General features: G+C 43.6%; 3 long non-coding RNA genes across 5 annotated transcripts in view; all 3 read right to left on the bottom strand.

Moving 5' to 3' along the window:
• The window catches only part of LOC131512015 (uncharacterized), a 15,937-nt gene extending 9,071 nt beyond the window's left edge, over window positions 1-6,866 (bottom strand). The window contains exon 1 of one of the 2 annotated variants that reach the window (XR_009261878.1): window positions 6,658-6,866. This is a non-coding gene — a long non-coding RNA (uncharacterized LOC131512015). The remainder of the gene's footprint in view (window positions 1-6,657) is intronic. The other variant, XR_009261877.1, reaches the window with a different exon arrangement.
• Window positions 6,867-32,226: 25,360 nt separating this feature from the next.
• On the bottom strand, window positions 32,227-35,257 carry LOC131512012 (uncharacterized). Its single transcript, XR_009261873.1, has 2 exons — window positions 33,829-35,257; window positions 32,227-32,590 (listed from the first exon to the last, which is right to left on the bottom strand). It is a non-coding gene; the product is annotated as an uncharacterized LOC131512012 (long non-coding RNA).
• Window positions 35,258-49,740: 14,483 nt separating this feature from the next.
• Window positions 49,741-63,286, bottom strand: LOC131512013 (uncharacterized). Of its 2 annotated transcripts, XR_009261874.1 has the most exons (4): window positions 62,900-63,286; window positions 52,626-52,808; window positions 51,283-51,344; window positions 49,741-50,041 (listed from the first exon to the last, which is right to left on the bottom strand). It is a non-coding gene; the product is annotated as an uncharacterized LOC131512013 (long non-coding RNA). The 2 variants fall into 2 exon arrangements; XR_009261875.1 differs by lacking the exon at window positions 52,626-52,808 and having other exon boundaries at window positions 62,900-63,274.
• Between the last annotated feature and the right edge of the window lie 8,803 nt (window positions 63,287-72,089).

Here is a 72,089-nt window from a genome sequence, read left to right as displayed (position 1 = left end):
TGAGCTACCCAGGTGCCCTGAGTTTTAATTATAAATATTTTGTTCCAACTAGGAGGATCAGAACAAACATGAAGAACTTGGTTGGAGTAATGGATTGGTTAGGAACTAGAAAAAGTCTTGTTGCAGAGTCACCAGGCTGCCGAGACAAGGTGCTGGCCTTTCATTAATCTCAATAATTCTTCTTGGAAAGACAACATTCATAGTGAAGGGGCCTAGTTTATGTCAGGCGTGGTCCTCCACAAGTCAGTATCTAGAAAATGACTGTATTTCTAGTTAGTAAAGAGCCTCAGAGGATTTGCTCTATGGGTTGTATTGTGTTATTTTTTTCTCAACAAATCCAAGGTAGGTATCCAGTACCAATTCTTTCTATCAATTCTAACTCTCACCTGTTCCTTTTTGGAATAGAAAATGATAGAGTATGAGGTTTCCTATAATATTGAAAATGTCTAAAAAGATAGGTCGTTCATTATCGGGGGAAAAATGAAAAAACACAGTGTATTTATATCTTTAAATAAAACACAGCCTAAGAAATAATACAATATTTTGTGTTAAGTTGATGATGCCGTGTATTGCATATCATAGGGCTTTTCTGTTTTTGTTTTTTACTTCTGCTAAGGCTTGGTAAAGAATCTACAACCCTGTGTTGAGAGAAGGCTGTGTTCTAATGGAGAACGGAAGAGACAGAGTCTGAGAGTCTGATAAAATGAGCCTGTGCCTCCAAGCATAATAGTGGTGCCTTCTGATTTTGCAGTATCTCTAGTCAATGAAGCCACAAGGTGAGATCATTCGGAACATTTTATATTAACTTAGGGGAGGCAAGATAAGGGAGAGAAGCAAAACTTTAAAATACAATCTGGTTTAATCAACATCAGGGGCCCATGAACTGTTTGGGACTCAGACGGAAAAAAAGAGAACTTGAAAGTGGCTATAGTAAATGAGCCCAATGCTGCTGCCCTGTGATGACTTCTATTTAATGGAAAGCTGTGGTTCTCCAAGGTAGATTGCAAATCTGATTAGGGATTGGCCTGGAACAGAGAGTGTACTCTGACCTCTGGGAAAGGGTTTTGCCCTCTCAGAAAACCTCACCACATTCTATGTGTACACTGGGTGACTAATATTTATTATAGAGCCATGTGACGGAACAGTGAACAAAGGTTGTCCCTGGTCACCTTGGGTCCATCCCCACAATTGCTCCTCTCGTGGAATGTGACATATGGCACGCCTCCCTCAGCAGTTTTTGAGCCGCCAACAAAAGCTATTGTATAAATACAGCTCAGAACCTTCAGGCATGTGTTAGGATAGCTTATCAGACATATTGCATACTCCCCTCTCAGTTGCAAAACAATTCTCCTAAGGGTTCCTTTGCCTTTGTGACTATGCTTTGATTGGCTGTGAATGAGGTCATAACACTGATTACTTTTCTTGGTGAAGTCAGGGATCTGAGTGTTATGTGCGTGTCCACGTTGTTGCGTTAGGTAATAGGAGAAACTTTATGCATGGATCTTGAGCCATGCTGGACTCATTTACTATGAGCCTCTCATGTGGCAACTCAATGAAATACAAATCAACTGTGTGCCCTTTGTTACTTACAGCTTTTGGAAATAATCTGTTTACATTGGATCCTTCCTCTTGGACTATCTAAGTTTAGTATTCAGGCTTTATTGTTAACAAGCTGTGTCTTTCTACAAACACAAGGCAAACTACTAGACACAATTTAAAAAGAAATCTACAGACAAAAATCTGTCAAGGCAGAATTATAAGAAAAGTAAGCTTTGCTTATAATTGAGAGTTGAATTGCAGGTCTTTGCAGCTCATTTCGACAAAGCAGAGAATGCGTGGGAAGGAAGCATTTGACTAGATGGTTTTAGAAAAATATTAACATATCTTGTGATCTTGGAGTAGGTTAGATATTTCTCGTTTCTAGAGAGATAGGAAAATACTCATCGTAGAATCCATGAAATGCTGTTTAAATCATAAAGTTGGGGTGCCTGGGTGGCTCAGTCGGTTGAGCAGCTGACTTCGGCTCAGGTCATGATCTCACGGTTTGTGAGTTTGAGCTCCACGTCAGGCTCTGTACTGACAGCTCAGAGCCTGGAGCCTGCTTCGAATTCTGTGTCTCCACCTCTCTCTCCCTCTCCCCCATTCACACTCTGTCTCTCTCTTTCTCTCTCAAAAATAAATAAACTTAAAAAAATTTTTAAATCATAAAGTTGTATATGTGCAATACTATTCAGCCAGATGTTATGGAATAGACCAAATTTCAGGAGAGGTAAAATTGTATCAAAATGTCTTCAAGGTTTTTTTGTTTGTTTAAGTATAATTTCACTCTGCCCTATATAAAATATATCCCAGAAATTTTGGTTGTACAAAATAAAAACAGTTTTTCACAATTATGTTTGTTATAAATTTGGAGGTAGAATGTTCAATAAAACGTTATAGACTCCAATTCAACAAAAAATTGCTTTTAAGAATCCAACGAGCATTCTGAGGCATTGTTTGGCTTTTGGACATTTAATGCTTTCACATCCTCATTATTCCATCCACAGGATAAGCCTAACAAACATTCGTTAATGCTGATAAGAGATATTTCATGTGATTTTAGCATAGCCCTTAGAAGCAACCGTATATTAAAATATTCCTCAAGGTTAATTCTGGTTTCATGGGCAATTTTGGCTGGCTCCGTGGGGTTACCACAAGGTGTATTATTCTTTCAGGGCATTCAGCACAACTCACTCACCTGAAACTGCTTTCCTGGACAAAATTTAAAATGTGTTGTTTTTAGGGGTGCCTGGGTGGCTCAGTCTGTTAAGCATCTGACTTTGGCTCCGGTCATGATCTCACAGTTCGTGGGTTCAAGCCCCATGTTGGGCTCTGTGCTGACAGCCCAGAACCTGGAGCCTGCTTTGGATTCTGTGTCTCCCTTGCTCTCTGCCCCTCCTCTGCTCTCACTCTGTCTCTCAAAAATAAACATTAAAAACAAAAATTTAAATTAAAAAAGTGTTGTTTTGATTACACCCCATTCTGATTCTAAAAAGCAAATTTAAGTTATATAGATAAGTGTAATTTTGGATTTCTATTACAGTATGTATTTGTCTAGAGCCATCAAACTTCTTTAGGTAAATATTTATAGATATTAAATAAAAATCTCCTAAAATCTTGGGGCGCCTGGGCGGCTCAGTTGGTTAAACGTCAGACTTCAGCTCAGGTCACGATCTCACTATTTGTGAGTTCGAGCCACATGGGGCTCTGTGCTGACAACTCGGAGCCTGCTTTGGATTCTGTGTCTCCCTCTCTCTCTGCCCCTCCCCCACTTGCACTGTGTGTGGGTCTGTCTCTCAAAAAAATAAACATTAAAAAAATTAACAAAAAATTTCTTAAAATCTTGAACTTAAAAAATCAACTTACTGTAACCATATTTAAGAAGTTCTTTAACGGGATTATAAATCACTGATGTGTACTGTGCTTTGTAGAATCACAGCGTGGACAAGACCACTTGGACTTAAGGATAATCTATGACTCATAATATCAGCTTGTCCTCAGACACTTCCTGTGATGGGGAACTCACCTTTCATGATAACTCTTTGAACTTTATGCAACTTTCAGAGGAGATTTAGCTGGTTGACCTTGCTCAATAGTTTTAACCTTTCAGGTCTCAGTTTTTTTCACTCGTAAAGGTGTTCAAGACATTTTTTTGCATTCCTACTATGGGTCAGGCAATCCCAGTTTTTGGGGAGGGGGAACCAAGGTAAGGTATAAACAAACAGATAAATGAAATGAAAAAATAAGGCACTAGGAAATTTTAGGCTTTGGGGATATAAAGTTGGATAAAACGATAGTCTAAAGGGAGAAACTAGGACATACACAGTTATGAAGCAGTACAATGAGTTTAATAAAGTTCACAAGCAATTCTAGGCACTCTGAGAACACTGCCATTTGTTCTTTTAGCAACTCCCTTCCACCCAACCTCAAGGTGCTTATTTCCTACAAAAAATTGACCAATGACTATGCCCTCTGGATTAGGACTTTTCTCCGGGTACCTTCCATCCACTCTCCCTTAGACTATGACCTCCTATCAAATAGGGAGTCAGCTGTTTTGTTCAGCCTTTTCTTCCATATCACCAAGCCCAAAGCCTGACATATGGAAAACCTCAATAGATATTTGCTGAATAAATAAATGAACCATATCCAGAAGCTAATGGTGGGGGGGTGGGGAGGGCTACTAAAGGAAGTTTTATATAGTAGAGACATGATCTTCCCTTTCCTTATTACCCTATCTGGAAATAATTCTGCTAGCAGTGGGGATATGGATCAAAGAGGACTTGAACTAAGGTAGCTGTGAAAGAGGGTATTGCAATAATTCAAGTAAGGACTGATAGGGGGGTGAAATAGGGTGGTGCCAAGGATACTGGGGGAAGCCTCAATGACTGGGGATGGGGGTGGAGGAGTGAGAGAAGTGGAGGATGACTTTCAGAGCTTCGGTTTTAGATTTCTGATCAAATCAAGGCACGTGGGAGGAAGAACAGTTTCTAGGGGGAGAATAGGAGTCTAACTTTGGACATGTTGCATTGAAGTTGACTGTGGACAGTGAAATACGGAGACAGCCACTGGTCAGTCATTAGAAGAGGTCTGGAGCTGACTTTGCAGCAATTGTTGTGGATGCCTCAATACCTATTCCACTCTTCTCTCAATGTAATTTTGGAAATTGATCTCATCTTTTTATTTTTTTTCATTTTTTAACATTTATTTATTTTTGAGAGACAGAGTGTGAGCGGGGGAAGGGCAGAGAGAGAGGGAGACACAGAATCTGAAGCAGGCTCCAGGCTCTGAGCTGTCAGTACAGAGCCCTGCTTGGGGCTCGGACTCACAGACCGCAAGATCATGACCCGAGCCGAAGTCGGACACTCAACCGACTGAGTCACCCAGGCGCCCCGACAATTGAAAGCATCTTAACTGAAGCAGTTGAAGATATAAATCAGGTGGTCACCAGCAAATGGGTGACAGTTAAATCCAGGGCATTAAAGCAATTACTTGGGAAAAGTGGCTGACAATGGAATTCTGGGCAGCTTACTCTTAACGACTGAATACAGTTCTGAATTCCAGCCTCTGATTCAAGATTCGTTTTTTTTTTAATTTTTTTTTTTTTAATGCTTATTTGTTTTGGGGGAAGGGGCAGAGAGAGAGGGAGACACAAAATGTGAAGCAGGCTCCAGACTCTGAGCTGTCAGCACAGAGCCCCATGTGGGGCTCAAACTCACGAACTATGAAATCATGACCTGAGCCGGAAGTTGGAGCCTTAACCAACTAAGCCACCCAGGTGCCCCAAGATTCCTTTTAAATCAAACTCAATCTCTCTGAGTCTGTCCAACAAGTAGCTCTGTGACCTTGAACATTTTACAAATCACTTAGTCGTTCTGTGTTTCAATGAGCTGAAATGTGAATTGAGGGTATGTATTTAGTCTGTCCATATGGGCAGATTCAGGTTTTGTATGGTTTGAAATGTACAGAATTTTGAGAGGCCCTCTTAAAAACTGGGCACAGAATCTTGGAAGGATTCCAAGTGTAAGCGAGGGGTCTTTATAGGCTTCAAGGTACATCTTCCTCTGCTTAGCTTCCGAGTTATTTTGTGGAATGAGTGAGGTAAGGCAGGTATCATGCTTAGCGCGTGGTAACTGTTCAAGAAAGGTTAGCTGGCATGATAAGGAATAATTTAATACATAATTTAGATTTAGATTGTGGAAATACACACATATATGTAACTTTTTGAATTTTTGTATTGCTGGTTTTAAATCTGTTCTCACTTCTGAGCAAAGTGTTCTTCCTATCTCCTTCCCCCTCACTCTACCTGTGGGACCAACTTAACCATGAGGCGCAGTGGGCACAGTGCCTTGGGCTTACAGTGCGTTTAGGAGCACACAAAAATATTTTTATTTGTTTTAAAGTCAGAAGGAAAAGGGGTGCCTGGGTGGCTCAGTCGGTTGAGCATCCAACTTCGGCTCAGGTCATGATCATGTAGTCTGAGTTCGAGCCCTGTGTCAGGCTCTGTGCTGACAGCTCAGAGCCTGGAGCCTGCTTCACATTCTGTGTCTCCCCCTCTCTCTGCCCCTCCCCTGCTCATGCTCTGTCTCTCTCTGTCTCTCAATAATAAATAAACATTGAAAAAAATTTTTTTTAAATAAGCAAAAAAAGTGAGCTTTCATTCTTAAAGAAAAATTTGATACATAACATAAGCATAGCTATCTTTAATCCAATGCTATAGTGAAATCTAATTTTTAATACTTTCTCATGGAGGAAGAGGCCCACAGAGGCGAACGTTCCCAGGGCACACAAAAGTCAGAATACAGCCGTGCTGTCCGCTTCTCCCCTTTGTGTTGTCTTTCCTCTATTTCCATGATCTTTCCCTCCTTCACCTTTTCCTCGCCTTTCTCTACTCTCTACCGTTTTACTTCTCGTTATTCTCCCACCTCTCGCATTTTCTGGCCCCCATCCCTATGAGTCTCTCCCATAAAATGAAAAACTAAAAAATAAAGACAAGCATTCTCCGTGTGTCAGTTTTTCTTTCCTGTCTCAGCTGCTGATTTCCTCAGGTTATCATCTTTCAGAGTGAAGACACAGAATCCCTTTAAGAATGGGAGACTCAGAACAGAGTTTGAGACATACCTTCTGAAACGGCAGCCTCTTGAGAGCCTGACTCCCACTCAAGAGTGTTCCCGCTCCACATTTTTCACACCAAACGCAGTGAAGACAACGAACATTAATTAGGATTACAGAGCCAGGGAGGCTTACCGCACTGTGACAGCTCACAAGAAAGAGAATGCCACTTCTTTTTTTGGATGCCATTCTGAGTGTCATGTATGTATTAATTCTTGAGCTCAGGCCAAGTTACTTTGGGGATGAGATGTAATCTGTTATTTTTAGGTCATACTGGGTAGGGGGACAGGCTATTCTCGGAGGTTCGTAAGAAGGTGGGTTTGGCTGATTTTAGATGATCAAGTTTCCTATTGTGAACCTCCCTTCAAAAACTAATTTTGAAATGTTATCATTCATTGTTCATGCTTATGAAGAACACAATGTTGGAAGCATTCCTTAGTTCAAGGGGATTTCACGCCTGGGTAGTTTTCAAGTTTTATTGTTTTCCAGCTTACTTGCCTGACTTAGGATCCCTACTGCTTCTTAAATTTCACAAATTGAATGAAGTAAAGAAAAAAGCGTACACACCAAAAACAAACCAATACTTAACTCTTTCTTCTAACAACCCCACCGCCCAGAGGGAGATGTGCTTATGTGTAAGAAATCAAGTAAGAAATAAAGTGGCAAGTTTCCTGTTTCATGAATGGCTTGAATTCTAATTATTTCTTACAGACAGCTTTAAAACAAAGACTTATGAATAATGTACAGATCATTAAGATTGTAATCTCTAAACCCTGGCATATAAGCCTCTGATTCACCATATGAGTTCACGCTGATTACTCAGGATGATTTCCAGATGTTTACTCTCTGAATGTAATTAAATTTTGGTAAAAATTATAACTTAGCTGCTTTACAACAACAGCAACAACAAAAAACCTCTCAACAGAAACATGAAAGAAGTTTTCACTGAGACATGTTTTCCTTACCAGAGTCACTTCTCTCATGACATAAATCTCCTTCTTCAAAAATCTCTGGGTTCCCTCAGCTCACTCCTGATTGTAACCAGAGAAGAGAGCATTGCTCGAAGACATGTGATAGATTGATCACCTCAAGTCCATCATTTGGGAGGAAATTGGCCCAGAGTTTGCATAACAGATAGAAAACTGGTACAAGTCAATTATTGAGTCTGTATTCACAGACTTAAAAGGAAATGGGAAAATATTACAATGGGCAATAAAATTAAATCTTCAGGGAGAATGAAAGTATTGTGGAAAAACAGGATATGAGCATTGTCTTTTTATGTGTTGGAAATTGAAATGATAAGTTTGAGAAAATCTGTGCAATGCATCTACTGGACAGCTAACAAAGAGACAGATGCCCCATGATGAAAAGGAACAAAAGTTAGATACACAAGAAAGGAGTTCAAAGGTGCATATTATGTTGAAATCATTTAAATATATCAGAAAGAAGGAGACGGTAAGATAATCAAATACAGAGTAATAAAGCAGAGGGGAGACACTGAGAGACGACCAAAGAGGCGGAATAATTTGACAAGAGAGAAAAGGATGGAGAGGTAGAATGAGAGCAAGCAGGAGGCAATGGTTCTGTAATGACCTGTTTCTCATGAAAAATGCATTATCCTAGAAGGGAATGATTTTTCTCCTCCCTCACACTACTTTGATTTGTGTGTCTACAACACGCCAAGCCCATGGGGATGCAGCCGATGGATTCAGAGTTCCAGAATGATCAACCAGAGACTACCATTCCAGACACCAAATGCAGTGTAAATAATTAAATATCAATGCAAGTCAACTAACATTTACTGAGTGTGCGCTCCCAGAACAAAGCACACATCAACATTCTGACGGAAGTTTAGGATCCTGACAGAAAAAGCAAAAATCAGCCTTGTGATTCTGGGGGAGGGGGACTCAGAAGGGTTAATGTAACTCAGCCCAGAAGTTCTTGACCTTTTTTCAGAATAATAGGCTTTGCATATTTGGTGAAAGCCTCAGATTTTGACCCAGGAAAATATACATTTGTGTGTACTAACAACATTTTGCTTATATCACGAAGTTTAAATGTCTTCTGAAGTCTATGTTCCCCCTACTTGAGGATCTTAGAGTTCTGAATTTAATAGAGATACAATTTTTAATATGCCACTAAACTACTTGCTGATTCAGTTCAGTTACAATCTTAGGAAATAATTGGAACTACGGAATTTAACTAAAGAGTGAGGCACAGATGTTGTCTCTGTGAAATCTTTATTTAAAAAACTTCTTCCTCAATCTTTCAGCAGAATATGAGTTTCAAAAAAATTGATTTTCAAAATGTATACACAAACTTACAAAATCAATACTTGGAGGTGTCAGGGTAAAAGGAAAACAGGTAAGAAAAAAAAGGGGGGCAGGATGTAATCCAGGGGCACCTGGCTGGCTCAGTCAGTAGAGCATATATGACTATTGATCTCAGGGTTGCATGTTCGAGCCTCATAATGGGTGTAGAGATTACTTAAAAAGATTTTTTTAAACAAACCAACATAATCCGGAGACAACAATTAACAGAGCATATAGTCTCATGGTAGACATAGTTACAGTTTTGTAACTTCCCCAGTGGCCAAAGCTGAGACAAGAGACTTGCTTAATTATGAGATTTATAATAAGCCATAAAATGGAAGTTAATCTGGTTGTTGGATTATTGGTTAGAGTATGTTAGGCTGCAAGTAACAGAAAACCCAACTAATAATGGTCCACATGAATTGGTGGTTATTTTTCTCACATAACAAGAAGTTCAGAGGAGGGTAGTGGTTTAGTCATGCAATCAATGATCCAGGCTTTTCCTGTCATCTTTTCCACTATCCTTAGGGTGTCGATTTTCTTCACTCTTCAATTCTTCTTAAATTTTTTTATTTTAGGGGGGAGCAGAGAGGGGGAGAGAGAGAGAGAATCCTTAAGCAGGCTCCATGCTTAGCGTGGAGCCCAAAGTGGGGCCCCAACACGGGGTGATCCCATGACCCAAGGTTCATGACCTGAGCCTAAATCAAGAGTTGGACACCTGACCAACTGAGACACCCAGGCACCTGAGATTTTCTTCACTCAAGTAGTCTCATTGCCTCAAGTAAAATGAAGACTACATTTTTTTTTTTTTTTTTTTTTTTTTTTTTTTTAAATCAGGAAGGCAATTGCCAACCAAGAATCTTCCTTGCAGACTTCTTTTTATGTTTTATGGCCAGAACTGGATCATGTGAATACTCCTTGCCCTTGGAGAGGCTGTGAAATTGAGCGTCTACCTTTCTGGCTGTTATAGAAAAAGGAGAGCAAGTCAAGTCTTAGCGAATGGCTTTGGGCCAGTGTCTTCTATACACAAAAAGAATGGTTTTTGTTACTGTTGAGCAACCGCACTCTTGGATGTTCTCAACTGGAGGACACTGTGTGATACCTCAGATGGTGCACTAAACATAAACCCCTGCAGTAAATGCACCAACAATTTCCATCATGTTCCATGGAACTTAATGTTTCTCTTTGTAGGCTGATGGCTTAGGCTAAGGCACAGATCTGGAAAAGGGAGCTCTACAAGGAATCAAAACAATACATCAAGTTCACAGCCATGTTATGACCTGGTTTAATCCAAGGGTAACATTTAGCCTATCTAGAATACTGTATGGGCAGCAATGCCCTTGAACCACTGCTTTGTAAATATTATTTCTCACAACTGGCCTTTGAATAAGAATAAATCCACAGGGAGTTAAAGCCTGTAATCTCCAGCACAAACCTACCTGGAGCACCAAAGTCTGCATTGCTGATAAGGGCAGGTACTAGTAACAAAGGAGGGTTAAGTGCTCCTTATACAAATTCAGAGGCATAACAAAGACATGCCCAATGGATAAACATTCATTGACTCGCGGAGATGAGCCCCAAGAAGAGGTAATCATTCTTTCTACTATATTCCCTTAACACTTGGTCTATCTCAAATTTTGTATGTGCAACCCAGATGTATGTAGCTCTATTGCTGGTTATGAGCCTTCTTATTTTGTAGCCCCAGACCATGCTTTTTTTTATATAACAGACTTACGTATGTTTTTAGAAATAGCTAGGAAAAAAACATTCCATTGAACAATGGGTGGTGGTTGCTTAGGTAATAATTGGAAGGACAGCTTTTCACAAAGAAAAGAGCTTACTTCATCCTTTTTTTTTTTTTCTCCAGGAGTAATTACTCGAAATAAGCATTATTTGAAGTCTTACTGATTGAAGACGAGTAATAGATGCAATGCTCTGGGCACTAGAGGAGGAAAGCTCCCAGGAGGGAGGAAGTAGTTTCCCTGGAGGAGCCTGTGACTCAGTGGGGGAGGAGGGCTGGGGGAGGAAAACATATCTCAGAAAGGAAAGCAGAGCATTTACAAACACTTAAAAAAAAAAAAAAAAAAAAAAAAAAAACAAACAAAGGAGGGGAGGGGGCTGTGTTGAATTCTACATTGAGTAGACAAAGATAAAATTTAATTATAATGCTTTTGTATCTAATCCATGTTTGATAAAAGGATTAAGGTCTATGACTTATTTTATAATTGGAGGGGTTAATAAAAAGAATTGGCAAATGAGATACCTGATGTGAAATCTTAAGATGTACCTGTGAAATATATTCTTCATCATTTTTTTAAAGTTTATTTATTTATTTATTGAGAGAGAGAGAGAGAGAGAGAGAGAGAGAGAGAGAGAGAACAAAAGAACAGGCAGGGGAGGGGAAAAGAGAGAGGGAGAGAGAGGATCCCAAGCAGGCTTTGCACTGTCAGCACAGAGTCTGATGCAGGGCTCAATCTTGCAAACTGTAAGATTATGACTTGAGCTGAAATCAAGAGTAGGATGCTTAACTGACTGAGCCATCCAGGTGCCCCTCTTCTATATCATTTATAATCAAGCTACATCTTTTGCTTTGTTGGTTTAGAGTCGAAACACAGAAACACGATTTGCTAATTGTTCCTTTCTGCTATAGACCCTACGGAGGTATGCCCATTTTTCTTTGGGGTTTAGCAACAAATGGAAAATAGCATCATACAAATTACATACTTAGTTGCAAGAACAACAGGAAAAGGAAGATGAACCAGACATGTGGGGAGAACAAAATGCTTATTTATTGTCACAGAAAGTTAAAGAATTAAGAGGTGGGATGTCAGCTAGGGAGCATGAAATTTTAGGCAAAGAAGTTCGGATTTCCTATGCTAAGAAACAAAGTGATGGTGCTTTAAAATTTTTTTTCATTGTTGGTTATAAAATTTTTTGATAATAATAACTGTCTTCAAGGTTTACATCTATTCACTTAAACATTATGGCACTATGGGGGATCAAAAATAAATAAGAAATAATCCTTGCTCCTCCATGACTCATGGTCTACTAGAGAAGAAGTGATGTTTATATAAAAAGCTGTAATAGAAGGTAGACTGTTTTAAATCCCATGGCAGAAAAGTAGATCAAGTTCCAGGGATTCTGATATGAAGGATTATCTCCAGCTGTAAGGCATCAAGAAAGGCTTCATAGAGGAGGTGACTTGTGAGCTGAACACTAACGGATCAGTAGCACTTCAATATAGGGAGATGGAAAGACCAACATCCTAGGAAGGAGAAACAGTGTAGCTAAAATGTTGGTGGCAGAAAAGAGAGGTGTATGTATAGAGAATAAAAAACAATCCAGTTTTTCTGGTCCATAAGAGGTCATTTAGTACAAAAAAAAAAAAAAAAGGTTGAAAACATGAGTTGAGGTCAGATTCTAGAGAGTCTGTCAGTTTTGAATGAAGGCAGTTGAACTTTATTTGGCAGATAATGAGGAGCTATCGATGGTATTTTTGGGTACTTGATAGAAGCCGAACATATGTTTTTCAAGTGGAACAGGTATCAGATGATGGGAACTCTGCATACACTATGAAGGGCCTAACATAGTGTTAGCATGTAATAAATGTACAATATTTTAAAATCGTCTATAAGGGAAGCCGTCTAAGAAAGTTATTGAGAATGTCCAACGTCTTAGAGGGAGCCAACGAGGGCTGGACCAGATGCAGTCTGTTGGCACTCAGTATTCCCATCCACCCCTGTTCTGCACACTCCTGCATCACAGGGCTGGACGGCTAACAAGTACACTTCTCAGGCTTCCTTCTGCTAGGGTTTGAAATGCCTCGTATGAGATGTTGAAGGCGAAACGCAAGTGGAGGCCATTTTTATTTTTACAGCAGTGGTGGGTTCTGGCAGAAATGAGTTTTTGCCGTGGACAGACTTCCCATCCCACTGTCTAGTGACCAGCTTCATGAACGTGGGGCAACTGTGAAATCGGGAACAGTTCCTTGATCTCAGGGTGTTGACAGTGACCTCCTAACTTCTGGTTCACAGCTACCTGGTTAGAACCTCCAAACCTAGCAGCAGCATGATCCTTCCACCTACCGGGGCCTCCTCCCTTGCATTTCTGCGGCTCTTCCAATGATTTTGTAGCAGCCAATTCCATGTATCAGAGTCCTTTCAAATTGACCTAAAATGGACCTAAAATGGGTCCTGTTTCCTGCAACGAAACGGACAGGAGCAAGATGCAAGGAAACTTGCATAGTAGAGGAAAATAGCCATTCAAGGACAACTCATTATGGGATGGAAGAAAAGAAACTCAAGTCAGGGGCACCTGGGTGGCTCAATCGGTTAAGCGTCTGGCTCCTGATTTTAGCTCAGGTAATGATCTCACAGTTTATGAGATCAAGCCCTGCATTGGGCTCTGCGCTGACGGCATGGAGCCCGCTTAGGATTCTCTCTCTCCCTTTCTGCCCCTTCCCCACTTGTACTCTTTCTTGCGCTCTCAAAATAAATTAAAAACATTAAAATAAATCTTAAAAAAAAATAAAGAAATTCAAGTCAGAGATCCTCTTGCACTACAGAGGGCATCGATGTGCCTTCCAGTCTCTGAGGGCAGGTCTTTGTTCTCAGTCCTCTCTTACAAATGTCTCAAAAACACTCACGTTTCCCCAATTACAAAAATAATGTATGTTCGTTGTAAAAAAAACTTGGGAAATGTGGAAACTTATAAAGAAAGAACTAAAAACCACCTGTAATTACACTAGAGCTATTTCTTGACTCTATAGGGATGAGGTTCAGCTGTGACCCTATAGCAGTAGCTTAAGTAAAGTAGACATATAGGTCTTTCTCACATAAACAAATCAACCAGGGCAAGCAGTCCAGAGATGGTATGGTGGCTCCATGACCACCGGGAACCCAAGCTTCTTTTCTCTTGTACTTACACTCGTTAAAATACATTCCCACTTAATTGTCCAAGAGGATTGCTCTCGCTCACCCTATCATATCTGCATTTCAGGCAGCAGGGAGGGAGAAAGAAGTTTAAGAGGCTGCTCTTTAAGGAGACCATATGTGACATTTTGCTCATGTTCCTTTGTTCCCAATAGCCACATCCATTTGAAGATCAAGGTGTGAAATGTAGTCTGTATTCTGTACAGCTATGTACTCAGCTAAAAATGATGGGAGTGGGGGTTGTTCGAGTCTAAGGAAGGAGGCAAGAAAGGACATGGGAGGACAGTTAGCACTCTCAGTCACATAACCTTAACTGTCCCTTCTCCCTCCTACAAGCTCACGGTTTTCTTCTTCCTGACTTCTCAGGTCCCAACATCACCCCCATCCCTGGTGATAATCTTGGTGCTACTGCTGATGTCATTTTTTGTCACTTTGCCCAGTCCCCCTCCCTGGATTATTTTGCTTAGAGTACTTCCCTTAGCATTAGTAACTTTACTTTTAAAGTTCTTTCTGGGGCACCTGGGTGGCTCAGGCGATTGTCATCCAACTCTTGATTTCAGCTCAGGTCATGATCTCACAGTTTGTGAGATTGAGTCTTGCATCCGACTCTGCACTGACAGTGCAGAGCCTGCTTGGGATTTTCTCTCTCTGTCTCCCTCTCTCTGTCCCTCCCCTACTCAAGCCCTCTCTCAGTCTCAAATTAAATAAATAAGCTTTTAAAAAAACAAAACAAAATAAAATTTTTTTCTCCATCAGCTTAACCCTGACCATCTGACCCTCCCCCTCTCATCTTTTAGGGCTCCTGAAAACGTAATACACAATCTGTGCCTCAGGCCAAACTTCTATAAACCCTCTTGTAAAGTCACCTTGACCCGGTTTCTAGATCCTTTACCAGGAAGGGCTTCAGACTGTATTGCCCTTCTCCTGACCCATCATTTTATTTTGCCCTCTAAAAGCCCCTCTAAAAGTTCCTGACAACATCTTCCTTGAAACTTCTTTCGACGAACCACAGCCCTTTGACACTTTGCACAAAGCTCCAACCAATGTCCCTTCTGTGCCTTTCCAGGGCTACAAATTATTTTCTGCAGTATAAACTGCATCTCTTCTGATTTGCAGCCAGTATTCTTTTGGAGCCCTTTAGTCTGTGAGTTTTCCCCAACCATCTTTTTCTCTTTGCATTTTTTTTTCCCTTTCACATTAAAAACTGCTCAGGGAGTGGGGCCCTCTGACCTCAGAAATATATGAAAACAGATACTTTATTCATGCATTCTGTTGATGAAGCTTCTCTCTTGGCTCCCTTTAGCCTGAGCAAGACTCAGTGACCATCTTCCTGCATCTTCTGGGACTGTCACGGCTCTTATCTGCAACACTTTGGACTTCTCAAAACTTAAGGCTTTAAGATGCAACTGTAGTCAATCAACTTCCATGCAACTCCCTAGAGAAATGCCCTGGCTGTGCAAGCTCCCGCTCCCTAAATAAGGCGAAGATGCTTTCCCAAGGAAGTTGAGGATTCTACCTCAGTGTAATTCTGTGAGTGCAACAGGGCAAGGAAAGGAGACTCTTCTGGGCCTCCAGCAATTACAATAATCTAGGTTATGTTGCTGGAAACCCTCAACTCTTAGTGGCTTTAAACCAAAGAGGTCGATTTCTTGTTCATGCTACTTATCTCTTGTGGCAGGAGGAGGGGGGCTGGTGGAGAAGCCACCATCTCAAATACTGGTGGTCCCCATTCCAAAGAGGAAAGAAAGCTCTGGAGCATTTTGCATCAGTAATTCAATACTCCAGCCTAGAAGAGACCCTTATCACTTCTACTCATTAGCTAGAACCACATGGCCCTATCCAACCACAAGGAGACCAGGAAGTGCAATCCACCTTGTGCTTGAAAGGGCAGAGAACTGGAAATATTTAGAGAACAGCACTAATCGTATCTACAGAACCTAAGAAAAGTTGAGCCGATTGTGATAACTAACCTTCCTAGGCCACTGTTTGGCCCAGACTAACTTGAGGCAATTGCAATCCGGATTTCTAAACCTTGTGTTTCAGTCAGAGGAAAGAACTTTCAACATTTTGCTCCTAATTACCCTGTATCCCTCTCAAACTGTTCCTACTTCGAGGTAAAATGTTTTGAGAACCCTGGCGCAAAGTCCCAGGACTGTCTCCGCTTCCTCGCTAACATCCTTGGCACTTGGGCTCTCCTTGAGCATCCCCCCCACCGCCAACCCCAGCCTCCCCTGCCACCCTGGGAGCTGCTTGCATGCATCACTGTTTCAGTGGATGGCAGCAATACACAAGGGCACCTCATTGTTGGAAAGGAACTGCCTTCTGCCTGCCAAGGACAAATGCAGACACACAAAGCTGTATCAAGCAAGACTTCACATCAAAGGGAACCCTGCCTGGGCTTGCCAAGAGCAGGGCTGCTTCTGAGCCTCTCCCCTTAGCCTTGTTAGTATTCTTAGGGCCCAAGGGGCCCCTGGTGCTCCTGGCAGGCCCCCTCATTTACCCAGCACTCCTCTTCACTCCGACACCTGAAGCCCAGGCTCTCCCTGAATTTGGCCTCGACCACTTGACAGAGCAGAATGCCAAGTGTTTAACAACGTTGAGCGATTAGGAAAGAAAATTCATGAGAAATATTTACTCTGTGAACTCCATTTGAGTAGAACAGAATACTTAACTTCTTTGGTGCAACAACACACAGAAAATCAAAAAGTTCCTGCCTGAGGCCTCAGGGAAAAGAGCACCAGAAGGAAAGCTTACCTACTGACGAAGCAAGGATGCTTTAGGAGCAGAGGTTGGGAGCGCTGGAACCAAGGTTGAAAATGGAGACTGGCCAGTTGTAGGCATTTAGACCTGGTGAGAAGTGGTGAACTAAAGATCCAGACAAACTTTCTACTTTAAAATCGACATAAGAATTCAGGTCCTGTTACTTTAAGGAAAAGAAAAGGTCTTTGTTTTAAAAGAAGGATGAGGGAAAAATTGAATAAGGGACTGATAGCGACAGAGAAAGGGATAAAAACTTTTAATTTAGAAAACAGTTAAGGCCTTCTGTTCTGGAGGCCGAAGAACGCTTTTGGAAAGAGACATTTAGTATCAAAATACAATGGAAGTTTTAAAACACTGTAAAGTCACATATTATGAGAGCTGGAAGGGGAACTTGGAGATGGTCTTTTCCAAATGATTTAAGAAAATCTGAAACTCAGGGACGTCAAGGGGCTTTTTCACAGTCACATAGCTGGTTAGTTGCAAAGCTATAGTCAGAGATCCTGACTCTCAGGCTTGTAAGAGAGAGCAATGCTTGGCATGGCATGTGATCAGAGTACATAGGTCTACAACTACATCAGGTACAGTATTTCTAACGCAGTGGCTTCAACCCTTTGACTAAGAACTTCCACTGTGGCCAACCCTACCACCCTGTTCCAACAGCTTCCCAGAATAGTAATTATAGCAAAAAAAAAAAAAAAATTAAAAAAAAAATGATGGATAGGGCCCAGAGAAAATGTCACATTTCTAGAAGTGGGAGGAGGTGGAGATAATACATTTACATCATTTCCAACTTTCAGAGCACTTCATGTGACCATGGGTCCATGGAAAGAACTCAAGCATTCCATGGTGGGGAAAAAAAGGTTACATCTTTTATTAACCTCCCACTGAAGGAAGCATTTCCTTCATTACAAATGTAGGCAACAAACCACAACAGTATTTGCACTACTTCTCTTTGTCACTCACAGAAGTAATAAGCATTCTCATATTATATTAATTGTGGTGGAGATCTTGAAATATCTTTACCCTCATTACCACTCTGCAATTATGGTAGTTAGATCTCCCACTAGATCTTGTTATTTAGTGTTTAATAAGTGAGCACGTATATTACTATGCCACAGATTTTTATAAATATTTTGATAACAAAATTTCAACACCAGATTCCTTTATAATTATGTGTTTTATTTTATTCAGTTAAAGGTATTATTCTGAGAAGGTATCTGTAGATTTCACCTGGCTGTCAAAGGGGTAATTGGCATAAAGATTAGCAACCCCTGACATGTGAGGGCTAAACAAGTGTCAGGTTGCTGTCGGACACCCATGACACTTGGTCCCACATCCCTGCTCCATCGCCCTGTGGGCTCAGAGTGACAGGGATGCTCACTTGTCATTCTGGGTTGGAGAACTGCCAGTGCCTCCTGCCACAGCCCGTGTTTGTAATTTCAGGGCACACCAGCCTTTGAAAGCTGGTATGACTACATTACAAAATGTGACAGGAGAGACTCCATTGTTGGCATTTTTATTACAATTAAGGCTGATAGGGATTTTGTGACATTGATTTTAAGAGGGTTGTGTTCACACGTCCCACGGAAGTTGACTTTTCTCAGGGAATTGGCACTCCAAGTTCTACTCAAAAGGAAACTAGTTTTTTCAAAGATGGATAAGCTGGTTTGGCATGATAAATAAATACTTCAAGGAACCATTTTCCATCTCTCAAATACGCAAAGAATTTTTAAGATGATAATTCTCAGGATTGGCAGAGTGTAATGAAATGGGTATTTTTGTTTTTGTAAATTTCCCACAAGACCAAGGGTTGGCGTAACTTTTCTACGTGGTAGTTTAAGCCCTGTGTTTTAAGTATTTTTCACCCAGTAATTTCACTTCTAGGAATTTATCCTATGAAAAGAATATAAAGATTTTCTTACATATATTTTTATGAATATCCTTGAGACAGTAAAAAATCGGAAACAGGAATGCCAACAATGGGAGGCTGGTGAAGTAAATTATGCTACATCTACATGACAACTTATGACAACTTAATGTAGCTAACTTAAAAAAAGAAAAAAAAAAATAGCCATTCTGGGGCGCCTGGGTGGTTCAGTTGGTTAAGTGGCCGATTCTGATTTAGCTCAGGTCACGATCTCACAGTTCATGCAATCGGGCCCAGCATTGGGCTCTGTGCTGACAGCACAAGAATCCCAAGCCTGCTTGGGATTCTCTCCCTCCCTCGCTCTCTCCGCCCCTCCCCCGTTCCCCTTTCAAGATAAATAACCAAACATCTTTTAAAAAAACAAAAATAGCCATTCCAAGAATATGTAACGATATGGAAAAATGTGTAAATATAATGTTCGGCTTAAAATGCAAGGCATAAAACTGCAGGTGTAAGATAATCCTGTTTTTTAGTTGGAAAAACATTCGTCAGATTTCTTTGCAATCTTACTTATGTACATATGCCTGTAGAATATATAGGTGTTTAGAAAAGCTAGCAGGGACTGTGTCTAAGTGTTAGTGTTGGCAGTCTTTGAATAGCGATATTTTAATTATTTTTATTTTCTTTTTATACTTTTTTGTATAATGTAACATTAGCTAAAGCTGTAAGACATTGTTTTTACAAGGACATTTTGAAGAAGATGAGCGGGTGCCACACGAGCTGATCTGTGTTTGCAGTGCCTTCGTTGCTCCAGACAAAAGTTTGTTTTGCTGGTTGCTACTGAGTGTTATTTTTCTCCTAACCTTTGCTCTCTTTCTCCACCATTGGCTTCCAGATGTCTGATTGAACCAAGTTCGGGGCACTCGACTCATGTCATTCTTTCCTCTCGTTTGGACAGAAACTTCAGAAACGACGCCGCGGCTGCCAATCTGATAGTCGGCACCCACATGAATGTCAATCAGAAACCTCTTGGCATAATGAAAAATAGTCCAATTGGGAATTTGAAGCTTTTGTAAACACAACAGAGGATTGAGGTTAAAATAGGGTGCGAATCTGGGGAGGCATCTGCCCCTCTGCTCTCTTCACCCTGGACTGCACCTGCATAGCCGCACTTTGTGCTTGTCCAGGACCAGGAAGGGAGATGAGAAAACATCTTGCGGAATCACTTCACCTTTCGCTGATATTTGGTTGAAAGGGGTACGGTTTTAACTTCCAGTGATTATTTAGCATGTAGTATATAAATCAGCTGGAAAAAAAAATCTGGAGAGATGAAGACATGTTTTCTCTTGGTTTTACCTTGAAAGTGAGAATTATGAAGGTAGTTTTCCATATGTACATGTTTAAGGTTCTACTATTTTGCGGTGCCACATAGAATTTTGAAACCACCAGAGCCCATATTCCATTCCTTCTCTCTTTCTTAAACTTGGATCGATCTTCTCCTGGGTGAAGTTTAAAATAATAAAAACTGAGAAAACCATTTACTCAATGCCTCTGGTTGCATAGCAATCTAAACAAACAAGCCCCTTTCCTCTGTTAAGAACTTCCAATAAAACAAATCACAAAGGTTGTGTTTTAAAAAGATGATTTCCAAGCCGTTTTTTTTTTTTAAGGAAGCTTTAAAAAAAAAAAAAAAAATAGAGGCCAAAGATTGCCGGCAAAAAAACTCAATTGGCTTCTTAGTGAGTCACTTCACTTCTCATGCTACTGAAGGGATTTGAAAACGTTTTTGATTGTGGTGAGGCCAGAAGGGCTGAGCTGGATACAGGGATACCAAGCCGACCGAAGCAGGAAAAACACTAAGAAATAATAGTTACTGTCAAGTCTTCAGTGTCTTCTGTGTGCCAGGCTCTGGGCCATGTCAATGATCTGATCCCGTAACAAACCTTCCATGTGGGGTGTCTTCCACTCGCACCCCTGGGTCATTCCCTACTCTTCTCCATCCTGCTCTCTGCCCAGGAACGATGACCTATACGGACTGAACAGAGGGGCCCTTGCCCAGGGCACTGGCAGGAGAGAGGAGGGAGGAGGGAAGATGGGGTATTGATTTTCCTGGCTCCTTCCCTGCTCGTTACAGCAGGTTGGCTGTGTCCCTCCACCCAGAGCCACAGCTCCTGCCAGGCAGCCTTTCCCTCCCTGAGTCCAGGAATTGGACCTCACCCTCTGGTCCTTCAGAGCTCGCGGTGGGAAGAGCTGCCGGCTGTTGCTAGCTGCAGAGGATGACTCTACCCCTGACGGCAGAGTCCAGCCCTAGCAAGACCTCTGGGAAGAGTCTCTCTGTTAACCCTTTTCAGCCAGCCATTTTGTGTATGTCATTGGTTTTCCACTTGTCTGTTTTCCCTGCCACCACCCTCAGGGAGACCAGTGATGGTTCCGGTTAAGGGGACTGCACCGGCCCCCTAATTGACTCTTACTTTCCAGCTTAGGAAATATACTCTTGCAGAGCAAACCTTTCAAAGGCACTGCTAAGGCCCTCAATCAACCCCCAGTCCCCGGAGGAAAGTATTCAAACATGCCATCTTCAGACTTTCCTGAGCTCTTGGCTTTGGTCAACCAGTTCGTGCTCTATTTCTCAGAGAGATGATGCAATTTTCTCCTTCCACATGATTGCTCACACAGTCAATGGGCCTTTTCTACCCTTCCAAAATTACACTCATCCCTCAAGGTCGTCTTCTAACCCCACCTCTTCCAGTCAGACTTCTTTCCCTGATGTTCCATTTGGAAGTGAACTCGCAGCAATGCCTTCCCATGCGATGTGTTGGGAAATTGTTCAGCTATCACTTTGCTATACATCTTCTGGTGTCTTTGGAAACATTAATTTTAAAATTATTTGTCTTTTCAAAATCATGGGCTTTAGTGCTAAGGCATTTCCGCCTTAACTATAAGTTCTGTCAACATTGGAAACTCGTACAAGTTATTAACCTGGCAGAGTCTTCCTCACTCAAAATGAAAGAGTTATAGTAATACCTGCCTTATACTATATTGTGAGGATGTTTATATATGTATATATATATATATATAATGTATATATACATATATAAACATATATAATCTCTATATATTATATATGTATATATTATATATAATATATAATAAAATGTGTGTATATGTTATATATGTATATATGTTTATATGTATATATGTATATATACATATATATATACACATATATATAATTCTTATTACACAGTATGGCAGGTAAATATTTTACTTTTTTCCTTTTTCTTCCAAATAGTGCTCAAAACTAGCTAAAATTCATGGAGTGCTTATTTATTATGTGTCATGTACTATTCAAAGCATTTCACACATTATATGTACTATTATACTCCCTACTTTCCAGATGGAAAAACTGAGGTACCAAGAGGTTAGGAAACTTGTCCAAAGTATACCAAGGGCATAAGATGGGAGCATGGATTCACAACTAGATCGTAAATTTTTGAAGCAAAGATCTATTTTATCCAAATTTCTTTCTCTTTCACGAGGTCTAGCGTGATGTCTTACATAAAATATAGTCAGTGTTCAATAAATGTTGATTTCATTCCAAGAGGCAGAGGCAATTAGGCTAGTGTCGCAATAGGCAGGGGGCTAGAAACACACTTGGGCAAAGCAGCAGCTGTCTGCACGAAGTGAGCGGTACCGTGTGCAGCCAGGAAGGGCTAGGATGGGAGATTCTGGCAATTGAGAAAGGCGGCTGCTGCTGGAAGTCAGAGAGCGGCCAGCGAGGGGCTCAGCAAGAAAGAACCTGAGCAGGGAGCTCGGCCGCAGTGGAAAGTTGCTCAAATGAAGCCTCGACTCCTCTCTCAGCAGTCCTCCCGGGTCTGAGGAGACAGTAAATCTCACTCCATCCTGTGGTTATGCCACTGGAGCATCTTTAAAAATACTTAGCCCCAAGCTGATGAGCCCTTTCCTGCTGCTTTTCTACCTGAGCCAGCAACCTCCGAGCTTTCTGGGATTTCTGTTAAAAACACCCAGATCCCAGGAATCATTCCCCACCGACACAATTGTTGCTCACGCCAAGCACGGGACATATGGCCGAGCATCTGGGAGGGGGCAGATTAGCCAGGAGTGCTGGCGAGCGGCACATGCTTTCATTAGGATGGATGTGTCACAGTAAATCATTTTGTAAAATGTTCCCTCCCTTCTCTCTGCATAGCGAAACATAAAGGAAGATGAATTACCCCAAGCACCATAATGCTGTTTGAATATGCCAAAGCTTGTGCCTGAGACACTTACTGACATTTCCTTAAATATCTTTTTAATATCTTGGCCAGGTCAGGCATACCAATGGCATTACAGAGCTTGCAAATCAATGCCCCAGCTGTTTCGGTTTTTTAATAAAACTGAATGTGATCTCTTTAAAATGATTGCCTTCCGCCCCCCTAGCTTTTTTACAGGGCTTTCAGAGAGCGGGACTGTGGGAGCCCTGAAGTCAGGAGTTGGCTCTGAAAGAGTGGTTGTTCCTTTGGCGGGTGGGGGTGGGGTGGGGGTGGGGGTGGGGGTGGGGGGCAGAACTCAACCATTTGCTGGATTGTTGTCGTCATCTTTTCCTAGTCCCCTGCCTCACAGATCCCGATCTACACGATTCCCAAGACCAATTTGCGGTTTGCTGTTTTTAAGAAACGAATTGACCAAAATCTCGCTGAAAAATCTAGAGGTTTCAACTTCTAAAAATTCATCCCATCGGTTTCTACATCTGCGATCAGCCCAAGTGATTTATTCGTAATTTTATTAGAGATCCTTTTCCAGGGAAATTCTTTGTATCAACATAATGGAAATTGAAAGAACCCCCTACCAAGAATCCGACCATATGCATGTGACTTTTGCCCCCTGAAAAAAATGGGATATGTAAAACTGTCATCAACAGTAACCATCTTGGCCACTGGATATCCACAGTCCCCAGTCACAACAGGAATTCCTCATGCAAATAGGGACGTGGTCCTGTCAAATTTGAGGTCCCAGTAGGAGGAAAAATCCAATATAAGTGCCTATAAATCAGAGTTTTATAATGATATTAGTTGACTGCTACTTATGTGGGTCATAAATGTGACACCACAATAAACAGTCAAGTTTCTTTGAGGATATTTGAGCACTCTTTTATTGGCTTTGAGGAATCACAGCACCTCCATCAGGAAAGTCTCATTTGCTTTTGTGCTTTAATGCTTTTGTTTTCTGTAGTTTGTACAAAATGTCTAAGCTTTTTCCCTTCCAATATTTTGCCTGGGCTACATTAGTGCAAGTCTGTGTTTTCCCTGGGCCTGTAGAACCACAAGCCAAATTAAGACAAATGGGGAGCCGGAGCCTCAGCTGGGCCCCCAGAGAGGCCTCCTCCCTCTGCCTTCCCCTGCGCCGACTTCTCACAAACCAGCTTTGAAGCAACTGAAATTTCCCTTTTTGATTTTTTTTTTTTTTTCTGACCACAGGCAAAGTCCTGTCTCCTCAGTTCTCTCAAAGTTATCCGTTCCTGAATTTTACCCTTAACCACAGTGGAGGAAAGGGAATAGCTGAGGTTAGGAAATATGGAAAGAATGTTAGCAATGTACCACTAAAATATACATTAAGAATATTTTCAGCAAGTATAATCTCCACGTTGAACTTCTAAATCTAGAATTCTCCTGTCATGTGACCATCTTCACATTTATGTGCGCCCCTTTCGGCCTCAATTCAGCCCTTCCTGAATGAACTCTCTGTCAAAGGTAGGACTGATTAAAAATAGACAGATTAAGTTTCCAAGTTTTCCTTCCTATTCAACATTTGGCTGCACCAATTATAAATGTCACAGCGGTTAGGTTAAAATAGTTGTCTTTTGCATGAGCCAGGACGTGAATATCAGAGATTTTTAATAGGCAGAAAAACAGAAGTGAAAATACACACAGAGACAGTGCCTTCAATCGAACATTATTTCTGTTAATAGAAACTCAAAGTCATGAGTACTTTTGCTTTAAGATTGTCACAGAATATTACAGTTAGAAAGGGACTTAGAGATCTTTTCATTCATTCCCCCATTTTATGTAGGGCAAAATTAACAATAGTCACCATGGCCATCGTATATGTATCCCCTCATTTGGTCCTAACCACCCTAGAATGGGTCATCCCCATTTTGCAGATGGGAAACAAGGCAGAGAGAGGTGAAGTAACTTGCCCAAGGCGAAATGGTAGAGGGAGGATCTCAGGTTCCTAATTCCAACATTAGGTCAGAGAGCCTCCAAGGCCTTGAACCCTTGTGTCCAACAACCGGCCTCTTTGCTCTGCTCTGGGGCATGTGGATGGCTGCAGGCTGCCCGGCTTTGCCGGCTCCTTCTGTGTGACACGTCTCCCCCTCACGCTATTTTCAGGTTGGTCTGGAGTGGCTGTCATGATCCAAGATGAATCTGCCTTGGTCCCAAGGGCCGTAGCCAGCCTCCCCAGACGTGCATGCTGGGCTGCATCTGTTGCTAATGGCATTTCCAGATTTCTCCCTCTTCGTGAGCCCCCCGCTTGGCAGCCTTGCATGTCCGTGAATCTAATGTGTATAGTTGTGCTCCTCAGCTGTTCCAGTCTTGGCAAGAAAGCAGTGATGTCTGTGGCCAGGTTAACTCTGAGGGCAGATGCATTGTGGAAGAGATGGCATCTTATAGGGGTTAGGTCTCTGAGTCCATCTCTGCAGGGCTGAAGCTACCTTGGGAATGCAACGTGTGTGATACTGATGGCCCTGGACATGCCCAACACTCATACATTCTTTCTGTGTAAGTGAATTTTCCTTAGAGGTGTTTTTCCCTCCCCCCCCCCCCCCCCTTTTCTTAGTGATATATTATAGTCACTTGAAGGTCACGGTCTTGTTCAACTTTTTTCTCTGTTAGCTAGCAGAGGGCATTCAACTTTGGAAACCAACAAATGGTTGTTACACGCAAAAAAGAATAGCCTGTAGTAAAGCTCTTTTCTTATTTGATGTGCGTGGTGGATTTTGGCATTTCTCAGCTACCCACGACAATGCTGTATCCCAACTTCCCTTTTAGGGAATTCTCTCTCTCTCTCACAGCATGAGACTTTAGCAGTCTGTAAGTTCAAGCAGCCACTGTCCACTCTGGAAGCTGAAAGGGGAGGTCCCTGTCTCCTAGGGTAATAACAAATGTGTAAGGAGAGAATTCAGAATAGCCTCTAAAACATGGAGTAACTGCTAAGTACTTATCATTCTTCTTCATCTTGATCTTGCTTGCCTTCTCTTTTTGTTCCTATTATTCGAGGACTATTCCTCTATGGCAGCCAGCAGTCCGAACTTGGCCACTCAGACTCTTTCCCCTAGTGTATTGAATGTTTCCCCTAGTGTATTGAATGTTGTAGGATTGACACAGGACAGGAGGTAGGGTCTTATTTTTTAATTGTGAAATATTAACAACACTCCGGGAAGAGTGCATAGAACCATATGAAAGGTTTACGAGTAATTGAAAGCAAGTGTCATGTAGCACCACTGTCAGGATTATTGGCCTCCTGAAGCCTTCTATGTGCCCCTCACCAATTGAAACCCTCTTCCTTGCTCAGGGATGGCTCCATGGGTGTGGCAACCTGTGCAGCCACACAGGACTTCATGCTCAGAATCGTCCGGGGCTTCATTTAATGCTCTGCAGTTGCCATCTTGAAACTCTATAATCTTTGAAGAAGTGATTCTGCATTTTGCACTGGGCCCTATCCTATTTTTACTTCTCGAGGTAACTATTATCCCAACTTTCGTGAAAATGATTTTCTTCCTTTGCTTTATAATTTCACCATCTACCTGAGCATCTGGAACTCTTTCATCCCAGTGGCATGCTCTGACATACTGCTCCTTCTGTAAAGGCTTGCCAGTCCCACGATTCCTGTTTCAAAGCCCCCATGTTTCCTTTCAGTATTCTCCCAATAATTTTACTTTGCTTAGATTTGCCGGTATTGATTTCTGTTGCTTGCAACCAAAGAAACACAACTGGTACTGTTTGTTACTAAAAGACACTTGATGGAGAAAAAGTGTATAATAGGTTTTCTTTGTTCTGTTCCTTTCTGCACACACCCCAAAGTCCTATGAAGGTTCTACAGATTTGAGACTAAAAACCAGCTAACATTCAATCTGACACATTCTTATCTTCTAGCAGAAGAAATTAAAACTTGAAATTGTGAAAGCATTTACTTATATTTAGGAAAATATCATCTTCAGGACAGGGTATGAAGCCCAAAGTACCTGCCAAGGGCACTTTTTTTCTTTTTGGAACTATTACTTCAGGTTGCTAATGGGTCACCACTTTCTTGGAGACTACCCCCCCACCCCCAACATGTGGCTGAGATAGGGCTCTAAATCTCTGGCAACATGTGTGTCCTATCCCCCTAACCTCAATGATTGGTGCAGGGATAGGCATGTGACCTAAAAGAACCAATAAAAATTCTCTCTAGAAGTTTTCTGTTTGAACTATCAGGGAAGTTGATCTCTTATCTTTGGAGATCCTGGAAAGATATAGGTTTAGGATTGCCAAGTTGTGGAGATTAAGATCAACACACAATAGGTGGTAAGCAGAAGCCATAAGCAGTAGAAGCTGTGAGGTACTCAGGGATTTGGTAGTTGGTTATGGCATAAAAGCAGAGGCAGAGAAATGCCAGCTACCAGACTGCTTTGAGCCTCTTGGGTTACTGTGGGGTCTAGAGGAACATTTAGTGCTCCATGAAGCTCACCTTTGTCTCTGTCAAGATGGTTTCCTCTGCTTCCTTACTTCCTGGCATGTCCTCAAGTCAACTTCCAACACCTGTCTCAGCCTCTACCATCAGAACTCGTGGCTATAATGAAAGACAGTTACAAACCCTGGACTTGGTCATTTCACTTGAGACCCTTAAAAGAACCTTTCTGCAGACTCACAGGGCTTAACCAACCACTGTTCTTACGAACTAGGAAGCTTCTCTAGGCTCAGTCCCTGATGAGGGAAAACAGCTCAAAGTCAACAACATCAAAATGGTAACCTAATGAAGGGGAGCTGAGAGAACAGCCTACAACATTGGGATATTGACCTGATGAGTCCTGAGTTCTTTTTTCTTCATCTCCACGCTCTCTACTGTATTTCAGGCTATTAGAACACTTCATCTGGATTAAGGCTGCTCTCCCTGCTTGCAGTCTGATTCCCCTCAACTCCATAGAGCAACCAAAGCAGACATTATAAAGTAATATTAAAGCAGCTTCCCATTGCGCTCAGGATATGGCCTGAAATTCTTAGCATGATTTTGATACATTTTTCATCTTGGTCCTTGCTTACTTTTACTTCCCCAGCCTTGCTCCCACTTCCCCACCTCCACCCCATAGCTTACATTCTCTGTTCCAGAGCATCACCCTCTTCGCTGAACTCACTCTTTTGCCTTTCTCACCTTTTATGCAACTTTCCTCACTTCTTTAAAAGGTTTTAGCTTAATGACCCTTCCTCCAGGAGATTTTTCCCTGAGCCCCAAAGACTGGGGCATCGAATGCATCCATAGAGTTCTTCGTTTTAAATTAGGAGAACCCTTTAACTCGTCTGTCTCTTGTATGTTCCTTGAGGGTGACTGGCTCATGTTTGGTGCACAAGTGCAGGTATGAGATCAGAAGAAACATGGGACGCTTCTCTCCTGCAGCTGGAGCCCAAGGCTGTGGAGAGGGTAAAAGAAGACCACAGGGCTGTACTAGCTGCTGGGACAAAAGGTGGGCCAGGGGTCCCACCCACTGGTCTAATAAGATTACTAGGAACCATGAATTACTTGGTGAACTACCACCCCAATCAGTTTCATTTAAAGCAATCCGGAAAACCCAACCCATCTTCTTTTCTTGAGTATTTTAACTGGCAGAAACTAACAGCCCTTCCCAGCCAGTCAATACTTCCATGGCGGACAAATTGCCGATCTCACCATTTCTAATAAAAAACAAAGCCAAACAAACCAAAAAAGTAACAAAAATCACAAACTAGGATGCCTGATGAGCTGTACTAAAATCCTGGCTTGGGAGCCCATTAGTTGAAATTGGACTGGTGGCAGCAGGAAGTGGAAATTGTTAAACAGATTCCTTAAAATCTGTTAAAATAGGAGGAAAGATAAAGAAAACCAGAACTGTCACCTCTAGCCTGGCCAACATGGGAAGAGTTGATAAGTAGATGACAGTAGATTTTCAGCAGATAGGAATGTTGGTTTGTTTTCTTTCTCCTTTTAAAAGATTCCCTTTCTTTAGGAGACCCTGATATAAGCAAACAGACACTGGAAGGTAACAGCTTGTTCAGAGAGCACCGAGCTGACAAAAAGATTCTGGGAAAGTCACCTGAATTCTTGGAGCCCCAGTTTCTTTATCTGTAAAATGGGATTAATGATGACAACCGAGCTTTCCTGCCTGCTGAGAGATGCCTCAGGAGTGTTTTAGAAACAGCTCTGCAAAAGCCAGAGGCCTCTGTAAATGCAAGGTGGCTTTAACCCTACCCATCATGGCCTACAGAAGAAACAAAGCCAAGGAAATGGGGTCAGTATGCATTAGATTTGGGGAAGTGTTTCTGAACAAAAGTGAGGAGATCAAACTTTATGATAGCCATAAGTAGGAGGGAAGCACAGAAATCACATTTGCTTTCAAATTAATTATTTTAAATAAATTCCCCTTATCAATTGTGGTCTATTGTTTTGGGGCATCCCAGACGGTTTTATGCAATGTCATGTTGTGTTTAATGCTCTTTGTTCGTCAATTTATTTTTATTATTTTTTAATTAAAAAAAATTTTTTTAACGTTTATTCATTTTTGGGAGAGAGAGAGTCAGAGCACGAGTGGGGTAGGGCCAGAGAGAGAGGGAGACATAATCCGAAGCAGGCTCCAGGCTCTGAGCAGTCAGCACAGAGCCTGATGTAGGGCTGGAACCCACGCACTGTGAGATCATAGCCTGAGCCAAAATCAGACAGCCAACCGACTGAGCCACCCAGGAGCCCTGTTTTTGTTCATCAACTTAAATCAGTTGGCAAAATAGTTGTAGGAATGGAGGTTCCCCTCTCTCTTCAGACAGAGAGGGGACACCAAAGGAATGTTCAAGAATGTATTTCTATCTGGGTCTAAAGTAAAGGTGGACATTGGTAGCAGTCAAAACCCAACTCAGGATAACCAAAGGACACGCACGTAGCTACATCCTCTTACCATAGCAGACATCGGCAATCAACCACAGCACCTTTTCCCTCCTTAAGCCTGGAGATGGCCTCAGAACCCTTCCTAACTCAATGGTAACTTGATCAGGTCAGGGTAAAATCCATTTGTCATGCCTGGTCTAGAGCCGAAGCATGACTCTTCATAATCAAAGTGTTAAGCAGGTATTAGGTTATGCCTTAATTCCCCGTGGAGGAAATTAAACCAGCAATTTATGAGTTTGTGACTTATTCTTTCATTTTCAGAACACTTATTGGTTGTGCTTAATTCTAGGCGAAGCAAACAAGTTAGCAGAGTTAAAACGAAATGCCTGGGTTGTAATTCCATAGACGTTCCTCTCTCTTCATGCAGCTATCCAGGATATTTGATCCTTCTGATGCCATTAGCTGTTGGCTTCAAACAACTGCGAAGAAGAGGAGGAAACCTGACACTTTAGTTGGATGATGTTTATACAGATGCAGCTTCTTCCTCAGCATATTTGGTTAGGAAGAGCTCAATGAGCTCGAGGCTGAATCTCAGGAATGTGTAAATAAAGTGACATTGACACAGACCTTTAGGAACATTTACAAGCCCTATTCTAACCCCACTTAGAGCAGAGGTTCTTAATCTTTATTGGGCATGGACCACTTTGGCAGTCTGGTGAAGTTAATGGAGAGCCCTCTCAGAATATGGTCTTTAAATAAAACAGTAAAAGAAAACACATGGGTCATACAGGAATCTGGTTGTATTGAAATCGTTATTGGAATATTTTTTAAAATCGGTGATATAATAACGTATGTGCTTTTTAGAAAATTTTCTTAATGTTTATTTTTGAGAGACAGCAAGAGTGAGCACGAACAGGGTAGGGGCAGAGCAAGAGGGAGACAGAATCCCAAGCAGGCTCTGTGCCATCAGCACAGAGCCCAATGCAGGGCTCGAACCCACAAATCGGGAGATCATGACCTGAGCCGAAACCAAGAGTTGGACACTTAACCAACTGAGCCACCCAGGTGCCCCATATGTGCTTCTTTATTAAGCAGTAAAGATGTGTGGGACAATTGTCATGTTCTATAAAATTATCTGTAATTTAATTTTTTTTAATGTTTATTTTTGAGACAGGGAGAGACAGAGCATGAATGGCGGAGAGAGGGAGACACAGAATGTGAAACAGGCTCCAGGCTCTGAGCCGTCAGCAGAACCCGACACGGCTCGAACTCACGGACCATGAGATCATGACCTGAGCCGAAGTCGGAAGCTCAACCGACTGAGCCAGCCAGGCGCCCTAAAATTATCTGTAATTTCTATTGGTGACTAAGTCACAGGTACCGACCGCTAACACTGCTGTGGTTCGTGAGCACATATAAAAAGAGTTACGGAGTTTCAGAAAGAGTTTACTAAAAATGAAGACGGATTTTTGTGACCCGCATCCAACTAATTGAAGAGCCATCTGAAATTATGTCCTCGGATCCCAGTTACAAACCTCTGACTTCAACAACTTTGGACTTGGGGATCTCCAGGCTTAGGAGGGGCAACATTCTTACCCCTAGGTCTTCATTTAGAGAACACTTTATGCAAAAGAAAACAGTTCTACACAGATTGCTTTGCTCTGGTGTGTGACTGCCAGGCTCTCTGCCGCCAGTAGAGAATCTCTTCTACTTTCAGAGTGTTTCCCTCGAGGGTCACACACAGCTTAAACACATTCTCTGGCATAGAAACTGTGTGGATGTGTGGAAATGGGGGCTTAAGCAGGTTAAGTGACCTGACCTACAGAACTAAACAATGGCAAAGCCATCATAGCCTGCAGCCTCCGGTTTCTAGAGTCAGGAGGAAGTTCTGTTACTGACGGCCATTTTCTATCCCTGGCAAATTGAGGGTTAAGAAGGCCAGAGGCTCTTTCTAGATCTGACCTGAACCAGAGGTCCAGGAAAAGAATCTCGCAGATAATCAGGGACTCCTCACAGTCTGGTTGGGTTTATTTGACACAGGACCTACTCTTGAAATTTTCTACAGGCTTCTGCAGGGAGATTTCAAAGAGGTAAATGACCCCCTACGCCCTCCAGGTGTTGGTGGAAGTACTCTAACAGTATATTATTGAAGCATTGTCAGTGGTAGATACTTGTGTTTTGTGGTTGGTTTTATACTAGGTCAAATGAAATCATGGGGTATGTGGGTAGGGGTGGGAACTGGGTAAGAGGAGACATTAAAAAAAATTTTTTTTATGTTTATTTTTGAGAGAGAGAGGGACAGAATGTGAGAAGGGGAGTGGCAGAGAGAAAAGAGGGAGAGACACAGACTCCGAAGCAGGCTCCAGGCTCTGAGCTGACAGCACAGAGCCCAAAGCGGGGCTCAAACCCACGAATCATGAGATCGTGACCTTAGCCAAAGTCAGACGCTTAACAAACTGAGCCACCCAGGTGCTTTTTTTTTTTTTTTTCTTCTTTTTAAGAGGAGACATTTAAGAAAATATTATCCTTGGGTCCAGTAGCCTCTTGACACATTATAATTTACATTCATGTTAGAATTTAGGTTATATTCTTTAGGTCAGCATTAAAGTTGACTAATGATTTATTTTCATTGCAATTTCACTTTTTTATTTACTCATAGGTAATCACAAAAAGTCTCCCTAGAGTGACTTAATACTAGGAAAATAACTCCTGAGAGTAAATCAAATAAACCCTCTCCCTTCAGCAATAAGGATGCTTGCAAACAAGTCCAGTACTCCTAGGACACTGCTTGCTCAGATTCTTGGTGTTGGCATTATTCATGATGGCACTTGCAGAGGTGAGCTTCTGGGGCATCTCAGTTTCTCCTGGATTTAGGTCATGTTGGGGAGTGATGGGAAGGAGTAAAGACCACTTTCTGGGACTTCTTGGAAGACCTTGGGCTTTTGATTCAGTTGCTTTTTCTCCCACTGGCAAGAAAAAGTTACCCAATACATGCTCATGTAAAAAATATAAATAATACAGAAGTGAATTAAATAAAAAGTTAAAGTCCCTTTTCTTTTGCCATCTTCCAACCCCACTCCCCTCCCCAGAAGTTGAGTATCTTTCTAGAACCTTTTTCTATATATAGGTAAGTACACAGAAAATACATAAATGCAAATAAAACACATAGCTCTTTACATAAATGGGAACCTGTTAGAATTATGCATTTTTATGTTCCTTTTTTATTAACAGCGTTTCTTAGATCTGTGTTTGCACACAGAGAGCTATCTTATTCTTTTAGGTTTTTTAACATTTGTATTCATTTTTGAGAGAGAGAGAGAGAGAGAGAGAGAGAGAAAGACACAGCATGAATGGGGGACAGGCAGAGAGAGAGGGAGATACAGAATCTGAAGCAGGCTCCAGGCTCTGAGCTGTCAGCACAGAGCCCAACACAGGGCTCGAATCCATGAACCATGAGGTCATGACGTGAGTCAAAGTCAGACACTTAAGTGACTGAGTCACCCAGGCGCCCTTAGATCTTATTCTTTTTAATGACTACATGCGCTCCATAAGGTAGCTGGGTATACTGTATTTGTGTAACTAGTTTTCCATGCATGGACATTCATGTTGTTTGCAGGTTGCGTTTTTGTTGGTTTAGTTGCTATTAGAAACTGTATTCCAATATTATTCTACCTCTTTTAAGCTGCTAAAAACCCTCCTTCAGTGTGTCTTGCCCTCTGCAGGAATCAGGGCTGAGTGAGAAGAATAGAGAAGTCAGAGGATGCAATCAATCCCTTTTCTTCCCGCTCACTGATCCTGATCGCTTCCTTTCCCCTTTCCATCTCCCACCTGAGTTTGGTCCAATGCACAAAAGGAGAGCTCCCCCTGCTGGGAATGCCCTTCGCCTCCTCCCTCTCACCTGGGTAACTCCTTTCATCCTGCAAGCCCGGCCTCGAATTTTATCTTCCAAGGCCAGGCCCCACCGCTCTGGTAAGTGGGCCCCTCCTCCCTGCTCTCTTGGCTCCTGCTCCATCCCAGATCATTTTAAAATCGCCTGCCTGTACACCCGGCCCCTGAGGGGAGGGAAGGAACTCACTGTGGTCACCGTGTGTCCTCAGCTTCTAGTAGCATGATTAGCATGTTGCCCAGTGACAATACAGGTGACCTGAACTGCGGGGCCTTCAGGTGAGCAGCTCCTGACATAATGTATGCTTGGTCTAGTTACCTTTAAATGTGCGTTGAAGCCGACATTAGATTATGAATCATCTGGATAGCATCTGAGATGGAACCAGGTGTCCAGATGAAGAATAACATTGCAAAAAGGTTATAATAACACACACGGTTGCCAGCATCGGTCAGTCCCCTCTGTGGCCTTCCTCACTCTCATGACATCCATGGGGATCATTCTGATCTTGACAGTAGGCTCCAACAGACTCAAGAAGAGCAGTACCTGTTCTGCAGGTTCTATTTTAAATTTTTATTAGCATTTTCACCCATGCCCTGCCTGCTATCTCTCAGGCACGTTGCTCCCCCACAACCGGTTCAGTTATTCCCTTCCCAGCAGCAGCCCTGCCCATCCTCACGCCTCTGTCAGGGCTGCTGGGATGTGAAGGGCTTCCCGCTCCCAACTCTGTGACACAGAGACGGCCGGCAGGCAAACAGCCGGGGCCCGAAGGGGACTGCATTTCTGTAGCCTGCTTGACCTGGGAAAGCAGAGCAGGAGAGGAGGGAAGGCAGAGAGCACAGAAGGGCTGGAGAGAGAAGGCAACCTGAAGCAGCTGTTGAGGCTGAAGACCCCAGGGTTGAGGCTGACATTTTGAATCCTGAAACTCCAGACTATAAGGTATCCTGGGGATCAGCTGGTAAGTATTGGAGCCAACGCACAGCTTGGGTACAGGCAGGGAGGACACCGTCCTACGTAAAGCACAACGCATTCCAACTCCACCCCTTCCACCAGACTGTTGCTTCCTAATTCAACCTGCATAGAAATTCTGGGGTGACTTGGGAGTAGGCCACAATTTTCCACTCTGGCTTACACAGCTGGCCAGGAGGAAACTCTTATCTATACAGTGGCCCCAACAGTGAGGGAGGAGGGAGAGGAGGGTGGAGGAGGAGGAGGAAGAGAGGAGACGGTGGAAGAAATGGTGTGGACTGGGGCCTCCTCCTAGCCTTCATTCTGCAGAGACTCAAACTGACACCTAGAAAGGTGAACACCCGCCCAAGTCACTCGGATGCTAAACCCGTGATAAACCTCCACACTAGTCTCTGCTCTTTTCCATGTCCCACGTTTCTGAGAAGGTAGAACAGGCATCAGCCACACTTCTGGGATAATCTAGGTCTCGGGGAGGGGTGTAGTATGGCTAAAATGCCTCTTCCACCAGCCTTGCAATTCCTCGTATACAGTAGTTTTGCTCTCTGATCTCATGTTTGGTTCTTTTACAAATGCAGACACCCTGGGGAGAAGCAACACAATCTCATCAGGAATCATTTCATTAAATCTTTTCTGTACAGGGGCACCTGGGTGGCTCAGTCAGTTAAGTGTCCAACTTCGGCTCAAGTCACGATCCTGCGGTCTGCAGGTTTGAGCTCTGCATTGAACTCTGTGCTGACAGCTCAGTGCCTGGAGCCTGCTTCGGATTCTATGTCTCCCTCTCTCCCTCTGTACCTCCCCCCTGCTCTCTCTCTCTCTGTAAAAAATAAACATTAAAAAATTATTAAAAAAATCTTTTCTGTAAAGCAGATTTGAGCAAAGCTAAGGTGTAGACTAATAAAGGCCTGGGGAAGCTATGTGTGTGTGTGTTAAGGTTTCCAACACTCTGAGGGAATACAGATGCCCAAAGGAAAGAGAGGTTTCAAGGTTTACTTCTTGCCTAGAGACTATCTGACTCTTCCCCTGAGAGTGTGTGCATGGTCACTCTGGCCACAAAGTACAATATGGAGTCACCATAGTTCACATCCTGGGCTAGCTCTCCTACAACTAGAACCTCCCACTGACCCACATACTTCTTGGCAGCGCACAGGAAGGTGAGTCTATGCTGATCAGCTGATTCGTTCTTTAAAGTGGAAGACAGCCAGGGAGATGCGTCAGCCACGGTCTTTGGCAGCAGAAGGTGGGAGAGCCTCCCTTTCGAGCAAGGTGCATCCTCGGCCAAGAGCTCGTGTCTGGGCTCCTGAAGTCATGTGCTTGTTCCCATGAAGTTTCCTTCCTCATAGGTGGACTTACAAGGTCATTGCTTTGCTCCAAAGGGGTCTCTCTAAACCCTGGCAAGTGCTCACATTCTGGTGGCTCTACCGTTAATAGTTATTTTAGGTTGCTTCTAGCTTTGTCAAGTCTCCACACATCTCCTTAGAGAAGTCCAGAATGGAAAATAAACATGGTGCTATGATAGCTGAGCATGTCGGGAAGACTGTTTAGAGTCTGGCCCCCTCATTTTCTTCGTGTCCCTTGTGAGGATGAATAAAAGAAAGTAGTGTATCCAAAGCTCTCTGAGCTCCTTGGGGAGAGGGATTACAAATGCCCAGATTCCGTGGTTATACAGGGCATTTAATAATACACTAACAGCTAGACTTTCCCCTCCTTGGCAGAATTTGATTACATGAATCTCCCAAAGGTCTCCTCTGAAATAGAATTTTCTAAAAGTCAACAAAAGTGGAAAACATTACAGTCTTCCAATAATGACTGACCCCAGGCGAGGTTCTGCTAAATCTGGGGGAGGGGCTGCATTTCCTATGGGACTCACAGAATTCTTCCTCTCTGGAAAGTCTCAAAGACTGGAGCGGTAATGGGAAACACAAGAGCGAGTTTGACTACTGAGACTTAATAAGGCCTGACATTTCTATGCCTAATCCTCATATATATTCCATTATGGTGATTTTCAAGACAGACACTAAAATGAGTCCCTCTCATGTACATGGCAGGGGGCGGAGGGGTGGTGCAAGGCAAGGGGTGAGGGAGAAGAAACTATAATCGTAAAAATAAGAAAAATCACAATTAATCCCAACCAAATTTCTGGAGAGACCAGCACTGACTTCTATTTCTCAGAACACTGCCCCTTTAACTTATCTGCCAGGTTTCAGTGAAATCCTAAACTATGTTCTCATATTCTTACAATATAAAATCCAACGTAAAACCAAATGTTTTAGCAGTAGAGATGCAAAATGACATTGTGGAAAGCTGGGAGAAAGAAGGTTTGGTAAGTCGACTCTTTAAAATATCCGAGCCTGCCTGGGCCTGGACAAGGGAGGAATTTGGACCCCAGCTGCCCAGCTTCTCCCTGTGGCTGCTCAGACATCCTTTGGTGGTTCTGGTGGCAAAACAAACAAAACAAAACAAAAAAACCCAAACACGAAACAAAACAAAAAACAAAAACCAACATATAACTTGCTGCACAAAAACTGAGCCGCTCCCAATTGTAACCGTTAGAACGTGCAGAAAATCGCGACTATATTCACACTGGCCCCATCAATGGAAGATTACATGTCTCATGTAAAGCTGCAGTACCGTCCACCCTCAAACAGGAGTAATTTTGTGCTATTTTTGGATGGTGTGGTTCTTTAAAACAAAGTGATAAATTAAAGTGGCCTCAGTAATGCAGCAAAAATGTTCAGCTGTTTTAAGGCAAATGGAAAATGTGGTCTTCGTGTACAAAGGAGGAGTCAGCAGATGGAAAGGTTTGGAGTCGGCTCTCAACGGAGTTCAAAAGAATTTCAGCCAGTCAGTCTGGTATTGAACTTTGGAAACTATGCTGTGCCCCAAATTGTGCCTGGGCATGAGGAGTTATTAAGGAGAATTGTTTTTTTCTTCTGGAATTTCCAATTAATAGAGAATTCCTTGAGGGCAGGCACAATGCCTGTTTTTTCATGATAGGACCCTGACTTGCCTAGCCATGTTAACGGTCCACCTTCTCCGGCTCTCCCAGACCACTCAAATGGCTCAGTTTCGGTCACTGGCAGCATCCGTCACCTCTTCCAATGTTCTCCAAATCCAGGCCCTGCTTCTCCGCATTTCTCTTAGCTAAATCCTACATCCCACGCATCCTTCAAGGTCCAAAGTAAACCCTCGATTGTTTCTTAAAGTTTTCAGCCTGTGCTGGCCCCTCCTTTCTTCCTCTCCTATTGCACTTAGGGTTGGATCCCAGGGAGGAGTTTGGCTGAGCAGCAGGGAGAAGGGGAACATCCAGAAATAGCAAGGGCAAAGGCAGAGTGGGTACACCCCAGTGATGCTGAGGACGGGGGAGAAGGGGAGAGGATGAGGGGAGCAGGAAGGCGGTCTTAGAAGATGAATCCAAGTTAAAGTCTAGGTCACTCCGTACCTGAGTGGGTCATTTGGGGGCAAAGGAGAGACCTCCCTGGGGTGAGTGCCCATAGTATCCGTAAGTCAAATAAGTGAATTTATGCTAAACCCATCAAACCTAAATCAAAGTGGTGCATTGGCATGAGGAGGGGATGAGGTAAAGGGAGTTTCAGGAAGTCTTTCTGAATTAGGGTCTCCCCCACAATCCCCTCCGCGACACCACGTTCTTTTGCTGCTGTTGTGCTGTATCAGTTGGAGCCTGGAGAGGTACATGTATGCATGGGTGTCTGGCTCCCTCCCTAGGCTGTATGCTCCCTGGACAGGGATGTGGTTATTTCACTCACCGTTGTATCCCCAGGGCCAAGCCCAACACCTCAATACGTATGTGTGAGATAAATGAAGGAGTTCACCCTCCATGAGCTGGTAGCATTTAAAGAGCGCTTTAGAAAGAGTGTTCTGGCAATGGTGTGGTGTGCCGTGCGGGGGGAGAGGGGGGAGAGGGGGGACAGGGGGGAGAGGGGATACAGAACCACAGCTTCTGTAGCGTATCTTCTGGACTTGAGAAATTTCTGGGATTTGTTGTTGCGTTGTATTTCTTGCCTAGGAGAAAACTCCTCTTCTCAGTCCTAGCAGGATCTTCCCAGAGAGCCCTCCATGCAGCGGCAATTAACTTCATGTTTGGTCCAACGTGATGCATCTTAATAACAAGATTTATTGTGTGCTTGGTGTATGGTAGACACTGTCCTAAGGACTTGACAGGTTGTTAGTCCAAGTTCTCCAGAGGAACAGGAACAATAGGATATACACACACATATATGTGTAAAAAAAAAAAAAAAAAAAAAAAAAAAAAAAAAGATTAAGGAGATTGGCTCACGTGACTATGGAAACTGAGAAATCCCAAGGTCTGCATCTGGCAAGCAGGTGACCCAGGAGAGCCAAGGGTATAGTTCTAGTTCAAGTTGCGTCTGAAGGCAGAAGACGACTGATATCTCAGCTTCAAGACGTTCAGGCAGGGCAAGAGAGATCTTCAATGGATTGGAGGACACCCACCCACATCAGGGAAGGCCATCTGCTTTACTTAGTTTACTGATTCAAGTGTTAAGCTCTTTCAGCACAAGCTTACAGACACACAGAACAATGTTTGACCAAATACCTGGGCACCATGTGGCTCAGTCAAGTCGATACATGAATTATCCATCACGCATGTGTTAGTTCAATTAACCCTCACAACAATCCTATGAAATAGTAGAACCATTATCCTCATCATTTGGGGGAGCCAGGATTCCAGCCTGACAATAGGTTTCAGACACTGTAGTATTATTTCACCCTGCCTTGGAAAACCATCCTAGGGCTTTCCTTCACACTTGCAAGTGATTTTTTGAGTAAGATAACTTAGCAACATCAAATAAAAATTTTAAAAAGAGTTCATTTTTATGTGTTACTTTCTGGTTCTCACACACTTCTACATGTAATTTCAAACAGAGACTGGTTTGCCTCAAGTTTATACGCAAATTTAGAAGTAATGATGGCATAAACAGTGTCACCCTCACCTGGCCCTAGTCATGAATAAAAACAGCATGAAGTGATTACCAACTAATTGTACTAATTATTATTCTTTAATGAATGTTTAATATACAACATTCACTTGGTTTGTGATTCACTTTCCTGAACAGGAGCCAAAAAAAGTGAATCTATCAGTTATCATAGAAGATATTTACATCAGATTCTCCTCAGATCAAGGGAATATGAGAGATGTCAAATGTTGGATCTGAGAGATAGGAATACAGGTAATTTTCTCTTGGTCTCCCTTTTTTGCCCTTTTTTACATATCCTAATGGAAACCTCTGTAATTCACCTTATGTTTTTTTAATGTTGTACAATTATAGCACTAATTAAAATAAGACAAAACTGGGCCGAACCGCCCATAAGAAACACTTCTATGGCTGCAGGACCATCAGGGCTGGTGGTCTATATGCCACCCATGCTTCCAAAGACCCTTTAGTGGCCTTTCTTATCATGCCTCAACCCACAACAGGGCCAGAACATAGGGATCCCCACATCAATATCCCAACATACTGGTTTTCTCTGAGATTAGAAGTTATTTAGTGACAGGCCAAAGAACAGAACCCAGGCTTCCTGATTCCCCACTCCCTTATCTGTTAATTATATCCCAAATGAGCCAGCTTCCTGAATTTTTTTTTTTTTTTTTTTTTAGGAAGGTTTATCACATGCATTTTCCTGCTTTGTATTGGGTTCACGGGTTCATGGCTGTAGGAACCGAAATACGGTAATTAGGTGCAGAGTAGCAAAAATACAGTGTGCCCTCAACCCTCCTCACCCATGGTGGACATCATTCACGGGTCAGAGAACGCTCTTCCTTGAGCTCAGCTTTCCTTCAGATCCTTCTCAACACAGTGCTCCAGGTAACCACTACAAACAGCTGGCTCCAGATGAACCTACTTGCTCTGCCTGGATAGGGTGGGGACGTCAACACTGATTCTTTTTCTATCTGGACTTGCTTCTAACACTAATCATGGCTATAAAACCTGTACTTGCTCACTCTGCTTGAGAGAACACATTTTGAACAGAGGTACTCAGGCTGGAAGCTACTTTCATCCCAAAGCAGGTTCCGGACACAGGAGAGCTAGGGAATCCCGTCTAACCTGTTTATTGTGCATGCTTAGAAAGCCTTAAATGACTAGTTCAAGCTCCCACAGCTGGATTCAGGACAGAGCAGAAACCAACCCCCAGGCAAGCAGACGCTTCGTCCAGTGCTCTTCGCCACTGCCTATCTGACTCTGGGCTTTATCAGACAGAACAGAGAAAATGTTCCTGGGATCTGACATGTGTAAACACTCCTCCATCACCCTGGCCATGGCCGCTTGCCAAAACAGGAATGAGGCCAGATTTAGTGGGTCCTTCAGCCCGGTGACCCTGGTGGAAACAATCCCCTGATATAGAACAGAGAGAGCCAGAGAAAAATGTGCTGTCCTACAAAGAACAAAGCCTGGGATGATTCATTCTCCTGATCCTGGTGATTTACCACTGGATGCCGGTCACTCATACATGGCTGTCAGCAACTTTGCAGGAATTCTAATCTGGATGCTTGTCCTGAACACATAATTCCCTAGTTACTTCCTCATGGTTCCCAAACATTCAGAGATTTCCTGGGAATGCTTTCCTGGTTGGCCTGCTAGTACTTTGCAAGAGACTTTTTTCAATACCAAATAGCCGGAGGGCCTTGGGTAGAACTTCCTTAGCTTCCCTGGACCTCAGCTTTCTCATCCTTAAAAATCAGAAACTGGACTAGCTTGACTTGCAAGTCTCTTCTGGCCTTGAAGCCCTAGGACAAGACACATTTGAGGAAACACTTTTAGATAGAAAACTCAAACAAGTGTTTCCTAGATCTTAAAACTTGGCTGGTTACCTATGTATTGACGGGACCAGGCAGATAGGTGGGCATAGCCTCTGGAGAGGAACCCACCATGTTCCCACTCCACAGAGGGATCACTAATGCTCAGATCACTAGTGATTTATTTCTTGCCAAAGTTAGTAAGCACTTACAAAGAAAACTAAATTATATAAGCACCATGAATGTATTATGAAAAACAACACAGAATATGTATAAAGTCTTATGTATATAAGTAAACATTTACATACAAACAATATGCCATTTGTAAGGGGACATATTCTAAGTGGTTTTTTCCTAGGCGTGTAAATTTAGTTTTATTTTTATAGAAATGGAATCAATTGGAACACATTACTCCGTTAAGATGCTTTTTGCACTAAACAGTAGGTCTTGAAATCCCTTTGCCACGTCAGCTCACGAATCTCTTTTTAAATGGCTACAGAGGATTCATCGTGTGGATCTATCATGTTTAAACTACTCCTTTTTGTGAATCACCTCTCTATTGGTGGATATTTAGTCTGCTTCTAGGGTGTTGCTATTTCAAAAAAATATTGCAATAAATAAATTTTTGCAACAAAAATAAGTTTGTGTCCATATATTTGACCATTTCTCTAGGACAGATATACCTAGAAGAAAAACTATTGGTTTTACAGAAATGCACATCTTACATTTTGAAAAATTCTGCCAGATTGTCCTTCAATATGGCAATACTAACAGAAGTAACTATTTCCCCATCATCTCATTGATCTTTCATTGTTGTTTTATATTTGCATTTTCTTTAGTACTAGCAAGATTGAGCACATTTGCATATTTTTTTTAGCCATGTATATTTCTCTCATGGATTGTCTATTTATGCCCTTTGCATATTTATTAGATTGCCTTTTTTGTTATCAATTTATAAGAATGTTAAAAAAATGTTTTTAATGAGCTCATGTACTCACCACCAAGGTTTGATATTATTGACTCATGGCCAATATATTCTCCCGTCCACTTGTACCACACGCATGGATTATTTTGAAGCAAATCCCCAATATCATACCATTTCATTTTTTTTTTTAACGTTTATTTGTTTTTGAGACAGAGAGAGACAGAACATGAATGGGGGAGGGTCAGAGAGAGCGGGAGACACAGAATCGGAAGCAGGCTCCAGGCTCTGAGCCATCAGCCCAGAGCCTGACGCGAGGTTCGAACTCACGGACCGCGAGATCGTGACCTGAGCTGAAGTCAGACGCTTAACTGACTGAGCCACCCAGGCGCCCCTCATACCATTTCATTTTTAAGTAAAGCTAAAAGATCAGAGCTCTTAAAAATATCCAAATCATATCCAAAAAGAAAAATAATTTCCTTAATATCACTAACCATCCAGTGTTCACATTTCCTTCATTAGCTCTTACATTTAAAAACACAAAAACAAAAAAAACCACCTCAAGGTCAAATACCCAGTAAATTTCCTATTCTCATAAATCTTTAACAATGTGAATCCAGACCCAAAGAAGGCCTATGAATTTTAATTGGTTAATAGGCCTTGCAAGTCTCTTAATTTGTAGATTCTTTCTCTTATTTGTTGAATTCTGGTTATTTTTCCTTAGAGTTTTCCACAGCCTGGATGTTGCTGATTGGATCGGATAGTATCATTTAACATGTTCCTGTAACTTTGAGTTTGAGTATTTGTATCTAAGGCTTGCTTATATTATTCAAGATGGAGGTTTTGACAAGAATACCTTATAGGTATGTTGTGTATTTCCAACAAGGCCAGGTGACTCTGGCTGTCTCTGAGGTTAGCAGCCATTCCTGATTGTGTCAGTCTGGGCCCACCCAAGAAACAGAAATCACACATGAATCCAAATATGGGGGGGGGGGGGTGGGAATATAAAAAGTTAACTATGATAGGAGAGCAACTATGAAGAAGTAGAAATCTCTACATGTTACCCTAGGTCTTGGTAAAAGGAGATTAGAAGTGGGGTTCCCTGAAGGCTGGGGCTCCAACTTAGCCGGAGCAGTTCTGATTGCAGCACACTAGATGAAGGAAGTTAAGTTCACTGGGCTTCCCCACCAGAGCTAGTCCAGTCATCAGGCAAGCCAGAAAGAACCCATGGATGCAAGCAAGCATGGATGCAGGATGCCACTATGGGTGGAAGGCCTGTTGTGCAGCATTCACGTTGGGAGGACGGTGGGAAGCAATGTTCTCAGGCCCAGGGTAGCTGATGGTGGAGAAGAGCGCACAAGGGGAGCTGGGGCTCTGCAGCGGTGGGAGGCCTGGAACGCACAGCATCCACATCACAAGTGCTGAGGTGAAGGTGGCCACTGGGCCCAGGCTGGGGCCCTGAGGTCTCTCTGAGGGACTGCACATCCTAAGCACATGGCTGAAGCAGAGCAATCACTGTTGAGGGGCCATGCAGCTAGAGCAGGAAAAATACTCAGACACGGACGGACGGAGAGAAGCCCCCCTCCTCCAGCGACGTCCCTCCTGCGCCCTCTACTGACAAAGCCTAACATCGCACTCATTGTAAAAGATGCTTCAAGAGTCCAATCCATTATTACAGAGCAGGTACTGAAGGGTGGATGGGAGGGCTGAGAGGAAATAAATTAACTCACACCTTGATCAGTAGCTCAGGCCTTTATTCCGTTAGGGGTTACAAGATAGTTAAATTCTAATTCTAGCTTTGTTCACTAGCTGGAATGCTCCTAGAGGAAGAAACTTCCTCCAGCTCTTTGGTTGCCCTGAGACACAGTATGTACAAGAAACTGGCTCTTTCTCCACAGTCACCATTTTTCCGCTTCTCGCATATTTTAAGTCTTTAGGGCCCCAGTTTTCTTTGCTCAGTCACCAGGTCTGATGTGAACGCTCGCTAATTTTGGCTCCCCAGCATCCCCTTCTTGCTCTGGTCCAATGCCTGATTTCAGGTCAAAGCTATTTTATTAGCATCTCTTGAATCCTGACTCTGCCTATAAATCCCCTGAACAGAACAAATGGGAAGTGGGCCTTTTCATTCACAAATCACAGAACAGTCACAAACACCTTATGAAATGGGTGTCCTCATCCTGGCTCCACAGATGGGCCACCTGAGGGCTTAGAGGAGAGAAGCCAGCACTTCCAGGTCTCCAGCTGGTAACGGGCAGAGCCGGGGCTAGATATGTTTAACTCCTGCGTCATTAGAGCTTGCCGGCCCTAGGAAGTCCCAGCCTTCTGCTTATTTCTCTCTAGGTGCCTTCAAATGCATTTGTTTCCTGACTTCCACCAGTTCTCCGCTTGCTTCTGAGTTTCCAGGTCATGAAAAATGTTCTCTTAGAATCATCACTAGGAACTCTCTTCCAAGATAACCTCCTCCAATATCCAGCCCAGGTCTTAATTCCCAGGCCGCGGTTTCTTCTCAAAGAGGAGCCTAATTCCATTTAGCCGCGTTTTGCTGCACACAATTTAATTGCCGTGTATGTTCTCTGGTGTCAGGTTGACAGGACAGGCACCTCTCTAGCTTTCAAGATGCTGTTTTGGCCTCCCCCACCTCCACCCCCGGCTCCCTCAACACATACAGACAGAAGAGAATGAGGATAGAGGTGAGAACTTCTCTTCCCAAAGGCAGTTATGCTACTCGGGGAATTGTAAAGAAGGAAATACACAACACCAAACTTGGCACCGACATTAAAAGTGGCTCTCTTCATTCTCCACTTTCAGGAAACCGTGGGCCAGCTGTAAAGTCTTGACCATTCCAGCTGCGTAAAGACCGCTGAAAATCATACTGAAGCCCTTTTCCTCCCTTCCCTCTCCAGTTCACTTTTCTTCCTCAAGCAAACACCTGCCACTTTTCCTTTTCTCGAGTCACCTCCTCCACCCCGCGGTTATCACTCCCACCTCCTGGTCTTCCTTAGCCCTCTCCCCAGCATTCCTTCCTTTTGGTCCATGGCCCCCTTGTCTTCCTCTCTTTCCTTCCTCCTACCCTAGCTTTACTGGCAAAATCAAGCAAAATAACAAAAGAATGGGGAATAAGTAAACAGCTGCCTGCCCTCGTTTGGAAGTCCCTGGAAGCAGCTTCCTTCACCTCCATTGATAGAGCGTCTCTGCGTTTCAAAGTGTTTGGCCCTCATTCAAGGCCAGTCACAGTGGCCCTGGAGTCATTGTGTTGAGATGAAGGTAAATCCAGGCAGTTTCTATTTTTAGATGCAATTGTGTTTCTGGAAAAGGCTGCACATAATAGGAAATCCTGAGTGTGAAGACTGTTTCCTGCCAGTTGAAGCATTGTTGTCTTTGGCCGTTCTGACAATAGCAGAAGCCCTCGAGTAAGTGGACAAAGGTGTATGGGCAGGGTGAGGAAGGAACCCGGCCATGTGGGGCGGAGAAGCAGTCAAGTGTGGAGGAGTTGAGGAAAGTGGGGATTGCTGGGGAAGGTGATTTAACACTGCAAGTGAAAGCAATTAAGTTATAGACTCCGGTCAGGATGGGAAAAAAATGGTTTACTTTTTAAAAATATCTGTGGAAACGGGGTCAGCTAGGGCAAGACATTGTCTGCTCGATATGTGCAGTTATAAAAACGGTCGATAATGAAGGGCCTACCACGCAGCTATTGCTTGACAATCTTGGGGACGATCACTGACAAGGACAATGACCGGGATAGGGATAATGGTATTGGGAGAAAGGGATTTTATCCAGCCCTAAGAAACTGAAGACTTTCCGCTGGGGTCTCTAGAGAGTTCTGAAACAGAGCCTCCCATCCTTAAATATGGATACAAATCACCTGGAATCTCATTAAGACAGATTCTGATTCAATGTCCGGGAGGAGCCGGAGATTCTGTATTTCTAACCAACTCCCAGGTTGGTTCTGCCAGGTGACCATCTGTTTACACACCGAGGGACCAGGAGAACACCTATGGAAATGCATCTTGAGAGTGTGGAGTCAGGGTCAGGAGACAGGAAATAAGGGCGAAGGTACGGTAGGAGTGGCACTCTTGTAACTCAAGGCTCACATCCTGGTGATATCACGGCAGACACTTGCTTTATGGAGTAAGGAACCCGTTAGTTGGGAGGGCTGGCACCAACATCCCCGAGAAGCTCATCAGTGGCCGACTTCTGCAGGCCAAGTCTGACCGAAAGGAGGTGCCGCATTAGATCTGGGCTCCAGTTATCTGTGGGGGAAGGGTGGGAGCAGGTTCTAACCTGGAAGATTAGAGGCCAGGTGGAGTCACTAGCCTATTTAGGAAAGGTGAAAGTAATTGCCATAACGGGAAGCAAGGTAGAGAGACAACCCTCGGGCCTCTAAGGGCTTTTGGTGAGGATTGACGGACCATAGTGCACCCAGGGGTCAGATAGGGGAAGCCGAAATGGGTATTCTCGGCCTATGTAACCAAAAAGGTGAAGAGCAAATGAACAAAAGGCCGGCGTCAGCAGCCACAATGAAGAACTGTAACCTTTCACCCAGTTTCTAGAAGCCAGTTCTCAGAGGCAGAGTACATGGAGGAAGGACCCTACCACATGCCATACAAGTAGATTGTGTAGCCCTACACCTAATTCTTTTTAAATTTAAATTTTTGAGAAAGAAAGCGGGAGTGGGGGTAGGGGCAGAGACAGAGAAAATCCCAAGCAAGCTCCACAGCACAACACGGGGCTTGAACTCACGAAACCATGAACCCCTGACCCAAGCCCAAAGAGCTGGAGACTTAACCTACTGAGCCACCCAGGTGCCCTTACCCCTCATTGTTTCCCAAAGGTTCCCGTAGACTTTTGCCCCAGTAATTCTACACCAAGGAAAGGAAAACACCTAGGTCTTTTCAGGATTTGAGTGAGAACTGGTAACAGGAGACCCAAAACACCCCCATAGCCCCTGTTAGAGTAGACCACAACAGAACTAGGAGATAAGCAGCCCAGGTCAGTCTCAAAACAGGCCCAATAGACTTGCGGACCATTCTTTCTCCCCACCCCGAATTGTTCCCCCAACTCGAGTTCTTAGGCCTGACCACAAAAACAAGGCAGAATGCAGCCAAAAGATACAACACGCACACCCCCCCCCCCCCCCCATGAAGACCAGTTATGCCAGTCTACCAGAACAAGGGGGAAGCCTTACCTTATATAAGGAAAGTACCCTCTCAGGTTCCCACTCAGGTCCGATATGCTAATAGGAAAACGAAAAAAAAGTGCTTCATCCCGATTGGTTGGAAGAGCCTAATCCTGATTGGTTGGAAGAGCCTAATCGTGATTGGTTGGAAGAGCCTAATTGTGATTGGTCAATATTGGCACAGGCAACTCAGGCAGCTCATTGGTGCTCTTTGGAGCCGTGGTCTTCTGTGTTAAGCCCGGCTTGTGTGTCAGGTTAACTCCTGGCCGCATTCTGATTCTGTTCTGCAGTTTGGTCTGACGATAACAACTAGTAGAAGGCACCGTGGCTGCACAATATTTCTCATTTGGAACTTATTCTCATGGTCTGTGTTTCAGAATGGTATGCTGATGATCCAGTTCTCTACGAAGGAGAAGGAGCGGGGAATGGAGGGGGAGCGGGTTAAGGAGGGAGAAGAAAAAAAAAAAAGCCCGATTTGGACGCGTGGCATTTGCTGACTTTTAGTTTGTGCACACTCCCACCATGGCCAGTTTCAAGCCACCAACATGAAGTCGTTGAACACAAAGGTGGGAGAGATGTCTCCGTTCCTCAGTATAAACAGGGTGGTATATGGAACAGCTGGCAGAACTCACCTGAGCGCCCATTAGAAATCAGACCAGGTCCTGTGAATGATACCTGCCTTCCCGTAGCTGGGATACTAGTCACTTCCTAAGCCTTACTGAGATTTGACCCCAATCATTGATACAGCTGCAAGGAGGAGTTGCAGGAGCAAAGCTTGAATCTAGCAAACAGTGTCTAGCAAGGGGTCTGGCTCTAGGGAGGCCTTCCTCTAATCTCTAGGTAACAGGAGGCTGCTCCCTTAGCACGTGGGAGGGGCTCCTTTTGCCAGCCCTGAGGTTCTAGGGCACGTCACCCCAGGTTTCCCATCTCAGGGTTCCACCCTCTTCTCGTCGGGGCCCTCGTTTCCCCAGAGGAGGCACACCAAGGGTATGACTCCAACTTCTTTTGTTACCGCAACACCCTGACAAGCCAGTCCAAGGCCTGGTGTTGTTCATGATTGGCCCTCCAGCTGCAGTAGATGAGGATTCTAAAAATGCTGCCTTAGAAGCTTTCTGGCTTTCACGGTGTGTTCTAAGCTTATGGTTGGCTCATCTTAACCTGTCATTTTCTTCAACAACTAACCAACTCTATAATCTTTCGCCACTGTACCTCTGACCTGCCAGAGCTATCGCATAAACTGATGCATTTCCTTCCAGCAGACTCCATCCCCGCTCACTGCAAATTAGCCTTCTTCACAAGCTGAGTAAGAGGAGAATCTGCTAGAATCTTTCAAAGCTCCACGTACGACTAACAATGGGGTCTTGTTACCATGAGGCTAATGAGTGATTCCATTCCACAATTACATCCCAAGGGTCTGTTTCCCAGAATAACTTCCAGCACCAACTGTCTTAGGTTGAGTTCTCCTGAATCAGACCCAGACACAAGGATTTAGGTGCAAGTGATGTATTGGTGAGGAGATCCCAGGAAGCACTTGTAGAGACAGGGAAAGGCGGGAAACCAATAAAGGGTATATAACCAAGAGCCTTCTGGGGGACACCAGGGCTTAATCCCACGGGGAAACATTCTGGAACATTCCTGTGACCCGCTCCCCAAGGGATAAGAAAGTTGATTATTTATCCACCCATATCTCTGCTGTCTTTGCCCGAGGGCTGCATCTAGGGGCATTAGCTCACTGGAGTCCCAAAACAGCCCTCAGCAAAGAAAAAATCAGGTGTTTACAAAAACAGCTGTTGGTATTTAGAGGTGAGTGCCAAGGAGACATGGGCTGGGCATGTCAGCCCCTGCTACAAACTTGTATCAGAACTGAGCTAAGTGGGTTACCTCACAATGGCAGCAGCAGCAATACCCCCCCAAAAAATGACCCAGCCCAAATGGGGATGGTGTGTGGAAACTCTTGGGGAAAGAGAGACATGGTAGACACCAGGTGATGTTGGTGTTGGAGTCACTGGGTGACACAATGCTGAGGAGTTGCAGCTAGGGAGCTAGAACCCTGCCTTGCTATGCGGGGTGAGTCACCAGGCCAGTTTCTACATGAGACTTTCCACTGGGCTGCCAGCAGATGGAATCTGCAGATGGGTTAGTCTGACAGGGAGGCTGCTACAGATTACCTCTGTGCCTTCCAGGTACCCATGCCTAGCCCACTTAGGAAAACCCCTCAAACAGTCCCTTGAAAGTCCCTTAAACGGTGACTCCTGGGGTAAGAATCTTAGGCACAAGTTGTAGGAAGGTTATTTTGAGAAATACAGCTTTTGGTAGCCCCCCCCCCCTCAAATTATATTGAAAATAATATCTCCCTACATTTGGAGGGGGTTTTCAGAGCACGTTCGCATATTAGTTCAGCTGACCCTCCTAATAACCCAGTGAAGAAAAATGAGGGGGGTTATTTTTGTCTTCATTTCACAGATGAAGAAAATTGAGACTCAGGTTAAGTGACTAGTTTGAAGGTCACAAAGCTGCGAAGTGGTGGAGGAGAGGCTCAATCTCACATCTTCTGATTCTGTGACATTCAGTGTTTGCTCCTAGGCCAACAGTTCCTATAAACTGTCTCTCCCATTAGCTGTAAACGAATGCCTTGGTACCAGGAACATATCTGGTTCATTTCGGTGTCCCCAATGCTGGCATATTCTGATTGCTGAATATCTGTATGTGAAGGAAATGCATTTTAGAATCCCCCCCCGCCCCCAGAAGACCTGTAAAGATATGCAGCAGCCTTTGTCAACTCCCCTTTGTCTCTCCTCCCAGCTACATTTGCACACAACACACACACACACACACACACACACACACACACAAACTTCAGCCCTCTGCTTCAGCAGACTTTGCTCTTTTTCCCCCAGCTATACGGATATATAATTGACATATCAAATTGTAAAATATTTTAAATGTACATCGTGGTGATTTGGTATGTGTATACATTATGAAAAGACGGTCTCCATCTAGTTAATTAACATATCCATCACCATATATATATACATATATGTACATATATAATATCCATCACCATATAGACATACCTATGTACATATATATGTATATCTTTGAGAATATTTAAGTTCTCTCAGCAAATTTCAATTAAGCAACACAGAGTTCAGGATATGCTTTTTTGATACTTCCTGGAAACCTTCACACACGGGAGAACCTGAGAAATCCTGAGGGGGTGAGAGGAACCCTCACATTTATTACGAGATGCAAACTGCTCTCTGGGAATGTCTTTAGAGTTAGAAGGTAGAATCTTGACTGACTCCTGACAACGTGCAGAATTGTTCAGCTACCTATGGGGGAACTGCTCTTCCTTCCAGGGTCAGTCAGGCCTTCTGGAAGAGACCTGCTGCTCAATGGTGTGTAGTGACCTCCTACAGCCACAAGAGGGAGCAAGTGGTGCAGGGAGTGGGGCTTAAAAGAGCCGCCGGCAGCAAGAAAGACCACCCCCCCCCCCCCCCCCCCCCCCCCCCCCCGCTCTTGTGGGATTGAACCCACAAGAGGAATCTGGAGGGAAAGCCAAAGTGGGAGGAGTAGGAGCCCCCGGGGAGCAGAACAGAGAGAAGGTGAGAGAAAACAGAATTGTAGAGTAAAAACAGGGGGAGGGTGTCAAATCTTTAATTAATCATGTTCTATATAAAAAATAAATTGCTGGGGGACTTTCAACCCTTACTTTGCACTATTCTGATTTTTTTGATAGAAGCATACATTATTTTCACAATTAACAGCACATAAATAAACATATTTAAAACAAGTGGGAAAAAATGGAACAAGCAGTGAGCAAAATGATGGAAAAATCCCAAAGTTGCTCTGGAGTACTAGGAAAAAAATCCATGTCCTTCTTGGATTTTTGCTTTGTTAAGAGGGACTGCCCCCACGCTTTCACATCTGCACTCATTTTCCTTCATTCCTTTTCTTATGAATTGCAACTGTTTCCTGAGCACATTACCTTTAGCCTAAAATGAATAGAAATAAATTAATAGCAGTGCCAATGTTTTGCAGTGATTCTTAACTGAAGCTGTCATTTCCACTTTTTTATGAAGATAAAACTCTAAATGATCAGTGCCATTAATGAGTTATAAATTCAATGGTTAGAAATTCATTAGAAACAATAGTAAAACTATTTCGGTTGCCTCTTGGAAGCCTCTATTTAGAGAATTTGTTTTGCATATCCTAAGAGGCATAGCTATAAAGCAGTGTGAATGATTTTAATTAAACATCTTAGACGTTATATATCTAATTGATGTCTTTCCTGCAAACCACAGGAACCAATATGATTATTGCAGGCATCAAAGCATTTGGCTTAGGAAATTGCCCTCTGAGTCCATTTAGGAAAAAAAAAAATTTTTTTAATTGACTTATGTCATGCTTCTTTGGGACTCCAAATGTTATTAGCCATCTTAAAATGTGTTTTATGCAAGTGAATTTAGTCTTGGGTGACTCAAAGTTTTTCTGGAAATTAATCCACCTTCAGAGTTGATAAAGACTCCCCACCTCCATCATGGGCTACTATTCCAAGACAAGGAGGGAGGAATGAGCAGAATCTAGCCTCGGTGTTGGGACTGCAGCTCTCTGATGAGAGTGGAGGTTAGAGGCTCTAGTTGTCTCTGTACAATGCTCTCTTAGCCTCTCCCTGGTTCCCACACAGCTAAAGAGAAGCCTGGGGGCAGGGGGGAGCCTCTACTCACCCCCACTCCTCTGAAGCTGGGTCTGAACTTGTATGGACCCTGAGGAAGTGGGCTTATACTGTCCCAATGCTTCCCAACAACTTGTATACTCTGTATAAGAAGCTAGAAACTAAGGGTATCTGGAGGCATCACCTTATATTGCATAAGTATTGAATTTGTATGAAACTTCCAAATAAAATCTTTTAACACTTTTAACAAGAAGCTTGAGTTTGCTTTCATCACCAGAATTTTTTAAATCGGGTTTTTATGCTTAAAATGGCTCCTTGCAATGATTCCTCAAGACTTTTTAATCATAACCTCTGCAGAATTTTGACACTGTCAATGACTTTGTTTGCAACAGAAGTGATAAAAATTTTAAGGCCAGCTTTACAGCCATTCAAATTGACCCTTGTGACAAAACAGAATGCAACTGCTCTTCCTCTTCTTCCATTGACAAAGGGAATGTTGCATTTCTGGTGGATTATGAATTCAGTGGAATGTTTTCAGATCAAATATTTCAAAATAAGGGCTGTAATTTGCAGAGGACACATGTGTCATTAGAGGGCTCACCTTGCCCTTGCTGTAGATGGCCAGAGGTATCCCAGGGATACGAAGACATGTATTAGGGAGCCGTGACGCCCAGGAGCTGGGGCTTTTTGTCTCCTCCTTCTCCATTGGCTACCCCTGGGGCTTCATTCTTGCTTCTTGGGTTCCTCATCCAGACAGGCACTGTGCTCTCTGCGGGGGGTGTAGCTGCGAGGGTGGGAGGACACCTCTTTAACTGCCTTCAGCTCAACCATGCACAGCAACCAACACAGATGTCACTGGTGATGCCCCAGCCTCTCGAGCTGGAGGCTTAAGAAAATTGGGGTCTTGGGCACACTGGTAACCCATTCACAACACCCCACTATAAACCACTGTGGGAAACTCTTTTACATTGAACTCTTGGAGTCTTCTCCACTCCCATCCTGCTCAGCCAGCTCCTCAGGGAGAGGAGCAGAAGATCATCGAGCCATGGCACAGAGTGCCATGGCATCAGAGTGCCCTCCACTGACTTTGCACCCAGGGCCAAGCTCTTTTGGAGCTCACCGAGGTTAGCCACAGCCACAGGAAGAAGATGTTTTAGGGTTCCTGTCCTCAAGGATATGTTACTTTTGAGATGTGGCCACCAACCTCTTTACTGTTCAAAGTGGAATATCTAAGAGTTATTCCAGATGTGGTTGGAACAACTCTCACTAGAGTAAATGTACAGTCACCCAAGCAGACTATTTTGAAAGGAATGGCACTCATTTGGATATTAAGCTTCTCATGTTGGGATAACCTATGCTTCCTATCCTCATGCATAGTCCTTTCTCATCCATAGGTCAAGAATTCTGCGTTTCTGAAGCACTGTTACAATACTTCAGTAAATCAGCATGAATCCAACTTTGTGAGTGGGCTTGTTCTGATACTCGTCAGTTGTAGCTTTGTACCTCTCATTTGTTTGTGGCTTCTCACTGAGTAACAGATTACCCCATAGTTTAGCAGCTTAAAATAACAGACATTTACCACCTCATAGTTACTGTGTGTCAGGAATCAGGTGGGGCCCAGCTGGGTGCCTCTGGCTGCAGATGCCTCATGAGGTCGCGGTCAAGCTGTTGGCTGGGGACTGTGGTCTCACCTGAAGACTTGACTCAGGGAGGATCAGTTTCTAAGTTCACTTCATGGCTGTTGGGAGGATTTCGTTCTTTGTAGGCTATTGGACTGAGGACCTCAATTCCTGACTGGCTTTTGGCTGGAGACTTCCCCCAGTTCCTTGCCATATGACTCTTTCCATAGTGCACTTTTCCAACATGGCAGCTATCTTCCCCTCAGAGTGAGCAAGCAAGAGAGAGAGAGAAAAAGCTTCTAAGAGAGAAGCCACTAGATTTGCAACCTGATCTTGGGAGTGATGTCCCATCCTTTTACCCTAAATCTATTTCATCAAGTCCAGCCCATACTCCAGGGGAAGAAATTACACAAGGACATGAAGCATGGGAGGCAGAGGTCATAGAAGGTACCCACCACATTCCCCCAAACACCCACACTTGTTCCGTCTCTCTGAGGCTCCAGCTGGATTATGTGCTGGTTTTCCCATCCTTTTAGGACAGGAGCATTGCTTCATTCTCCTTAGCATCTCCTTCACATTCATTCATTCACTCCTTCGTTGGACAAGTATATATTGAGGCCTACTATGTGCCAGATTCCATGCTAGGCACAGGGGGTGGGGGGCAGTGGAGAAGAGGCACAAAGCTCTTTTCCTTCTGATCGCTTGCCTACCCTGTGGCCTGGCGTAGTCTTCTCAGAGGCCAGCTGGTGCCATGTGGATTGGCCAGGGGAGAGCCACTGTGCCACCTGTCTGCTGATGGGGCCTCTTCCAGATGCCACCTCCGTCCGGGCACCATGCTCCACCACCAGCCTGGTCACCGCCCCCTCCTTCTGGCAGCCGGACTTCGTTTCTCTATCCTGGGCCTTCCCAGGTCAGCTCATCCTCCTGCCTTCTGAGTGATGGCTCAGTCTCCCCACAGGGTAATGACTTGTATAGTAAACTGAGTCAGTATTGTAAAAATACTCCGAGCAGTAACTGGCAATAGTAAACACGTAAATTATATCCTTCCCCATACTGTTATTCTGCACACCTGTTCAGGCAGCTACAAAATTAGCCATCGTCACAGAATCATACCCACACAGTTGTGTGAATGGGAACATCAGTAAACAGCTATGCCTGTTTCCCTCAATTTAATCATCGCTTTGGAGCTCTTTTCTTAAAGCATATCTGATTTCATTATGGAAACCTGAACATTTTCTCACCACCCGGGTTCTTTGCCCAGAGGCTCCTGCATGCCTCCACCCCGCCCTGCTCGCTGCAAAGGCTGTTGGGGGACTAATGGCGGTCAGCTGCACCTTGGCTGCAGGGTGCTGCGGGCAGGAGGATTTGGGCCAAGATTTTGTTTCCAGCTCACTGGGATAGCCTGCCTATACATGCCATGTGGTAGACTGCACGCCAGCCATTTGCAAAGGGTCACTCAGAAGCCAGAGACTGTGTTGAAGTTGGGGTCCCCTCCTCCAGCTGTTGGTGAGCTCTATGTAAGGAAGAGGTCTTGGGAAGGGATTGTTGCCCTTCCCCGCTCCATTCCCAGGAGTCTCTTCTAGGTATACCACACCGGCAGGTAAGCTGGGATCATTAGCTCCACGCCTCTGTCAGCGGCTTCCCCTCGGCAGAGCAGATGTTGCTTGGATATAAGGAAACTTGCCCTCTCTCTCTGTCGCCCTGTCCCCACTGTGTCCCTGGCTGCTGAGAATTAGGGGCTGGCAGCCTGGCTCACTTCTTGTGGTGAAAATAAGTGTTTGCATTCTCCTCTCAGCCCCCATCTGTGACCTGATGAATAAACAATTAAGGAAGTTGGAATGTTCATTGCTCACGACAAGCCAAGCTTTCCAGGAGCCAGAGAAGAGGGAGTGTGAGGGAGTACCAGGGCGGGGCGGGGCGGGGGGGGGGGGGTGAATTTAGAAGTGTTGTCACTGAATCACTGAAACACGGAGGTCTGCAGCACTCATCTGGGAACATTTCTCCCCTGATCTGGCTACACCTGCTTGCCCCTTTCTGGTACTTTCCCCCCATCCTCTCGTGATTTTCCTTCTTACACCTCCATCCAGCTGTCACTTCTCCCATAAACTCTCCTCTCTCTCCCTCTCCCTCTCTCTCTGTCTCTCTCTGTCTCTCTCTCTCTCTCTCAGGTGTCACTCCTCACCCCCTGGATCTTCCATCTGAGAGGAAGCACCCTCCCATATCATAGATGCTCTGATCTTCCCTCTCCCACCCACATACCCCTTCCTCCTCCAATCCCCGCCCCTCTGCTGCAGCTGTGGTTGGAGATGGAAGGCAGGGAATCATGGGGGGCGGGGGGGTGTCTCCATCCTTGTGCCACACAGGTTCACAGAGCTTCTGTGCTGGGGGTAACACTCAATAAGCACTGAGAAACAGAATGCAAAGATTTTTCTCAATGGTACAGGGTGACCGCTGTTAGAGCAGGGTAGGTGGGTACGGAATGGTAGATGACTTTTCTTTCGGTTCCCTCCTGGTCTCCTGCTCTCTTCTGCATCCAGGTTCATGTCTTCTATTAAAGACATGTTTGTCTCCACCTGGATCTCTAAGACTACCTGACAGGTGAGTGACCAAGGATTAGCAACTATCAGTCAAGCAATCTCTGGAGAATATAAAGAATTCCCAGAATGCAATAAAAAGGCAAATGACCCCATTACAAAATGGGAAAAGGACTTGAATAGGCCATACAAATGTCCAATAAGCACCTGAAAAGATGCTCACCTCGTTACTCCTTAAGGAAATGTAAATCCAAACTACACTGAGATGCCATTTCACACCTACTCAGATGACTATTGTCAAAATAAATGAGAAGTGACAACTGTGGCTGAGGATGTGGAGAAATCAGAACCCTTTAACATCGCTAGTGGGATGTAAAATTGTATGGATACCATAGAAAACAATTTGGCAACTCCTCAAAAAGCTAAACATACAATTATCATATGGCCCAGTAATTCCACTCCTAAGTATATATCCCAAAGAATTAAAAGCAGGGACTCAGGGGTGCCTGGGTGGCTCAATCGGTTAAGTGTCTGACTTCAGCTCAGGTCATGATCTCATGGTTCACGAGTTCGAGCCCCACATTGGGCTCTGTGCTGACAGCTCAGAGCCTGGAGCCTGCTTTGGATTCTGTGTCTCTGTCTCTCTGCCCTTCCCCTGTTTGTGCTCTCTCTTTCTCTCTCTTTTAAAAATAAACATTAAAAAAAAGGTTCAAATGGTAAATTTTATGTTATATATGTTTCACCACAATAAAAACAGCACAAAACCAAAAACAGAGAGCTCCGAAGGGTAAATATATGAACACTGGCTCTAGAGGTTGCATTTTCTGGGCCATTTACTAAGAGAGTGACCTTGGGCAAGTCTTGTCACCTTGGACAAATCCTGGCAGAGTGTTGGTTTTCTCACCTGGGAGCAGCTCAGTGAAGTGCATGAGAGGGTAGGCTTGGACTAGGATTGCTTGGCTCCAACTCCCACTTTGATAGTCACTTTGATACTGAGTCCCCTTGCTCCATTTCCCACCTGTGAAATGGACGCAGTACTACTCGCCTCATTGTTAGTTTTGTTAATTTCTGTCAAGTTCTCTAAAACAGTGCCTGGTGGGGTGCCTGGGTGGCTCAGTCAGTTGAGCGTCTGACTTGGGCTCAGGTCATGATCTCGTGGTTTGCGAGTTCGAGCCCTGCGTCAGGCTCATTGCTGACAACTTGGAGCCTGGAGCCTGCTTCGGATTCTATGTCTCCTTCTCTCTCTGCCCCTCCCTCTCTCATGCTCGCTCTCTCTCTCTCTCTCTCTCTGTCAAAAGTAAACAAACATTAAAAAAATTTTTTAATTAAAAGTTCCAAAATACTAAAACAAAAAAAACCTTTTAGGCATACTAGCATTATAATAGCTTTATTTATTTCTCCTAAACTTTAAGACTTTGCAAATTCCACGTAAGTTTATTGAAGCTTAAATTTTCCTTTTCTTTCTTTCTCAATCCTGCTGCACTAGTGCCCTATGCATTTTTTAAGTCAGCCCAGGTGGTAATTCACAGTGGCTATGGGGAGAGTCGCCAGAAAAATTATATCTACATCCATAGGTGATTTTGAGGCTTAAATAAGATAAAAGTATGTGGAAAACTCCGTTTCATGGTATGCGATGTTCCTCAGTTCTATGAGACCCAATGCCCCCTTCTTACAACAGATAATTGTTTACAGCCAGTGGCAGGCAGAAATCTAAGAGAGTCTCCCCAACCCTGCTAGGTACACACCCCTTTAATCCCCTCCCACAGGGTGTGGGCAGGACCACTAAATATTATGGGATGGATGTCCCTCCCATAATTAGATGACTAATCAATTGATTGTGAGTTAATAAAAAAGATTATCTCAGGTGGATCCGATCTTTACAAGAAAGTGAAATATTACGTTCTCTCAAACTACCACCCTGTTAGATGTTTTAAACCACTACATCTGTGGAAATCTGTTACACCACCCTGGAAGTAATATCCCCTTTTCCATCTTGAAATAAAATTCAGAGATAACATAGTCTGCTTATATACCTCATATCAGAAGTTCAACATAATGTCTGAACTATACTATAAGAAGTAAAAGGAGAATAATGTATGTATTTCAACAAGTGAGTGCCCAGTCCTAATCACACAAGAAGACATATGAGAGAGCCAGATGTTTGCACCTGTGTATAGAACCATAGAGAATGTCACGGGTGCAAATGCAGACTGGCCAAAATTTTCCAAACTAGTGAAAAATCCCTGGTAAAATTTTGTATGAAACAAAGTACAATCTTCTGTCCGTTTGTATGCTAGCTGCATTTCCCAAAATGTCAGTATATATTAAAACCTCACAAAAGGCACCTTGTAATTCAAGTTGTGTTTTATACACCCATAACTGTAAACAGCTTTCTCATTTACACAGCTGTCCGGTGGGACATCTACAAGTTATCCAGGATGCAGAAAAATTCTTGGTGGAGATGGGAGCCCATCTCCTAAAAGCCAGGAGCCCCCTTTCCAAGTCATGGTGCAATCCCAAGCTCCCCCACAAATTTCCTAAATGGCTCCCACGGGAAGGTGCTGCTGGGACTGCTGCAGAACATCCAGGTGCTATTATTACTTGGTGGTGCTCACTTCCTGTGCCCTCCTGGATTGGTTTTTTGGGGTGGTCATGCTGCAAAAAGGTACATTTGGGTATAAGGGGGTTTTTTTTCGTATCTTTTTTTTTTTTTTAACATTTATTTATTTTTGAGACAGAGAGAGACAGAGCATGAACAGGGGAGGGGCAGAGAGAGAGGGAGACACAGAATCCGAAACAGGCTCCAGGCTCTGAGCTGTCAGCACAGAGCCCGACGCGGGGCTCGAACTCACGGACCGTGAGATCATGACTTGAGCCAAAGTCAGACGCTTAACTGACCAAGCCACCCAGGCGCCCCGCGTATAAGGGTTTTTGTGTGTGTGTGGGTGTGTGTGTGTTTTTTTTGCTTGTTTGGCAAGATGACAATATTGAAATTAAAAATGCAAAGCCCTCCAGTGGCGATGGCCAAGAAAAAGGCCACTGCAGAGTGTCCCTCTCCTTGCATAGGCAGCTTCCCAGCAGAGCCATGTGTGGGGGCAAAGCTGTGAGGCCCAGCGGGGTGCGCCAGAGTTCTGGAAGCACAGGAAGTCAGTGGAGCCGCCTGCCCACGGTTTTCTGGTTTTCCGTAGCTGTAAATGTTGTGGGTGACAAGGTCACTCTGGCTAGTTACCAAGATGCCTGGCTTGGTGTACAGGGATCACTGATGCTCATTTCTGCTGCCCCAAAGGGTGCAGTGGTGATATGCAGCATGCTTCCCAGACGAAAAGCAGAAGGCACTGAGTGAGAGCATCTCCACCCAAACTGAGGGCCTGAGAAGTGTGACCGCCCCCACTTGCAGGGAGAGTGGGCAGGGGGGCTGAGTGTGCAGAAGGAAGGTCCGTGGGTTCAGCCTGGGCACAGTAAAAGAGCACCAGTTAGATCCTCCCGTGAGAGACTCTGAAAGGAGAAATGCTCAAAGGTCACCGGCTCCCAGCCCCGGGAGCCCAGCACCCCACTGCTTCCACTGGAGGGTTTCCTGCTGGGATCCCAGCTGCATAGGGCCTCTGCAGGGAGACTGAGAATAGAGCAGTTCTCCGGCAAGCCCACAGCCTCCCTTAGCACCTCAGGGCCTCAGAATCCCGAGTGGATTTTTAACTAGGTGTCAGAAAAACCTCACTGCTTCCCCAATACCACCAGAGTGAATCCACTGCCGGGATGTGCAACCCCCACAGGACAGAAAGCTTCTGATGTTCAGTTAATCTGGATGCTGGATTTTAGTGTGCGTGCCTGCCTAATGGGATCTGGGGGAGAATATTCAGCCCTCCGTTCTGGTGTGGACTTGTCCTGGAAAGTGTGCAATATATTTGAGTCCTGTGCTGGTTCCCATTCATTATGAATCATCTCGTCTCTTGGATTTGCAGACCTGTTCTTTTGTAGTCTATCTGTAAGGGAACACTTTGGCTTTAAGCCGGCAATGAGAAGGGCCCTATTTCATGAAATTCACTGGTCAGACACAGACAAATCTCATAACATCTTTGTTATGTTTGTTGAAACCTCATTGGGCAGTACTTTCATTGCTGAGCAACAATCTTTTCCCCAGCAGATGGGGATAGCAAAGGGATCTCTGCTCCGTTTGGCACCACTGAGGAAAGAGCTGCTCTCTTAATGTGAACCTTGGGAAAGGAACCCAGAGTAAGACAGGGACTTTCAGTTTTAGGACCAGTACCATGATCTGGAAATGCTTGATTCTTTCTCCTTCCTAGAGCTACCAGGAGAGTCCCTCCTTGTACCCAGGGCCATAGAGTCCTCAGTTACAAATCATACATTTCTTACATTTCAACATCTTTAAAATTAGATGCGTCTTGTATATTTCTTAACAGAATGATACACTCAGTGCAGAGCCCGCTTGAGATTCTCTCCCTCTCTGCCCCTCTCCCTGCTCTCTCAAATAAAAAAAATCCAAAAAAATTTTTTCTTAAATAACAAGGGCATTAATCCTTCTTGAGAACCCCACCTTCATGAGCTCATCTAAACCTAATTACTTCCTATCTTAACCTGGTCCCACTGCTATCACAAAAATACCACAAACTGGGTGACTTATAAAGAGCAGAAAGTTATTTCTCATGGTTCTGGAGGCTGGAAGGCCAAGATCAGGGTGCCAGCAAGGTCCGGTCCTGCCTTTTTCTGGGCTGCAGACTGCCAACTTACTGTGTTTTCACACGATAGAGGGAGTAAGGGAGCTCTCTCAGACCTTGTTTATAAAGGCACAAATCCCCTTCATGAAGGCTCTGCCCTCATGACCTAATTATCTCCCAAAGGCCCTACCTCCTAACACCATTACCTTGGGGGGTAGGACTTCAACATATGAATTTGGGGGAGGGCACAGGAACATTCAGGTCTTAGCACCTCCCACAGGCTTCATCTCCAAATATCATCACATTGGGGGTTAGGGCTTCAACATATGAATGGGGGTAGGGAGTACAATTTAGTCTATACCAGATATCATTGCCAGTGAGATGTGATCATTTGGATGAGAGTTTTCCTAAGTCATTTCTGGTTGAACATAACACATGTGACATAATGGTTAATTTCTGTGTCCAGCTGATGGTTATTTTTCGATGTGCCACAAAACACCCAAACTTGGCTCTTTTCTGGTCAATGATTTTCTTATCTATCTATCTATTTATTTAAATATTAGTTAACATACAGTACAATATTGGTTTCGGGAGTAGATTTGAGTGATTCATCACCTACATACAACACCCAGTGCTCATCCCAACAATTGCCCTTTTTAGTACCCATCACCCATCTAGTCCATCTCCCACCCACATCAATTGATCCCTTCATCAGTTTGTCTCTATCATTAAGAGTCTCTTGTGGTTAGTTTCCCTTTCTTCTCTTCTCCCTCTTCCCATATGTTCATCTGTTTTGTTTCTTAAATTCCACATATGGGTGAAATTGTATGGTATTTGTCTTTCTCCAATTGACTTATTTTACTTAGCATAATACATCCTAGCTCCATCCACGTCATTTCCAATGGCAAGATTTCATTCTTTTTGATGGCTGAGTACTGGGCAATGATTTTCTATCAACAATTTTAACAAAGGTATCATAAAGTTGTTTATCTAGTTATTTATAATTTATTCAAAGCTAGGAGGACAACTTGTATCCTACTTGGAAAACACTTCCCACTAAATGAAAGCGGCAATGTGGAATTTAACAAAACAAAAGAAGTATTCATTTGCATTCAAAGAATCAATGGCACTGTGTAAGATGAGGAAGAAGGCGATCAGACCATTCTGTGTAGAGGAAGGTTTAGTCAATATAAAGTTTGATGCGATGCAAGACTGTCATAGAGTCATGAAAATAGGTAGCGAAGAATTACATTTTATTTATTAAACATTTATTTTGAGAGAAGGAGAGAGATAGAATATGAGCAGGGGATGGGCTTAGAGACAGAGACAGAGAGAGAGAGACAGTTTCAAGCAGTCTCTGCACTGTCAGCACAGAGCCCAATGAGGGGCTCAATCCCACGAACCTCAAGATCGCGATCTGAGCCGAAATCAAGAGTCAGACGCTTAACCTACTGAGCCACGGAGGTGCCCCAAGAAGTACACTTTAGAAAGTATTCTGATCTTAAAATATAATGGTTCTATTGGACTCTGGACACAGATTCATATAAAGGAGTTTCTCAGCCTCAACACTATTGACACTTTGGACCAGGTAATCCTTTGCTGTGGGGGCTGTCCTGTGTATTATAGGATATTTAGCAGAAGCGAGAGAGAGAGAGCACACAAGTGAACACATGAGCCATGCTCTAGGGGTGGGGGAGAGCACACAAATATGGCAATATGCTATTGCTAACAATTGTTAAAAACTAGGTGGAGTGTATGCGGTTGTTTTTGTACTAGTTTGCTTTTTCCATGTGTGTGAAAATGTTGGGGGAATAAATGGTTTGGGAGAAAAGCTGGCCTCATTTTTCAAATGGAGACCAAGTAATTTTCTTATTTATTTTTAGAGCCAAAAAAGATTGACCTTTTCTCCAAATAGAGCCCAAATAACTTTATTTATTTCTCTAGCCTTTTCTCATTTGTGGAGGCACTTGGAATTCACCTTTGAGAGTACAAACTGTCTATAATAATTGAACCTGAAAAATCCCCCAGAGGGGAAGGGTGTGTACTTACACAGGGGGCGTCATCCACACAGGTGACTTCATGAAGACTCCCCTACCCTGGCCTCCGGGAGCCTGGAGCCTGGAGCTGTGCGGGTAGGATGGCCAGTGTATCCCAGTCTGCCCCGGGTGGTTCCAGTGCTAGCAGGAAAAGCCCCAGCTGGGTCGTCGGTCACTCTTGTGCAGTGCGGAGGGCCTGGCTGTTTTTACAATGTTGAGCAATGAGGAGGAGGGCAGTGTGCACCCTTCACCCTTTATAGCTCACAATGAGATGTTGTTCTGTTAGTAGATGGTTCTAGCTCCAGGCATGATTCCACTAGGCCACACCTCTACCTGCCAGCAGGTGCCTTCCACCCACAAAAGTCTAGTCCAAAGGGCTAGACGTCAATGTCAAGGGCACTCTTCAGAAACTATGACCTAGACTGGAGGCTCTGAAATAAGGCAGAACAAAAGGCCAACGTCACCAGCCCAACATGAGAAACTTAGTTTTGACCTTGTTGCCTTTCCCTGTTATTTCCCCCTCTTAGTGTTTATAAACCGCTTATTTCATTCCTCCCTCATCCTCTGCCTTCTCCACTCTTTGTAATCCTGTAATTACCACTTGGGAGAAGATTGAGACCTGGAGAAATTATGCAGTTTGCCCAAGGGCCCAGACCTGGTAAGGGCAGACACAGGACTTGAGACCAGGTTTCTCTGAATCCAGAGTTCCTGATGCTAATCACTTCATTCCTGCTGTAGACCGAATGTCTGTGTCCCCCTAACATTCACATGTTGAAATCCTAACCTACAATATGATGGAGTTGGGAAGTGGAAGGTACTTAGGCCTGGGAGTGGAGACCTCATGAATGGAATTAGTGCTCTTATTAAAGAGGCCCCGGCTCTACCGTGTGTGGATACAGCAAGAAGTAGCTTGTCTGCAACCCCAAATAGGGCTGTCACCAGAACTCAATCGTGTTGGCACCCTGATGTCAGGCTTTCAGCCCCCGGAGTCATAAGAAATAACTTTCTGTTGTTTACAAGCCACCCAGCGTATGGTAATTTGTTACAGCAGCCCAAACAGACCAAGGCCATTCCTTTCCAACTCATCACGTTCATGAGCAGTGGTTCACCTCAGTGGCTCTGCCTTCCCAGGAAGACTTTGCATTTTTACAGGAATTTATAAAGCCAGAAACCCCTGCAGGACCCCGAGAAAAGAGAGCACACATGTATTTCTCACAGCATTTCTCATGCGGCATTTCATGTGGCATTTCTCACAGCACTGGGAATGCTCTGCACGTATCCAAGGGCATCCCACCCATGACTGGGCGTTCTCAGCCTCCTAACTATTGGTCTAGAGGAACAGCCGAGAGCCACGCTTCGGCAGGAGATAGGCAAGGGCTCAGTACCCGGCTCTGCCCCACAAGCGGTGACCTTGGACAAGACGTTTAAACCTCTCTAAGCTGTAGTATTCCCAGGCATAACATGGGGATACTAAGAGCCCCTAAATCATAAAGTTACTGTTAATTTCAACCAATTAGTTCATGTGAAGGAGTGAGAGCAGTGCCTGGCCCACTGTGAGAGAATCTTAAGAAAAACACTCTAAGATGCCTGCAATATTGAGGGGGAATCATGGGTTCCATTTTCTCTATAAGATAAACTAGCACATTTCATGTACCTCGGTGGAGCCAAGTGACACATGATTCAAACTGAGAATAGAGTCATATTTTTAACATTTAAATATGAAAAAAAATCGGTTTTAAAAATTCAGTTTTTATTCGACTCTGTTGAAGGAATGTAAGGGTAATCAAATATAATCCTTAATCATCTTTCTAGTACCTCCTTGTCTCTTCTTCCTGTTTTGATGAACCTCAGCGTCTCCCCCGGTCCCAGCTAGCTCAACCCCAAACTCTCCCCCTCATCCTCAATCCAGCAGCTCTTGAGGACGCTGCTTTTGGCCAGTCCTTTCCACCTCCCCTTCTGCCCACCCCTCCCCCACTGCTCTTTCCCCTCCTCCCCCTCGTTTTGCTCAACTCCATCCTTCACTGTCCCTTTTCTGATTTTACAGCATAGAAGTGTTGGAATTACATATTTTTTGTGTGTTTCGGGAAACACACCGACGTGTGTGGGAGTGAAATAACGTGACTTTTGAGATCCGTTTTTAAATACTTGGGGAAAGAAAAAAAAATAAATGAAATAAATGTGGCAAAATCTTGACAATTGTTCAATCTGGGCGATGGCAATATGGGTGTTTTTGTTTTTAATCATGCCCCCTTCTTTTGCGGAGGTTAGAAATTTTTCACAATTACACAAATACTAAGTCTTAGGCCAATGTGGCAGAAAATGGGAGGGAGAGAGGGGGAGGATTAGGGGGGAAGCAGTCGAGTCAGGCCTCATGGGGGCTTGGGAAAGAACCAGGATCTGTAGCCTGTCAGGAACTGAGACTGGCACTCTGGGCTATCTCTTTCTGGGGCTACGTGGTTTCTAGTCTTTCTTTTTTTCTTTTTTCTCAACGTGTTTGTTTATTATTTAGAGAGAGAGTGAGAGAGAAAGCACGCACAAGGGAGAGGCGGAAAGAGAGAGAGACAGAGTATCCAGCAGACTCTGCTGTCAACACCTGATGTGGGGCTTGAACTCACAAACCACCGTGAGATCGACCTGAGCTGAAATCAGGGTCAGATGCTTAACCAACTGAACTACCCAGGCACCCCTCTCGTCTTTCTTCATTCAGCATAATTAACTCCTGCTGCTTCTTTCTCTCCCATCTGGCTCTTTGTGTCTCTATGCACAAGGCGGAAAACAGTCACTCCCTACATCCCAAGTTCTCCTATCTTTGATTACAGGCGACCAGGAGAGACTGCAGGGATTTTCCCCGTATTCCGATTTTCAACTTGCCAGGACAGAGAATCTGAGTGTCTCCCTTTGGTCAAGGGTTGCTCCTGGCCCAATTATCTGTGGTCAAAGGGCCACTCAGTACAAACATGTTCACTAGGTGCCTGCATGAACATGTCGGGGAGTAATTCTCCAAGAAGCACTCCTCAGCCAGAATGGGGGCTTTCTCCTGTAAGTAACCATAACTTCAGTTTATAAAAATAATCAGTTCAAATGTTTTTAAATTCTGAAATGTAAAATTGAGGCCTTGCCAGACCCTGAAATGCCATCTGAATCACCCCATCAAGAGAAGCCTGGTTAGATCCTATATCATCCTTCAGAGCTTTCTGTATCATTCTGGGTCTTTACAAAAATCTGTCATTTATTTCTGAGCTGGGTGGGGATGCCCAGCTAACCAGAATATCCTATTCTTGGGCCTGCCAAATAAATAGGGGTTTACTGTCTTCCCTGGAGTCTGGAATGGTTTCGGTCAAATAGGCTCCACATTTCCATGAGTTTTAAGATGCTGAATATCAGCCAGCTCCACCCCACCAAGTGTAATTGTTGACAGCTGTGTCTTGAAAAGACTTTCTTTTGTTGCTCATCCTGCTGAGTGAGCCGAATTGCTTCATTAACATTTAGGCCATGTTACACGTTCAAGTGCTTGCGAGGTATTTGGATTTCAGATGAGGTTGTTTTTAAAAAAAAAAAAAAAAAAAATTTTCTTGCAAACATGACAAGCCTCCATTTTTGTAATGAGTTTTTGTGTATATGGGTGCTATTGAAAGCGGATTTGCATCTTTGTTCATTTGTCATGCAAAGATGTACAGAAATGATTGGTATGGGTTGACCTAGTTATTAAGGCCTTTTATATTTGTGAAGAGCAAATTTCAAATCATTCCCTAGAGTGGCTGCCAGAGAAGACAGTGTCAGTTCCAAAGGGTGCTCAATGGGGGAGGGGAGTCGCTCCCCTACTAAAAATCACAGGCTTCCCTAAGCCTTCCCAATGAACGTACAAATGGATTTAAGCAAAAACGAAACCAAAACAAAACCAAAAACAAACCCAAAAAAACCCCCAAAACAAAACAAAAAACAAAACAAAACAACAACAGTAAAAACCAGTGAACTTGCCCAGAAAGTTCAGCTTCAAGGTAAGATCAGCTTCCTCCACCTACCCTTCTGAAGAGATCGATGCTTTCAACCATTCCTCTATGGGAATGCAGGTGCTATTGCAGCAAGCAGCTCCCCTTTTCTGCTTGAGGCTCCAGGACAGAAAGAATTCCCCGTGGCATCCGCTCACACTGTATCTATTATAGAGATTAGAAGAATGTCTAATACCCATTCTTCTTTCCTAACTTCAGGTATCACGAGGGCGGCAATGTGCTGTGCTAAAATACTTAGCTGCTCAGACTCCTTTGCAGCTGGGGTTGGCCCACGTGATCCAAATCTTGCCAATGAAATACACGGGAAAGTCACTGAAGGAAACGTCCAGAAAAACCTTTCTGATGGAGCAGATTCGCCTGGCAATGTCATAGGCCTTTGTCCCCTCACAGCTCTGCCCTCACCTCTTCTCACTGTCTTGAACACTGCTGCAGTGGCTGGAGAGACTGTAGTCATCCGATAGAGCAGGAAGGCAGAAGGAGCCCAGCCCTTGAGGGCCTCCTGGACAAGTTCAACCATTCCAGGATGCCTGCCTCTGGACTTCTATTATCTGTTTAAGCCACTAAATAGAGTTTTCTGTTATTTGCAGCCGAACATATTCTTCACTGAGATCCTCCATAAGGGCACGAAAAGGGGTTTATGGGTTTTGTTTGGATCCTATTCATTTAACTATCATTGCGTAACAAATTACTCCAAACTTATAGCTTAAAGCAACAACTACTTTATAATCTTTCTTGGCTTTGTGAATCAGGAATTTAGGCAGTGTCAGCTGAGCAATTATTCCAATCCATATGGCACCAACCAAAGTCACTGGGTGGTACTCAGTGGGTGGATGATCTAGTCTGGAGGGTCCAAGACAGCTCCACCCACATGTCTGGTGCCTTGGCAGGGAGCCCCTAAAACAGGACTCAGTGGGATCTCTCAACTACAGCACTTCCACATGGCTTCTCCAGCACCATGGTGGCCCAGGGCACCTGAAAAGAAAGAGACCAAACAGAAATTTCTGGTTTCTCAAACCTGACCCTGGAAATAGGCACTGCATCACTACCGCATTATATTGGTCAAAGCAGTTACAGAGCTTATCTGGACTCTGGAGCAAGGGGACTTAGACCTACCTCTCAATTGGAGTATTCCCTGGGAATTTGTGGCCATCTTGAATCCACCATGGGGGCAACGAGCTATAAGATTACCTGGACGAAGTTTGATCTATAGGCCTAGAATAGATAGGAACCTATCTATCTATATCTGTCTGAGAGCAGGCCTAATATTCACTCCCTGTGGTATCTGTAGGGAATACAGATTGTCTATGTGGAACTAGTCTAGGCTCTGGAATGTGATGAACACAACCAACAAAGTCCCCTTCTGTTAAGTCTGAGGTTCTTATTGGACATACAAGAGGAGATACAAGACATAGTTGAAAATCTATGGTAACTATAACAGTTAACTTTATGTATCCGCTTGATTGGGCAAAGGGATGCCCAGATCGCTGATAAAACATTATTTCTGAGTCTGTCTGTAAAGGATGTTTCTGGAAGGAATTATCATTTGAATCAGTAGACTGAGTAAAGAAGATCAACCTCATCATTGAGGCTGGGCATTATCCAATCTGCTGAGGGCCTGAAGAGAACAGAAAGGAAGGAGGAAGGACAAATTTGCTCTCTGCTTGAACTGGGACATCCATCTTCTTCTGCCTTTGTACCTCAGTGCTCCTGATTTTGTGGCTTTTAGACGTGGCCTGGGACTTATGCCATTGGCTACCCTGATTCTTAGGACTTCAGGTTTGGACTGGAACCAGTACCACCAGCTTTTCTGAGGCTTCAGCTTGCAGACAGCAGATCATGGGACTTCTTAATCTCCATAATCATGTGAGTCAATCCTCCTAATAGACCTCTTTCTGGGGCGCCTGGGTGGCTCAGTCGGTTGAGCGTCTGACTTCAGCGCAGGTCATGATCTCTCGGTTTGTGAGTTTGAGCCTCGCATCAGGCTCTGTGCTGATAGCTCAGAGCCTAGACCCTGCTTTGGATTCTGTGTCTCTCTCTCTCTCTCTCTCTGCCCCTCCCCTGTTCACGTTCTGTCTCTCTCTGTCTCTCAATAATAAATAAATGTTAAAAAAATTTTTAAACCTCTTTCTGTGTATCTCTATATGTCCTTATTGGCTTTGTTTCTCTGGAGGACCCTAATTCAGTGACCTAAAGTGGCAAATGCAAAGATCCTGGCCTGCAGATGAGGCGTCCTGGGTTTTCATCTTCAGCTTGGTGCCAAGAATCTGTGTCACTATGAGAAAGTCCAGTAACACCTTCAGGCTTTAGTTTCATCATCAGTAAAGTGACGGGACTCGATTTTATAATCTCTGAGGTCTCTCCCATTGTAAAGTTTTATGGGTCCGGGCAATCGGTATTTATGATTATGAAAAGAATTGGAGTCATGATTTCTTCTTTTAATTCTTAAAAATAACATGCTTTTACTGTTGTCAAATTCCACTGCACTTTTCTTCCACAGACTCAGTTCATTTATAGAGAGCAGACCTCAGAGAGAACTCAGGGTAAAGGCAATATTTTTGTGAAAATTAAATCTTCCCGGATAATTTGATTTCCCTGACTTTCCCTGAGAACTTGTTCTTTCCAAACTTACCCTGCTGTTCTCTTTTTAACATTATAATATAAAATGTTTCCATTGTCATTGGAACATGACAGCAGACTCAGGATGGCCAAATGTTCCAGGGTTCATTGGGTTCTGGACCACAAGGGAATCTGAGAAGTCTTAACAACAAAGTGAAAGAACAAGAGCCTCACAGTGAGTAACTTGGGGTTCAGTGAAGACAAGCAGACCCTTCGTGACAGGAAGATGAATATGACTAGAAGTGTAATATTGAACTTGGTGGGGGGGTGGGGGGGACAACCGCAGTTACTTTGTTCAGGGAATCTATTCCTTTCTTTCCACCTCAAAGATTTGTAGTAATAATAAGTCATTTAATCCCATAAGAAGTTAGGCATGTCTAGTGAATTCATTGAACATCTGAGTGGCTCAGAGAACTATGGCAAGTCTTGGGGATACGAGACTGGCATAGAAAAAGCAGAGCTAGAGACTGTTCAAGCAGTAAAAACTGATTTCATTCAGGACTGTTGCAACAGGAGAAAAGAAACCTTGTCACAGAGCTGGGCTCAATTCTGAATACAGCCTGGGCAAGTGGGAATTTATTGCCAAGGACCAGAGTGGGACTCAGTGGGTGGAAAATTACTGCAAGGAAACATCAGGAAGAAAGGGGGGATCTGGCTCAACTGACCGAACAGGATTCTCGCTGCAGACAGGCCTGGGTGACCAGATATCCCTCGGGGAAGGTGGGAGGGTGAGGAAGCTGAGTATATACCCAGAGTGATCAGATATGAAGGATAGGGGATCCTTGGTAAACTGACTTAGTGGGGTTTTTGCTGATACTGAATTTTGTAAAGAATTGCACAGATGGGCCTAGGAAAAGCTTCAGGAGCCTGACAGAAGTGTGGTCAAGCAAAGAATCTTTGTCAAGAGGTAGAAAAACCTGGGTTTCTTTCTGAGGGACAAAAATATGTATGATTTTGGCTTTGACTCCCTGCAGTTTTCTGGGTAAATCTATTAATTATTTTATGATTATGTTATGGATATGTTCTTTGGGTTTCAAGAAGAGAAAAAAGGATCTGCACTCTATGCCCTCTACTATTATATTAATACAAAATACTACCATGTAAAGCTTATCGTCTGGGGAAATAAATGTTATGAGACCTCCCTGTAACTCTATCCTCGGGATCCATTCCTGAAGACAGCCTTGCAAAGTAAGACTGCTTCAAACAGAGGCCTTTGTGATTCATCAGTAACTAGTCTTCTTTGGACCGGCCCAGGAAAGATGCAATGCTCACAAAATGACATTTTATAGTGAATAGTGTCATACTGAAGAACAACTTAATAATAATAATAATAATAATAATAATAATAATAATAATATAACCAAGATATTTACCAAGGGCTACGGGCCAACAATGTGCCAGATACCGTGCTGGCAGCTTCTTTATACATCATTTCTAATCCTCACAATAGTACTGGAAGGTGGTACTGTCTCCATCTGAAAAGGCAGAGGTTCAGGGATGCTGAATCTTCATACGAGTGAGTAGTGGGGCTGGAATTCTAACCCAGTCTGTGTGTTGCGAAAGCCCAAGTTTTGTTCACTTTTGTCTGTATCCGATTATCCCTTTGTGGGTAATGCAAATATCAGTAGAACACCATAGAACAACTGCAAACAAACAATTTGTATTTTGCTCACTTGGTAACAAAAGACAAGACAATGGGGCAGCAATTAACATTGTTGAAACAGGATATTTTTCCCTTTAAGATTTATATGGTAAATACCCATTGTCAAGCATTTCTGGATTCTACTGAGCTCTCTCTCACCTCAATAAATGCTATTCAGAGGTTCATGGAAACCACAACACAGACTAGCTCTGTCTGTCTGGTGGATGAGAAGCTAAAATGCTCGTAATTTTATCAAGTACTGCCTCTTTGGGTTATTTTTATTTTTGAATTTATAGTCTCCTCCACTCACCTTGTCTTTTGAGTGAATTCTTCTCTCCTAAATCTCTTCTTTGTTAGCTTCACTCTTCTTTTTTGCCCCCCAAGATTCCCCCTCCTGCCCTTTCATTTGCAAGCATCTTGTCTCTAACACTGTCTGGCTGCCCTCACTCCTGTCTATTTAAGATCATTAAAAAATAAACACCTGGAGAAAAACATCACTTTCAGTAATGACTGCATGCAATACTCCCCTGCCCTAGCCCAAATTCTTGGTGTTTTTCCCTCTCTTCCTCTGCTAGGTGATTTTGTAGATACTTCTATTCAATTCAGGGTCCTTGTCGTCAATTTGTGAAGAATAGATAGTAGAAAAATAAATCACCTCAATTTACTACTTGCTGGCATCTTCTGTAAAGATTTTGAAGAAAGGAGAGTAAGACCAGTGACAAAAATGTAGCATTTAAAAATATTTCTCATATTGAAGTAAGTCTGAATTCATAGGAAGTTGCAAAAGTAGCATAGAGAGGTCCTGTGTATGTACCCTTCACCCAGTTTTCCCCAATGATAACAGCTAACAGCTATAACACATTATCAAAACAAGGAAATTGACATTGGTACAATTCACCAAACTTAGTCACATTTCACCAGTTTTTTGTCTGTTT

Source organism: Neofelis nebulosa, chromosome 5 (assembly GCF_028018385.1).
Source record: "Neofelis nebulosa isolate mNeoNeb1 chromosome 5, mNeoNeb1.pri, whole genome shotgun sequence".
Lineage (NCBI taxonomy): Eukaryota > Metazoa > Chordata > Mammalia > Carnivora > Felidae > Neofelis > Neofelis nebulosa.
The sequence above is the reverse complement of the archived record's forward strand: the minus strand, read 5'-3'. Positions and strand labels throughout refer to the sequence as shown.